Below are 57,372 nucleotides of genomic sequence, written 5' to 3'. Positions count from 1 at the left end.
AGGAGAGTGTTTAGCTCCCATAAAGAGGTGCAACAATGTCTACAAATGAGGAGGCGAAAGCATTTTTTTTAATCATCGGACTTTCCTTAGCAATGAGCCTTTACATGACTCGGTAAACAGAAAAAATATTATTTTTCTTTTTTCTTCTTCTTCTTCTTGGTGTTACTCTCAGATAACACAGTCATCAGGTAATGCAGAGAAAGTCTAATAATGAAGAGAAAGAAAGGAAACTGCTGTCGTAACTTTTATGCATGGCCAGTTCCTACGACATTGGCAGCGTCTATCCTTATTCGCATCACCCCGTTTGTGTACAAGCAAAAGCTTGTATGCATGTTCCTTTCAACACACCATGCTACGATGCAAAATTTTCTGTTCTAAGTGCAGAGCACTTATGGACCTCTTCTGGTACAGAAATTATGTCATAAGCTCTAATATTGGGGGTACATATTTGAAGGTATATATTATGTACATAAATTAATTACCTGGTGACTGCATTATTTGACACTGCAACACGGATAGACACAAGCAGCTTCATAGGTGACAAAAACTATTCCACGTCAAAAAGAGGAAAGCTGTACCTAAACTTTTTTTAAATAAAAGCCAGAAGAAGCAAATTATATATACTGAGTTTTGTCAGATTCCTAAGAAACAGTAGAAAAACAAAAAAATCCCCCACTCCGAGAGGAACAAAAACGGCAGAGGCGACTCAAAAGTACACATGAGCTGTCATGGCGATATGTACACGGTCACCCACATTTACTAGAAATTTTGAGAGAAATACAAAGCAAATTAAGCTACGACTGCTGAAAAACGTCACACAGAACACACAGACACGGGCAAAAAAAAAAGGTTACAGGAACTCCCCGATGTCATGTACGTCGTCAATTTCTTCGAGTCCCTCGACACCGTGAAAAAGTTTGTTGAAGCAGGGTGAGGCAGGATCATTGAAGTGCTGATAAGGGTTGGAGATGGACTTGAGGGTTGTAACACATAACCAGCAGAAGTGAGTGCCACAGCGCCAGCATGTCATTTTGTTGCAGCCATCCTGCTTCTGTTCAGAGAAAGTGGGTGCAATAATGTATTTTGTCAATGTGAAAGTTTATAACAGTCAACAAAAGTGCACCTTAATTTTGTATGCGATAATTAGCAAACACATTTGCGAATTTGTGACGCTAAAACCAGCCATCCCCCCGATGCCGCTACAAGAAGCATATGTATACGATATGTGACCTTCAGATAATAGTATATGTATGTTACAAAGTGGTCTCTGTCAGCTCATCACACATGTGTTGCAGTCCATTGTTATTATTTGCTCCCCATGCTAGAAAGTGTGTTGCATGTATTGGTTTTCTTTTCCTGCTTCACATTACAACACGGATATGAATCACTAAGAATGAACGAATTCAATAAGATGAATCACTTCAGGTGCGCCTTGCGGTCCCTTTGAAAAAACTGTTTATTTGTTTTTACCAATAAATAAAATACCTACCTACCTAAGACAGTAGGTTTGATTGCTGTTGACTTGGCCACTTTTTTTACGGTTGACTACATTACTTTTTATGTGCTTGGTTGCAAACCAGATGTGCAGACCAAAAGACAAGCACACATGATGAAATGCCCCTTTTTGCAGTATCGAAATATCAAGCTATACCCGATTAAGATATTACACACGTCTGACATGAAAAGACAGGGAAAAAATGGGGCAGCTGTCAACAATCAATCAAACCTAGGCTCTTTTTAGTAATGCAGCATAACGTGAACCAGGCAAAGAAAGCAAAGGAAGGCACAGGTTTAACACTCCAGCATGGGGAGCAAACAGCAGCAGCAAGAGCAGCACGGCCGGCAGAGACCATTTTGTAAGATATGCTTTTCTCCGAGGCTCAGAAATGATGTAACAGCAAAATACTATTTTTTGCTGCAGTGTGCTTGTCATCAATTTCAGTTTCCGTCAGTTTTAGAAGAGGTGCTTTTAAATACGAAGTGGTTACAATCCATAACATTGATGTACCTTCGAAACTCGTAAATATGATCACGGCCGTTCCTGCGGATTTTGGTCTTAAAGCGAACTGTCACATTAACAAACACCATACCCTTTACGTTAAGCTTTGAAAAGTAGAAAATGCGGTAAGCTGGCACCAGAACACGAATAATGAGGCATTTTAAAAGAATGTATAACACTATTTCATTAAAGGGAGACTTCGCAAGGATTCGAAAAAAATTAGGTGAGCATCATATCGAACACAGACTGCTCCCGTGATACCAATTACAACATTCGCATTCATTTTGTGCAAGTAATTTATTCATAAGTAATGACAATACCAAACCGAAGCCAAAACGCAAAGCAGTTCGCCCAGAGGAAGGTAAAACAGAGATAAGGTGATAAGATTCCGGGCCATTCAATCCCTTTTATCTTATCTCCACCACCACCACCAAAAGGAAAGTCATTGCTTGCATTGCGCTACATGATGTAAGGGAGTTCATGGTGAGGATCGCCCTCCCTTTTCGAAAGACGCAGCAGCATAACTCGCGCGCTCTCGCGTCACGGGGGAACGACGAAGGCGAAGCATTCACTTCGTAATAATTCGTTCAAATAAATTCTGCGCACTTTGGGAACGCAATATTTCGTATGTATGTTCCTGACACCCCAACGGCTACCGCTATGTCACAATCTTTGTGGTGATTTCGTTGCGGAGTCCCACTTTAAAAAGGTGACAAGTATGTTTGCTTAGTGCAATTCTTAATCTGCATTTTTTCTAAAAACACAATTGCACTGGCAATGGCGAGCACATTTTGTACGTCCTTAGGCTGCTCAAAGAAGTGGGTGTGTGGTCGCTCCTTGACTCTGAGGCATATCTGCTTCTTCATTACAGCAGTCAGCTCTGTTCGTTTGCGCTTCTCAGACATGGTCGATGAATGCCACATCACTGCAGCAGGTCAATGACCATGTGACCTGGGACACTGCTCTTGTAAGGACGTCAGACACGGGCATCATGAATCACCCCGAAAGCGGGCCCGCGTTTTAGTCATTATAGGTCAGGAGAACTGCCGGTTCATTGACCAACGGTCATAGTAACGAGGATAATGTACACGTGTTCACCCCCTAGTCGTGCGGAAAAAATGGGTCATTGTCATATAAACGAAATGTCATATTAACGAACAAGAGTTACATGCGGAGGCCATTGAGAGGAAACAGTTCCCGAGAAAAAGGGTCTTAGAAGCGGGGATGTCGTATTAACGAGTGTCGTATTAATAAGGTTCGACTGTACAGTTACGCCTGAAGGTAATTTTTTTCCCAAAAATTGTTTTGGTTGTTCATTATATTTATTCTCTCACACAACAAAGGGGCGGTAACAAAGTATTACAATTTCCGCCTGGAGCTGAAAGCCTGTGTCCCACTTGCAGGAGAGGGATCGCTGGGCCGCACTGGCGTCCGCGAAGCGAGAAGCGCTGAACGTCCACGTGTTCTCGCCATGAAACGTGAATGCACAGAATATCGAGCATCTTTGGCTACGACTACGGCTATGGCTACGGCTTCATGCCGTTACGGAGCGCCGCATGTCAGCTCTCCCACAAGTGGGGATGGGAAAGCTTGCAAGCTCCCAGTGACTTCACAAAGAGCTTTGTATCTAGTTACTTGACTGACTTAGACATTATGGTACTACTATGGACAACTTTACACTTCTGATTGCCTTCATACCTCCTTCATACCACAGATGTTTTTAATGTGATAAAATTATTGTGGTACTACCCCTAGGATTTCCTGTGCAATCTGAGTGAAAACTGACTAGTAGCACTGAGCGGTGATAGATAGCATTGTGGGTAAGGCATCGGAGCAGCAAGGTGTAGAGCATTGGCACACGGCGCAGCCTGCAAACTCCCTGCCAGCGCAGCTTGCGGCGCAGTATCAGTCCACATGGCAGAGGTGCTGTGTTTTACCACAAAAGGCGGCCATGCGACAACCAAAAAACCATCTCATTGAATAACAGAAAATCGAGCAGAAGAGCAAATATGCTAAGGTGCAGTGAGAGAAAAATGCAAGACAGTCTCGACGAATCAAGGCGAATGACGAATCAAGACGAATCAAGGCGTCGAGAACGACGCCTTGATTCGTTGCTGGCCCGTTGACAAAGGGACGAAGCACATGCCTAGCATGTTGCTGCACAACGAATGCGGAGAGCAATTTGACACAATTGACCTTTTTCGCAACAGCTTATGCACATGCACTACGGCACAGATGGCCTTAGGGTCGCCGGACAAGGTTATCTCTGTATTCAATAGATGGCGCTGGATGGGGCAGGTGGGAGGGGGAAACCAGTGGGGACACCGCGCAAGCCTGTCGACCCCACTCCAAGACTGGTTTTGATCCCCTATGCTACCACACGCGGGTTTCTTTTCGCTTCCATGGTTTTTCAGGTTTTACCTAAAGTGACGATGATGCAACTCGGGAGGCAAAAACATGTTCTACTGGGTTTAACCCTAAAACACGAGGCTCTACATTTTGTCTCAGGCAGAGCATGGGCGCCGTGTGCTAGAGTTTTCTGTTGATAGAAATGCCCCCTCGAGGGGAAACGCGGCGTAAAAGGCTTGGTACCAGCCAGCAGCGGCGAGCAATTTTGTGCCAGTTTCGCTGTTCGAAAGGAGCGATTAATTTAAAGCTGCCCGCATAGAAAGTCAAAGGAGACAAAAAAGTGGAAACTAATTCTATGTGGTAGGCTGCCACAGCAGCCAAGTTAGTGTAAAGGAGAGGCAACTTGCCGTCAAGTTTTCGCCTGCCATATGTGGTACGAGCAGGATCGTCGTCGACACAGGATAGGGTTTGTACGACGGTCAAGCACAGTAGAACCTCGCTAATTCGATCTCGCCCAATTCAAGATTCTCGCTCATAGCACGGCAGCTTGCGCGAAACAATTGCGAAGTACACGGTGCTTGGAGCAAGACGAATGAATATGGTGGAGCTTGGCTAAAATTAAAGTCTGCTATGCGTCAGACACCAGTATTTATATCTTTTGCTCGGACCCTAATTTTGTGGTGTGCCGGCGAAGACTAGGCTTTTGGAAGCCTGGACTCCCTTCAACGTACAGCTTGCCTGCTAATACAGGGGAATATGGGAATATTCGTGCTCCCTGAGCTGTGTTTCGCAATCAGTCATCGTTTTACGTAGGTATATTCTGTCCCTATGATGTTATTATACATTGCCAAATCTTACGATCTCGCTTTCTAAGTGATGTGGATTTTTTTCTCCATCCTATTCATCCTCCAAAAAAGATGTAATCGTGCGCTTGCGGTAACAGCAACTATCTGTTGTTGTTGTTGTTTTTTTTTGCATGATATTGCTGGCTATTTCTTGAATGTTGCAATCTGTAACAATGTGTATGATGCTATGTGCATCTATACAAAGGCCACTGTGGCCGTTCTTAGGCACTAATAAAACGTTATTGTTATCATTATATTTCCGTCTGGGAACAATTAAAAATGCCTTATTTACATCCCAGGGATGTGATTGACCGAAGTCATTTTGGAGCACCTTTTGGAGCAGCCAAAATTGTGTTTGGGAGCAGCGAAACTAGCTTTTGGAGCAGGCGTGACGTAACCCTATTAAAGTATAACTACTGCATGCCAGTGTGGTGCTTGCACCTCAGCTGTGCGGATAAGAATAACTTACTACATACAGCTCTAAAAAGTTCCTATTGTGTCGCATTTTTATTGCAGTTCTAAGTTGGCTCACAACTAATTCTCCCCCAAAAAAATGCAGGGAAACCGTCAACTTGACTACAAAGTAACTAGCTTTGGAAACTACACAAGATGATAAATATATTAAGTACAATGACATGCTTTGGCTGCCGCTCACTTTGACTAGAGGCGTATGCGCCCTGGAATATCTGCAAAAGTAAGCAAGTCCAACAGGTAAGCAGGTGATTAAAAATGCACACTTTTTTCTTCTTCAGTACCAGTTTCTCCAATGCAACGGCTAGCCTCGCTTTGCCTTGTGTAAGTAAGGTCTGGTCACTTTCAATATCCTCAAAGTTCTTTGACTTCACGCCATGTTCAATGAGCAACTCAGCATTGGTTAGCATTTTTTTAGCACAGAGCACCTCATTCTGCAGGTCATCTTGCTCATGACTGCTTGGCACTGCCTGTGCAATGTCAGCACGTAGTCGTTTTTTCGCCAGCTCCTCTTCTCCTGCGACACGCTCCCGGTACACCTTGTATGTGCCTCAAACTGCCTTAATCACTGCAGGTGTGACTTTAAAGCGGCTGGGGTCACCTCCAGGCCTCTTAGCATATGACACAATGCGCCATATACCGTTGACACTCTGAACTGTCAGCCGTGCCCTCTCCTGAAGAATATGACGGTTCTCGCTGAATCCTCTCTCAAGTGCGTTGCCGTGGGGGATGCACAGCAAGGCTTTTACAAGCCTGCACAACAGAGGAAATTTGGTTGAGCTGTCAGCCCTCTTCAGTGCAAAGATGTTGCTCCAGTAGCCTTGCAGCCTTGCCTGCAGAGCCTTGCAGCCTTGCAGCCTTGCAGACGATAGTGCTTCGATGGGTTCAAGTTGAAACAACGTGTATTCATCCATCATGGACGATACATCAGGAGGCTGAATCACTTGTGGGAGACGCGTTGCTAGGGTTCTGAAGTCACCGGACGAGCTCTCCTTTTCCGTAGACGATGGGTGGAGACAGCGTAGGCTTCGTAGCACAGCATTGTCAAAAGGTAGTAGTGTCAGGAGGTACGTAGTGCACTTGATGTAGAAGCTTCTTGCGCCCAACCTGAATGTTTTTTTCTCTGCTGGGTCCCGTGATGACATAGGTGCCTCTGTGTCCTCCCCAACCTCAACCTTTGCCTTCCAATTTACAGCTGACTGAGGTTGCAGCGAGGGCAGCTCTCTGCCCTTTCCACCGCGCTATGATTCAGATTTCATGAATCGCCCACAAAGTTTTCGAACAAGAGCCACCACCTCGTCATACAGCTGATGAACTAAGGGTTCAGTGCGTTGAAACAAAGTCAGAAATTCTGTGAAAATGTCTGCAACATTCCTGACAAAAAGCAATTTTGGGTAGAAGTCCTTGTTCGAGAACGCCTTCCACAACCGTTCACGCAGCTGCCCTCCTGAACGACACTGGCTTTCCGACATGACAATATTCTTCACTGCCGAGAACTGCTCAATCAGTCGACTCCCTGCAGGCCCCAGTGTAAGCCACCTCAAACTTAAGCGACGGAGGAAGACATTCTCAGGCAGCCCAACCACTTCCTACTGTGCTTTCACTGCGGCACTCTGCACAGCAGAATTCTTGAGGAAATAATATAGGTCCACCACTGCTGCCTCAACATCTGATCCAAAGGCGTCTAAGCCACGCCCAAATGCATTATGAACCTTATGAAGGCAACACTCGCCTACATCTAGCATATTTGGGTGCGTTTCCTTCATCTTTCGTTTCAAGCTTTTCATCACTGTAAGTGCGGGTCGCCTGTCGCCTATGTATACACCACGATGCGGAGAGGTGGCTCCAGAACGTCGGCTCGCACTCATTAGAAAGACTCTAAATCCCCATCGCACGAGGGAAGTATAATAGGGAAGGAATTCCTCTTGTCCCTGAAGGCAGGGATTCAAGGGCGCCAACCACGGAACCGGTGTTGGCCAGTTGAGCCGCCAAGGACAACTGAGGTTTGGCGGAAGCCAGCGCGAGTTCGCTGGGCAGTTTTGGCTGGAGAGTTGGAGTAGACGGGTAAATTGCATCCCTCATCGGCTGAGTGGATGAACCCTCCTACCTCCGCAGCCCCTACTCCGACGCTTTGGTAGCGCCGCTATTGTCATGTCGCGTAACAAGTGATTTTGCTATATGCTAGTACAATAAACTTGTGCCTCCTTCGCTACCGACAAAGTCGTCCCCTGGTTAGTTCATCCCTGCTGCGGAGAGCACGGCGCGGGAAAGTGTATGAACGGGCTCGGATCATGAGGAGCAACTTATTACTGGCGCAGTCGACTGGATCCTGCCCCGAGTTCTTCTCAGCAAGTGCGCTCCATCATCTGCGGAAGCTCGAAGACATCGACATTGTGGTGTAAGGCTTCAAGCGGTTCCCTCTGGCAACGTGAACTTCGGCACCGGCACATACAGGGTCACTGGGTGTGACAAAGCATCGGTGGAGTGCTGAAGGCTGCTACGGCGACCACAGGAAGAGGAGGCAAAGCAGTGATTGGAGGTGAGCTCTTTCTCTTCGTTCGTTTTGGGGGCGACGGCACGCTAGCACTGCAATGGCAGGTCCCAAAACGCGAAGCGCGAAAGACGGGGAGACGGGTGATGGGAGCACCGAAAGTGCACCCGATGGCGGAGATGTGAGCGACACGGAGACTGAAGCGTCAGACCTCCGTACGAAATTGGCAATAGAAAAAGAGAAGACGCAACAACTTATGTTGCAGGTCCAACTGGAGGAGTTGAGGCGAGCAGCTGATGCGCGAGAAGATGACAGAATGTCTCTGTCGGGAGGACAAAGTTACGGGAACGACCCGTTGCGATATTTCTCTAAGATGCTTCAGGGAGCTATACCAAAATTTCCGGCAGACGCGGAAACGCCAGTTTGGTTCGATACGGTAGAGCGAGTCTTCGAGAAATATGCGGTACCTGCAGACGTCAGGGCACATTTAATGTACCCAGTAATCGCTAGTAAAATGGGCTATCTTTGCTCCAGGCTGGACGGCGAACAGTTCACGTTTGAGTCCCTTAAGTCGACAGTACTCAAAGAATTAAGACTTTCGCCTAGTGAATACCGGAGGAGGTTTCTCAGTGCCACGAAAGAAAAGAAGGAGACCTGGAAACAGTTCGCAAGGCGTCTCGGTAGTTACCTGACGCACTACATCGAGGCCAGAGAGATTAAGGACATAGACAAACTAGTGGAATTGCTAGTTGCAGATCAGCTGAAAACAACGATCGGCACAAACGCACTAAAGTACGTAACGCTTCGAGAGGGTGACGGATGGCTAGACGCCTTCAAAATTGCCGAGCTTCTCGCCGTACACGACGAAGCGGAGAGGAAACTCCCCAACCCCGCGGCTACTCAAGTGTCGCATTCGCTCGAGGACCTCGACGCGGTGACTCCGAGACCCCAGCGTAACGAACAAGCCGGAGCATCGCAAGTGCGCGAGCAACCAAACGCGAGAACCCAAGGCCGGTTTCGCGGGCGTAACAATCAGAGGGCATGCTTCGAATGCGGCGGCACTGGCCACCGAAGGGCCGATTGCCCACGTCTGCGTCGCGCAGGTGCGGCCAGCTACGGAACGCCGAACACTTCGAATGGGCTAATGGGGGCAGGGGCCGCAGCTCCGCTAACAGCTCGTGTGGCAATATTTGGAACGACCGGCGCCCCACTTTCGCCTCTTCAGCAAACCCAAATTCTCTGCGGAAATCGGACCATCGACGCAACTGTCGACACGGGCAGCGAAATCACCGTCGTGAGAGAGAGCGTGATTCCGAGCGGAATAGGCGAAAGGGGTGGATCCATTGTCCTAGAGTCCGCGTTCGACAACAAGGTCAAAGCTAAGCTGGCCACCCTCCCGCTTAGGCTACTTGCGGTAAACAATAACCCCAGCGAGATCGACGACAGCGTGTCGATACTGTGCGCCATAACCGACGAGCTCTCTCCCAGGACCGATTGTTTATTATCAGCCGACGATTGGGAGACATTGCGAAAGGCCTGTCACAGCGACTCGGTTTACGGTAGTCGTGCGAAGAGTGAACTGTTTGGGGTACCGAGTGATAGCACGCCGACCACTGGTAACGGGGAAGGGCACGAACAGTTGAACGCTCAGAAGTGGGGAGCGACGTCCCGAGCGCAGACGCCAACAGAGTCGCACCCGGGCAATCGGGCTGAGGATATGCACGACTTTTTGACCCCCGAAGTTTGGATGACGCTATGGGGGAACGACACAACTAGTGGCGGCACCAACGAGATCCCGGTACACGCGGCGCGAGTGAATGAGGTCAGTTTGACGAGCGCAGGCCACAGCGGTAGTGCAGGAGAGGACGAGGGGTATGATAAACCCGTAGCTAGGGCCGACGAGTTTAAGAGAGCGCAAATAGCAGACGCTACACTCACGGAAGCGTTCCAAGACACGACCAAGGGAAGGAACGGAATGTATCTGCAAGACGGGATTCTCTACCACAGCGATAAGGTAATGGGAAGGGCCGTTGCGCAGCTAGTGTTGCCGCAGGCGCGACGGAGTGAAGTGTTGCAACTCGCACACGAGTCCCCGTGGGGTGGACATCTGGGCGCTCGCAAAACTACCGCACGCATAAAATACAGCTTTTATTGGCCCTGTATCGAGGCTGATGTTAGGCGACACTGTGCATCTTGTCATGGGTGCCAAGTTAGGGCAGATAAACGTAAGGATGACCGCATCCCGATAACGCCACTCACGCGCCCTGAGAGACCGTTTCAGTGCATAAATGTAGACATCATAGGCCCCATCGAACCACCGTCGTCCCGCGGCCATAGATACGCGTTGTGCGCGGTGGACCTACACACAAGGTGGCCCGAGGTCATATGTATGAGGTCACTGACAGCAAAAGCAACGTGTGATGCACTGCTCGAGGTTTTCAGTCGTACGGGCATCCCAGAAATAATCTGTAGTGACAGGGGGACCAATTTTACTGCTGCATTGACCCAGGAGATGCTCAAGAAACTAGGATGCACTCCTAGATTTTCAACCCCGGAGCATCCAGAGAGTAATGGGTCAGTGGAGCGCTGGAACAGGGTGTTTAAGAACATGCTTTACCACGTGATCCAGCGTGAGGGACGGGGTTGGGACGAGTTCGTCCCGTACCTACTTTGGGCCTATAGGGAAGTGCCACACGACACTACCAGCGTGGCCCCGTTCGAGTTGCTGTACGGTAGGTCACCGACGGGGCCCTTAACGATTCTGAAGCGTTCGTGGACGGACGAAATCGACGTCCCGGATGTGCTACGCGAAGCGCCCGCCGAGTACCTACGTCAGCTGAGAGACGACCTCTCTAGAGCAGCAGAAATGGCAGAAACGGTTAGTGAAAAGAGGCAGCGAAACTATACGGGATATTACAACCGCGCTGCTAAGGACAAGCAATTCGCGGAAGGGCAACAGGTCCTACTTCACGACGCCGCCCCCCCCCCCGAACAAAATGCACCCGCGTTGGAGCGGTCCCTATACCGTATTAAAGCAGGAGCGCCAGCACTCGTACGTCATAGAGGATGCCGACGGAAAGCGACGAACCGTTCACGCTAATAAGCTGCGCGGATACAATGCGAGAGTGGGACAGGTAGGAGTCCTCTTCGAATCCGAGGAAGATTTCGGCGAAATTAGTTATGCGCCTTCTGGGCCAGATAAGGAGGGAGATGTCATTGGCGTCCCGGACCAGAAATTGGACCACCTCGCATCGGCACAAAAAAGGGAAATGAGTGCTCTCCTCCGCGAATTCCGGGAGCTGTTCCGAACCCAAACAAAGATCGCGAAGGTTGGGGAACACCGCATAGAGCTGAAGGGAGGCGAGACGCCTAGAAGGCCACACCACTACCGCATCCTGGAAACACTAAAGGGAGAGGTCACGAGACAGGTGAATGAGCTGCTGGCCCAGGGGCTTATATACCCGGTAGAAAGTGAACATGCGCACCCCATTGTATGTGTCTCAAAGAAAAATGGGGAAACCCGTATCTGCGTGGATTACCGCGCTCTGAACGCAGCGACTAAGGAGGACGCGTTCCCGATGGCACTGACACGGGAGCTGATATACAAAGTAGGTCGCGCTGCTCATACAACAGTGGTAGATCTTCGGCGAGGGTATTGGCAGGTGCCGTTGGCCGAGGACTCTCAAAAATTGTCGTCATTTGTCACGCACGAAGGTCAATTTGCATGGCGCGTAATGCCCTTCGGGCTGAGGAATGCCGCTGCTACATTCCAGCGCATTGTGAACTTGTTGCGCCGTCATCGAGAATATTCCACGGCGTACTTAGACGATATCGCGATTTTTTCGGAGTCGTGGGAGGACCACGTGAGACACGTGCGCGCAGTTTTCAGCGAATTGCTGGCGGCCGGGTTCACAATTGCGGGAGACAAATGTCAGATAGCACAGCCATCGGTACCGTACCTCGGGCATGTAATTGGTTCGGGCAGACACGCGCCCGACCCGTCGAAGCTGGCTACAATTAGGGGGTTAAAGCGGCCCATATCCAAGCGTGACGTACGAAGTGCGTTAGGCCTTTTTGGATACTACAGGGAATATATACCTAAGTATGCAGAACTGGCGTTACCCCTCACAGAGTTGACCGGCAAGGGGACACCAAACGTGGTACCATGGTCAGAAAGCGCACAAAATGCATTCGACGCGCTGAAAAACGCATTGTGTTCAGTTACCGCTCTCGCGACCCCTGACCTGTCGAAACCATACTGGTTGTATACCGACGCGTCCGATTATGCCGTCGGAGCCTGTTTAGCCCAGATGGAAGGGGATACAGAGGTACCAATAGAGTTCGCCAGCTGCAAGCTCACTCCTACCCAAAGACGATGGTCAACAATCGAAAAGGAAGCGTTCGCCATAGTGTGGGCGCTAAAGCGTTTCGACAACTGGCTGTTCGGCGCTGAAGTGTTCGTGATTTCGGATCACAACCCGCTATCGTACCTCACCGCGAACATGCTCCACAGTTCCAAGTTGATCAGATGGGCTCTTGCTCTTCAACGGTACCGCGTTACTGTAAAGTACAGAAAAGGGAAATCGCACGGCAACGCCGACGCGCTCTCTCGGTTAGATAATGAAATCGGGGATCAACACGTCACAGACGGGGACCTCGCGTATGGCGGCCATGCAGATGCGTGACGGCGCACTCGCGGGCGCGGAAGAGTACTGAGCTGCTCTTGTGTGTGAAGTGCTTGTAAGTCAGTGAGGCACTCCTTGTATTCAAGAACACTGAACGAACCCTTTTTTGTGTGTGTGGGCGTTTCCTGTGTGTGAACTGAACTACCTATATTCATTTATCGAACTATATTTGTGGAACTTGTGGTAGCACTTGCGACCAGCACTATTTCGTCATGTACGTTGGTCGACCCTTCGGAGGTCCGACCAACGATCTTCGGCCGGAGGTGTAAGTGCGGGTCGCCTGTCGCCTATGTATACACCGCGATGCGGAGAGGTGGCTCCAGAACGTCGGCTCGCACTCATTAGAAAGACTCTAAATCCCCATCGCACGAGGGAAGTATAATAGGGAAGGAATTCCTCTTGTCCCTGAAGGCAGGGATTCAAGGGCGCCAACCACGGAACCGGTGTTGGCCAGTTGAGCCGCCAAGGACAACCGAGGTTTGGCGGAAGCCAGCGCGAGTTCGCTGGGCAGTTTTGGCTGGAGAGTTGGAGTAGACGGGTAAATTGCATCCCTCATCGGCTGAGTGGATGAACCCTCCTACCTCCGCAGCCCCTACTCCGACGCTTTGGTAGCGCCGTTATTGTCATGTCGCGTAACAAGTGATTTTGCTATATGCTGGTACAATAAACTTGTGCCTCCTTCGCTACCGACAAAGTCGTCCCCTGGTTAGTTCATCCCTGCTGCGGAGAGCACGGCGCGGGAAAGTGTATGAACGGGCTCGGGTCATGAGGAGCAACTTATTACTATCACGTTAGGTCCGTCGCTGAAGAAGCAGATCAGGTTATTTTGCGGAAGGTCCCGAGTCGCCTTGGCGATTTCGTTGAGCACTATATCAGACGTCGCGGAACCCAGCCGAAAGGACTTCAAATGTTCAACAACCACTTCTTTCGTGACATCAGAATAAAACCTTGCAACAATATCTAGCTGTTGGCACCGCTGCTACACTACGGGTGTTTCGTCCGCAGCGATTGCGTAGAAGACAGATGGTCTGTTGAGCTCTTCCACAACTAGCTTCTTAAAGTGAGGCCCGAGGCCATCAGACACAATGTACGACGCCTTACTTCGTTTACAGGGCCCCCCTGTTGCACGTGAAGTCCAAGCCTTGCTGCACATTCTTCGGTCGTTTCAGTATTCCTGAGTCGTCCCGGTGCTGCTTGGCACATTCGACGTGTCGCTTGGAGCCTGCATGGCGTTTGACGGCTGCACCGCCGTGTTGCCTGCAACTGATGCTCTGGTTGCACAAGATACAAAAACCGCTGTCGGGAGAACCCTGACGACACCACACTGATATTCGGTCACCATTTTCGTCGATTTCGTTGAGAATATCGGCGTTGAACTTCGTGGAACGACCTACGCATGAATGGACCCCACAGTTCAACTAAGTGCACACGAGGTGAACCATGCCTTTGTTACTTCTTAACTTACATTTCAGTTTGGAGAGTGACATTCTCAGAGGGTCGCTCATACGCACATTACTGCGTTTGTTGCATTCATTTCGAGAGACGCGTACACCGACAGCGTTTCACGTGACCGGTGAGTCACTGTCCTCACCCTCACCCATCTCGCTCGAAAGCTCCAAACAGCAGGGGAGGGGAAGGGCAAGTCCCGACGCGTTCCACATGTTTTTTCCCCCGATGACGGAGGCGCGATTCTGGAAAGCAGCGTAAACTCAACGTTTGGCACAGGCTCGGCGCCGATTACTAAAATTTGGGTAAATTGTAGCAGGATGTAGCAGGGCTGGGCCAATGGCGCAGTTTGGCGCAATTGGCGCAGCAATCACATCCCTGACATCCTGAAATAAAATTGATTGATTGATTGATTGATTTTTTTTTATGACAGTGTTTCAAATGCAGGCACAAATGGACTAAAAGGGCATACCCTGCCTTGAGCAACGTCTGCGTGAAATAGAATGTGTCAAGCTTCGGAACGAGTTGACAAAAAAACAAATCATCACAAGTGCACCATCACGTTAACGAACTATGTATGAGAAAGAAATAACAAAGATGTTTCCGCTACCTTCATAATGTACATTCCAATTTGTAGTTGACTATAGTATTCACACGAATTCTTCAGTGCAAGTATTCCATCCTCATATTGGGGGTACTGGACGTAGCTGGTCTCAGATTTGTAGTCAATAATTGGTAGTCCCTTCCGGATAAATATGTACTCAACTTCCAAGTAAATACAGGCCACAAATATTACATGCTTGTCTGTGCTAGACACTGTGCAGTCATCTTTGATGTTCCATCTGGGAAAACTACTTCTGAGACATTTCACATGTTTTGAAATGCGCAGCAGATGCCCTTTCTACAAACCACTTCCACAGATGCGCTCTCACGGGCTAATAGAGCCAAAGCCGACATATATAAAATTGAGGAAACCATCGCCACACATACACACCACAACTCCATACATGAAGGCGTTGATATCTGATCAGTACCAGGCCGTTACGCACGAAATCGCCACGGGTGTCGCTGTCGATCAAGAGATTGCAGTGCCCTCCAACTAGTGCACGGTGCCCATAGGGTCATCACAAGACCGAGCACATATTTGTTTTTCCTCTCTTCTCTGCATAGAACTCTCATAATAACTAGAAACCAAGCCAGCGAAGAAGGGCATCTCAACCAGCGAGCCGCCATGATAGATATGGTAAGCCTAACGTGTTATGAATGCTGTCTCCTACAAGCGTGCACCATTCACGCGTGTCACAGCATAAGGTTTAAACAGTACAATACCCGTTCCTTACGGAGTAAGAAACAATCTATGCGCACACGATGACAGCAGAAAAACAAACTCACTTCGCACACGGCATGGCACACTGAGCCCAACGGAAGGAAGCACGACTTGGATTGGAGTGGATTGGATGCAGGGCGCCGAAGCGGACTGGCGTACACGTGTGGAAAGGCTGTGGCCGAATCCACCGTATCGACCGTCACCCAGACTTCAACGCTGGGAGGAGGTATTGCCCCCGTACAAGTCCTGTTCTCTCCCCCATTACTCTCTCTCTCTCTCAGCTTTTCCTCTAGCCTCTCTTCTTACGAGTTCTATGCTTCGCTGGGACATTAACAGTAGCTTACCAGGGGCAGTGACTACCACATACCAAATCTGCAATGCATACTACTCTGGTAGCGTTAGGTTGGGTTGGGTTAGTTGGGTTGGGTTGGGTTAGGGTTAGTCTACATCATCAAGGAATCATGACAGGAGCATCCTGAGTATTTCATTTCGAGAATTTGCAAAGGGTAATTATCTGGTGCGGAGATGCAACCTCAGAGCGTGTTTGAAGCAAAAGGTCTTTGGACTGCCAGTAAGTGACCTGCAAGAATGCCGTACTAAGAGACTTGCTTGGGACAGAAACGATCAAGAGGCCCTAGAAGTATGGGCACCGGATTGTACCCAAGAGCTTGACGAAACAAATCTCAAAATCCTGAATTTTAGTTTGGTGAATGCATACCAAGAATGGTTCTCTCAGTTTCGTGTACTGACACTCTAAAAAATAGCAGTTCATGGTTCAAGTGTAACGTTCCACAAATATGGTCAATGGCAGAGAAGTAGAGGAAAGACGAAAATACCTCGATGGAAACATTACAGTGGGGGCACTTTTTGCTGTTCTCATTCATCCAGTCCTGTGAAAGACTCTCCACGACCAATAACTGAAGGGTCCGCTTTCCATATCGCCTTTCCATCTCCAGCTTCTCTGCTCCCGTAGCAGCCACGTATCGGTCCCGGATTTCCCGGCGTTCGTCTGAAAAATACCGTTTCACTTCATTAATGCGTGAACACTGAACAACTCGGCTCTATTTTCCAAAATACATCGGGCTGGACCAAACCCAAACACTGAATATCCTCTGGATGTACGAATAATATCCTAACAGATTCACACGTCCGATCTGAGTGATATCCATCGGATGTACAATGATATTGTGATACGTGATAGCAATTCGGATGTACGAATCCTTTAGGACATTATTCGTATGTCCAGAAGATATTCGGTGTTGTTGGGGAGGGCTGTGGGCCTGACAAGGTCTTGTGGCCATCCAAGGCAAGCTGTACAAGCAATTATACAAGCAAAGCAATGCATATGTGTACATAAAATGATTCCGCTGCTATAAATCACATTGCAACAAGATTGTTTTGTAGTATTGCCTTTCGAAAGCTTGCAGTTCAATACAAATCAGGGGACACTGTTAAAGAGGCAAAAATACTCCAAAAGCCGGGAGACGACATAACTGAACAAAAAGTAGAGAACTCCGACTTAACATAACAAAATAACGAGTTTTACTCAGATGTTTCGTCCGTCATGCGACGGACATCATCAGTGCCAAACTGGATGAGAGATCATACAACCGGTCGCTATTTAAGGAGATGGGAGTATTGTTCGGGAAGGGGGCCACGTTTTTTAGTACAAACCGACCCTAGAAGCTTCTTGGGTCCCCATCCTTGTTCGCGAACCAAGGTCACCGCGTTGTCGAAGTCGAAACAATGTCCCGTGTCCCAACAATGCTCTGTAAGCTCCGTCTTAAACCGTGTGGCGTGGGTCGCGCTCTTTATGTCCCGTTTATGTTCTTTGAAACGAGTGTTCCGTTTTCTGCCTGTCTCACCAAGATGGGGACCCAGGAAGCTTCTAGAGTCGTGGCACATATGTGGTGACCCCTCGGTTTGTAACAAAAACCGTGGCCCCCTTCCCGAACAATACTCCTATCTCCCCATGGGTGAATCCCCCATGGGGAGACATCATGTTACGGTACACCTTGTAAAACATGTGTCAGGAAACAGAGAAAGGGAAAGCATTCTTCTCCTTCCTGCTCTTGACCAATCCCAAACGCTTTCCCACTTCCACGGCCAGACGTGACTGGCCGGTCATAGTATGAAGCTTCCGTCTTGCAGTCGTGCTCTCGGCATGTTACTGTGCGCATTCCGAAAGCCTGGATGACTGGCCACAGAACCTCTCGTACGACATGACGGAACCCAGTTTGCGAATTCCTTTGGGCTAAACAAAGCTGGTAGATCTGAAGTGGCTGGCTTACCTGGCTTAAGTCTGCAGGGCTCCACACCGTGGTATACCATTTTGCAGTATATGCAGAAAACAAAGTGACACGATGGGCATTCAGCCAAGGTGAGGTCAGGGTCAAGCACGACAGGACACTGACAGTGAAGCCGAGGACAGTACGTAAGGTCTGCCAATGTGTCTAGGTATGTGCTCAGAAGCATTGCTTCATACTTGTTGCACAGTGCTTCCCCTACCAGTTCCTTCACCTGAAAAAAGAAGATACGACAGGAAACTTGTCTGTAATTAAGTTTATGACAGCCGTAGACAGAGTCACTCACTTCACTTCCCTTACATAACTCAACTCATTTTGATTCAAACAGTACTAACACCTCCAAGATCAAGGACCATGACACTGCCAATGTGAAGCTACATGTAAGAGGGCTATGAACAACTTACATTAGTGTTGGCCAGAGCTGGTCAAACGTCCTCACAAATTTTGCCCTCACCTCAATTTCTGCCCTAAATCTTTCTCCTTACCTTGCCTCACCTCAAAATTTTCCCGGAAAGTTTTCCTCGCCTCACCTTCTCTTCACGCAATTGTCCTCACCTCAACTTCTCTTCAGGTAATTTTTCCACATCTTGCCTCATCCTATCCTGAAAACATTTTCCTCACCTCATCCTTTTCTGAAAATATTTTCCTTGTCTCCTCACCTCACCCCCGTCCTGAAACTATTCTTTACCTCACCTCCTCTTAATGTCATCTTTCCTCATTTTACCCTTTTCTTCAAATGTTTCTCCACACCTCACCTCAACTTTTCCTTCAAATGTTTTTGTCACGTACATACCACCACCTTTTTCTAAAAAAATTTCACCTCAACCTCTCAGCCCTTTAAAAGATTTCCTCACCTCACACTCGACTTCTGTTCTTCACGTCTGCCTTCTATAAACGTTTCATCACTTCACCTGACTCATACCATTTCTCTGCATTCCCACCTAAGAGCATATCTTAGTGTCTCTGTCTGTGTGTAAATTAGTCTGTGGCTAAACCATTCTATTAAGCACATATGTTTGCCCTTCTTTTTTAGAGGAAGAGGGAAGTACTGTCCTAATGGACTAGTCTGTTTTGATAGTTCCGACTTCCGAGTTGCGGCAGAAGGTACAATAACCTCTATTAGATACAATACCAGAAACTTGTCACTCAAAGAGGTGACAGAAACTGTGCAACCCCACAAAAAAAAGGAAAAGAAATTTCGCGGCTACGGAACCGCTACTAGGAACACCCGTCACAGTGCGCACTGCAGCAGCAATCTTGCTAAATGATGCTGTTAGAAACCCCACTCACAAAGATCGTCCGTCTGTGTTCATGGTACCAGACCTTATGGGATTTGGAAAATTCCCCCAGACGCTGAGTCACCGAACGCTTTCTCTTCCTTTACTTCTTGATCGGAAGTTGTTAAAGATTCGAGTTGAAACAAATTTATTGTTGAAGCAGAACGTCATCAGAAGATCGCATGTCTTGCTGCTCGAACAAAAGATTTTTTAATGCTTCCCGATGATTCATTCATGTAGCATAGCAATTCCCTCTCTAAAAAATACAAGCTACCATGACTTCTAACCTCATTCAGCAATAGGCCTTCTGGTCAGGCACAAGACATCATGTTGCAAAAAAAATAATTCTGCATTCCTTATTCTACTAACCAAGTTGACCAAAGTAGTTAGCGCTAACCATGATTTGTATCAGGACGACTTGCAATCACTGAAACAGAAGCAAATTTCGAAGTTCTCATCCTTGTCCCGAGTCCTGTCTCTTTTCCTGCCTCACCTAACCTCAAATGTCCTTTTAGAAATTTCCCCTTGCCTCAGCTCAACCTTCTTCTGGGAAATCACCTTTTCCCAGGCTTCTTTTGTTAATAATTTTCCTCACCTCATCTCAAACTTGTTTTGTGAAATCATTCCTCACCTCAATCTTTATTTTGGAAAATTTTCTTCACTTCACCTCGATCTACTTTTGGGAAATTCTCCTCACCTCAACTCAATATGTTTTTTTGTTAATTTTCCTCACCTCACATCCATCTACTTTTGGGAAATCCTTCCTCCCCTCACCTCAAGTCAACTTAATCTTCTTTTGGGAAATCATCCCTCACCTCACCCCAGTACATGTGAGGTGAGGATGTCCTCACCCTCATCTGCTCTCGTGAGAACACCCACATCTGATTTCAACAGACTGCTATTCACACACACAAAAGAGAAAAAGCTACAAAAGCATGGCAGCTAAGATATAGCTAACAGAAAGAGTACACTTCACAGGAGATGACATTGTCTTAGAAACTGCGATTGCAATGTTGTTCGATAAACTGTTTCATGAGGGTTACCCTCATACGAACCTGTAGTTTTCTATCACTCTGCATCAATGGGCCTCAAAGTGTTGTATGCCAACCCACCCAATGTCTTCCCAAGGTCAACCCAAAAAACAAAAGCTAATGCCTTGTCACTGTTTCTTTCAAATTTGGGGGAAGAGGTAGGACAGAGGCCTGTACATACAGGACCCACATTTTCTGTTTGTGAACAGTCACGGGTATGAGTATTGTTACTAAAAAAAAAAGAACTAAGGTACAGTTACTGAGAACCGGGGAATGTTGTGCTAGTTGGTACATGATTACCGAAAAATTTAGCATGAAAAGACGATACGATAGAAGAGACACAGACACAACAGGCACTACTCTCAACTGAACTTCGATGGCAGAAGGTATCCCCCGGAGGCTCAAGATCACACATGCGCTAGAGCCTCTAACAAACAGGTACCGTATTTACTTGCATAATTTGCGCACCCCCCCACTTTTTCACTAAAAATGTTGTGAAAATAAAAATGTGCATAATTTGTGCACTGCTACTTTCGTGCGCGACTTCATCGCGTTATCCTGCGACTGGTATTTATTTCAGGCTGGTATTTGTAACGACCTCAATGGTACAGATGCACAGTACAGTGCAATGCAAGCAATGACTCTCCCTTTGGTGGAGGAGATAAGATCACAGGGATTACAGGGCACGGAATGGAACCTTATCTCCGTTTTGACCTTTTTACCCCCCTCGCAACAATAAACCGAGAAGCTGTGTGACATCACACTAGCTTAGGAAAACAACGACCAGAACACGTAGAGGGAACATATCTGGAAAACTTCTAGCAACATCACGAGTCAGCATTCCACAAGGTGGCTTCACCTAACGTATGCGTGTGTTAGGAGAAGCTAGAAGAAGGTATGTCAAAAGGCCAAAGAAGACAAAAACAAGGAATGAGCAAGATTAGATATCTCAAGTCAGGGTAGCTACAAATTAAGTAAAAATTCCAATTCTTTTTAAATTAGAAAGACTAATGCTCCGCTGATGCATGTGGATTGTGGAACCACTTGCCCTTATCTCTGCCACTTCAATGATTTCTCTTACAAGCTGGACTTTGCACTTCTTGACAGCATGAGTGCGATCGAAGATTGGAGAACAGAGACATGCACCTGCCTGTTTGTGCTACGTACACCCGGCCACAGTTAAGCTGAATTCTACGTACTGCTTGCGACACGGTTGTCTGAAATCGGCACCACGTGGTTTATCCATTCTCAAATCTCGAGGTGTTGCGAGATCATTTATTGTGAGTAAGAAACACGTGCAGCATATGGTCCACCTTTGAATACAATAGTGCAACAACATTTTTGATGGCAATCAAGGAAATATGGGCTACAGAAATACTGGCAGGAGATTTCAGACAACTGTGTCGCGAGCAGTACAACATTCTCTGTCTTCTTTTATCGTTTTGTCTTTTTGCACTGAATCCTTCAGTAACGAACTCTTTTTAACTCAGCTACACAACTCAGCTAACTTAACTCAGCTACAGTTACTCTTTTTTGAAATGCAACTAGTTACAGCTGCACTTAAGCTTAATAAATATGTCTCTCAAAAAACTTTGTTCTAGCACGTGTACTGTCCAAGCATAGTTATACCGTGTGATAAACAGAAGATTTCCCATGGGTCCTAACAGCACAGTGGGAGTTAGTCTAAGACCATCCTGGGTGCACATGAGTACGAGATTTGAGTATGAGTATGGTATTTGAGGCGTCAATGAAACGACGTTAGAGAACTGATGCCTGGAAAATATTGCAATGCCTGAGAAAGTTAGTTACTTTAACGAAAAGCAGTAACTATAGTTACAGTTACAAGTTACTTCTGTAGAAAAGTAACTAGTTACTGCAAAAAGTAAGTACACGGCATGGTCCGCAACTGCCGTGAAATCCGCATTAACAAAGTGTTAACAAAGTACATACCTGTGGTGGTGAAGCCTGTGATGTGCAGCCCTCTTGTGGACATCTGAGGAAGCTTGCTGAGCCACTTTCAATTTGAATGCGAAAGAAGGAACTCATGCACTCCTTGCAGAAGTAGTGATTGCAGCCAAAAAACACCAGAAACTGGGAACCCAACTTCTCATTCATGCACACTTGACAATGCAACCACTGCTGCTGGAAGACATCCTGCTTCTTTTTGCTGTTGTAATCTGTAAAGAGGACTCACACATGTAGTAGCGCAAACGTACAACATCCTGCCGGCTAACAGCCCCCGATCAGCAGGACTCCATACTCAGTTTTTAATTCAAAAATCAAACCTCACTTCTCTATTTTTGCACGCTTTACTGTTCACCCGGGAGACTTCCAGTCATGGTAAGTGCAGAAGTGCTTCCCAACTTGCATTGTATGAAACAGTTGCTTACATGCATTTCAATGGGCAAGCGGACAGGAACCAGAAATGTGATCATAATGTCGGAATTATTGTGATAGTGAAGATCATAATGAACGAGCTTGGCTGATCATTATTATCAAGGCAGCAAAATTAGATAGATGCAAGTTTTGTTCTCTGTACTCCTCCACACAAAACATATGAACATGGTGTTATCACCTGTGAGGCTACACAGAAGCAAGCTGGGATCCAATTGTTCCTTGAAAGCTCGGTCATCGTAGTGTGCATCACCGGGGTACTTCAGGCACTGCTTCAACCGGAGACGAGGTTGAGAGGCGTGGCGAGCTGCATTGAACGATAAAACCTAGTTAATTTGACATAGCACAGTAAATCCAAAATAATCTTTTCCAGCTGACTGGGACCTCGAACTAGAAAAAATCAGCCTCAAATTTCAAAATTCAGCAACTGCTTCTTGGTTGTATGGCATCAAACTGCTCCAGTGCTTGGCATGAACCAATATTTATGTCATATAAATAGTGACTTCTATACTACGGAACTCATATAATTATGGATTGCGTTTCTTCAAAGAAATAATTAATTTTACGCAGACAGCAGAATACCAAGTTAAGGCAATAGTGTGGGCAAGTTGGTATATCGTGAATGGGAAGTATATCAGGAGTTTGGAGTGTGCCATGGAGTAGGGTAGCAGTCTCTTTTTGGAACGGAGCTCGTATTTCCAACAGACGTGCTGGGGCTCAAACTTACGCTCCATGTCTAGGACACGGAGCTTCTTATCTGTTCACATCTCACTCATAAGAGTGAAGTCAGAAAGCCCATGGCTGAAGACAACTTCGAAGGTCTCCACTTTTCCGATCGGGTCGTTTTTTCCCATTCAGCATACCTACTTATGTTACGGCAAGGCTCTGTCAAGCTCCAACAAGTTATACATTTTATCATGAATTATCAGGAAATTGGATTATCAGATATGAGTCTACATATGCTGTGAGTCTAGAGTATGATTCGTCATGTGGATAGCTACACACATAGTCATTTTTATAACTTTTTCTCTATGCAAGCCTGACTGTGAGCAGGTACACACATAAAACATTCGTGGATGCTGAATACACCCCACACATGTGTCCACAATAAGTGTTACGCTACAGAAGAAACATAACGGAACACGAATATAACCTTTCTTAATGCGCGTGGTAGTGGTGGGCATATTCCGGAAAGTAGAGCTGTGTAAATATTCAAAATTTCGAATACGAAACGAATATTTGATGCTATTCGAATGTTATTCACAACCTATTTTCAGTATTCAAATTTTTCGAATATTTTTCGAATGGTACTGAAGTAAGGTATCGTTATCGCCATTCTGCATGTGGGCTTCGCCTCATTACATCTAAGAGTTAGGTGAAGCCCACTTCACATTACTGCAATTGTTCTTCTGGTGTGCGGCTCCATTCTGCCAGTCGGCTTCTCCTCATTACTCTCAAGCGTTAGATGAAGCCCAATATTCTGTCACAACAATATTATGTCACTAAAGTCTACAAATTTTGCAAGCTCATGGTCAACATTACAGTCTGGACATTGCAGGTTCCAGAAAATGTAATCCCAACTTTGAGAGTTGTGTTCAGTAACAGATGGAAATATGTGCAGTTTCTAAGAAATGTACAGGAAATTCACAATAGCATATATGAAGAGGGAAGTCAAGTCCTGTAGATCACATAAACAAAATACAGAAACCAACACTGAAGATTTTTGTTTAAGTTTAATTTGTACAAGCTTTCGCATGGAGGTCCACGCATCCTCAGGTACAAAGTGAAGTGGTGACACGCATAAGTATATATAGTATAGACATATACACGACTAAACACAATGCTGTACAAAGAAAGGGAAAAGAGATATGGTGCCACATGTCTGTGTACAATTAATTGCTGGGCATCTGCCCAGCAATTTACTGTACCATTGTGTCACCATTCATTGTGTCAACACTTCTCTTCGTACCTGAGGAAGTGTGGACCTCCACGCGAAAACTTGTACAAATTAAACTTAAACAAAAATCTTCAGTGTCGGTTTCTGTATTTTGTTTATGAAATTCACAATCTAAACATAGCAATGAGGAGATGCACACAAAACAGGCTTCATGGAACATGTTGACTGAACTCTCAATGCAGTTCATCCCACTAATGCAGTCTACCGTACACAACACAGAGGGACCCTTCTCTCACGATATGTTATGCTGGCTGAAAAGGCTCACATGTTTAGAGCAGAACATCATCTAATGAGCACAACACCAAAAAATATTTCACCACGGGCTGTTCTAAATTATTCGAATTCGATTTGCCTGCACTGTAAGTGAAATGTTCGTAAACTATTCGCAATGGAAATTTTGCTATTTGCATAGCTCTACGGAAATGTTTATCATTGCAGGTTCATTACTGTTCACAGGAATCTACGTGTCCCCCCCATCCCCCCTACGAGTCACCCCCCACAATAGCTAGCTATTATAGTGTTGGCCTCACAAAGAATCGAAGTACCTATGCCAAGAAGTGAATTGTCACCATAGAGCTGCATGATTATTAAGACACCGGGTTTTCCGCAATTCCGCGAAATATCGCGGAATCCGGTATTCATCGCGGAATCCTTCGTTAGGCACGGAATTTCACAGTACACACAATCCCTTATCTTTAGGGGTGTGCGGATATTCGAGTTCTCAAAATCGAATCAAATATCAATCACTCGAATTATTTCATTCATGAATCGAATACCCAATATTCAGATTTCCGAATATCCGACTATTCGCCGAATACGAACGGCACCTCCCGAAAGTGGGCTTCACCTGAAGCTTCCGTGCATGAGGGTGAAGCCTGCTTTACGACACTGCCCATGCTGCAGGACCAGCACAGACAGATTGCAGCAAGCTTAAGATAACGTTAACCCAAGTTTATTGTGCATACTTCGCCTGAGGAAGGCGCGGCGTCCCTCCCGTGTGCAGTGTAGCGGTGGCAGCGGGGGACTTTGATTTGATGTCTGGGAGTTTGCCTTGACCCTTAAATAATGCCTACAGTACAAAAATCCAACACTGAAGTTTTCAACTTATTTAATAACACAAGCTTTCATGTAGCAGACTACATTTCTTCAGGTGTGAAAAACACAGGGCACATGGTGTACATTACATAGTCACAGGATACCACCTGACCACAGAATGAAAAAAATGAAAACAGGAGGAGGAGGAGAGGAACCTGCCGTGTGAGTGACCTTGCCTTTATGTCGGGGTTCGAGGGATTTACACCGGCAATCTCCAGTATCAATTCACTTTAACCTCCCGAATCACAACATTGATAATGATCTTAAAATTGTGCTACTAGAGTCTGGTTTCAACACAGACATCAAGCGCAAAAATCGCGAATCATTCCTCATATCCAAATTTAAGTCCCTAAATCCCCACGATCTCAATATTAGCCCCGGTTCCCTTCATCAGTTAATCCAGTTTTAACTTCCCTATTCCCAAAGCCAAACATACTTTCACCCATTTTCCACGAGCTCAGACAGACAGCCGGTGTCACTAAATAAGTTGAAAACTTCAGTGTTGGATTTTTGCACCGTTTGTGCCTTCCGTGGACGTCGACGAGACCCTTCATCTTTCTTGTGCTGTTAATGCCTACAGCCGAGAAACAAAAAGGGTGTCCTATAAGCTCCACAGGGCATGTGTTGTGAGCTCCTTCCTATAATCTTCCTGTAAAGTTCCTATAAACTCTGCAGATGCTGAAACATCTTTCAGCAGGTATAAAATGATTGCAGGTGACAGACCTTTGTCATTGTCAGAGGAGAACATACGATATTATGTATGCGATGCTGAGCTACAAGTGATTTCAATCTGTAATTGTATAAAATATTTCTGTTCCCATATATATCTAAGAAAATAATGTGTTTCCCATTTCAAGCAGCTGTTGACTGCTTGCCGTGGAAAATTGCAGAATGTACAAGACGGTGCCGCAGAATTTGGAAGTTGCCGCAGCAGAAAACCAGGGTCCTTAATGATTATAGCATCCAAGCCATTGATTACACAGTGTTGGCAACAACACGAAAGCTGTTAAAGTAGCAAGCACAGTAAGAAATGCCATCTTAGTCAACATTTATGAAGTGGTTTTCATGCATGAATGTCTAAACTGCTAATATTCCAATTACTTCGTAAATGTTCGACTGCTAGTAGCCAGAGAACCATTCTTTTTCTTGGCAGCAAGGAAACAAAAAGTATAAATCGATAATGAAAAAATGGCTAGGAAACAAGCGAGCTGGTGAAGATGATGCATGATGTAAAACCCAGAGACTAAGGAACACGAAGGGACAGACACAAACACGAAGTTTCGTGTTTGCGCCTGTCCCTTCCTGTTCCCTAGTCTCGGGGTTTTACATCATGTATAAATCGAGCTGAGGCGCTATTCATATTAAGAAGCAAGCAGGGTAGTATACATACAATTTTTGAAATTTGTTGAGCGAAAGGCAAGAATATCCAAGCCTGAACTTGGTTCAGTCTCCATCTGCCAATCTGCCACCGGAGCGAACTTTCCTGCTGCTGTGTATGGTGCAACGCAGATGGCACGGGCGACGCGGGAGCATGGTTCGCGGATGCGTCGGTCGAATTACACCTTGTGGACTGCTTTCACATTCGAAATAACAAACTATTTTATCAATAGAAACACATGGGCATTTGATGGGACCCTCAGATTAAGCGAAAAAAAGAAAAACTAATTATCGGAAGTCGTATTAATGGAAGACAGCCCATTTACAGATTTTACAGACAGCCCATTTACAGCTTGGAAGACACACGTGTGCTTAAGAGCTACTCCGACAGGCTCGCCAGGGAAATTTACGAAGGAGTACAAATTCACCATAGAGGTGAATGATGTGTCAGGAGTTTGAAGTTTTCTGGCGCAATGATATCGAAGATCAAGCTGCGACGTACAATCGTATATATATATGTATCTCTGTCACTGTGCTGTCTTGTGGTTTTACTAAAGCTTAATTTTGTTGGCTCTTCCTACAATGTTTGATAGTGTGCACCCATACTAATGTTCGACGACGAGTCTCCTCATATATTGTTGTCCGTAACATTGAACCACAGGGATGTGCTCCGTTATTGGATATATAGTGAACAATGTAAGGACAAGTTGTTCTACGTGATGTATTTAAGGAACAGCATAGGTGGTCCAACTAACTTAGCACGTTAATGGTACTGAGCTGCAGAACTTTTGGGGAAACACCAGGCCACTAGGGAGTTGCCAATATTCCTCTGCTTCGTGTATGAAAGAAAGATGTGTCAGCAAGCCGTCAGTGAACCTGTTGTACATAGGGATTAGTTATCTTCAAGATTGTTGTTGATTGTCCTCCTTTCCCATTCTTCTCTCCTTTTCGGTTTTGCCCCGCTTTGGGAAGTAAACCTTCAGTTGCTAGTCAGCGCTCCGTGTGTGCACTTGTTTCTTCTTAGTGTTCCGTCTCTGCACTGTTTTTACGTAGTTATGTGCCATCTTGCACAAATCTCCGCCTTAACTTATTTACAGGAAAGCATCAAAACAGTGCAGAGCAGAGAATAACGCACTTGCATTTCTCCATTCTCCAGCCGCAACTCTATGAACGTCGTTTGTGACGTCAAGCCCCAACCCTATTGCGAACCTCTCGAACGCGAATATCACCGACCCAATTCGAGAAAATATATCGAATTGCTGCCTTTTTCTTGGCTGTGTAGTGTTAGCGTGTTAGCGCAGCGGTCAAAGTACGCGCGCACGAGAGCGAGGAGTGCTTAATTCTGGTGGCTTAATGGTGAATACGGAACGGAAAAAATACTCTCTGCTCTGCTGTAATTTTTCTTTTCCTTTTGCACCGCCGAACAGAATGTGCACCGAGTTGTCCGTGCACCCAAATGTCCGGTTCCCCAGCATCACATGACCAGGATCAGTAGGAACAGCATCAGGAAGGATTGTGATCCCCTTAAAACAGCAAGGCTTGCTTGCTTTCCCACCGACGAGTAAGCGGCATCGGTCATTCGTTCCTCGCTGCTCTTTTCTTTGGCAGGAGTATTGCTTTTTTTTATGAGAAATAGGTTTTGTGGCATTTTCTGGTAATAAGAAAATAAACAGAAAACATTTAATAGGTAACAAACGGTGTTCCTGACACGCCAGCAGTGTGCCTGCCGGTGCTCGACAGGCGCTCCCGAGCCGATGTGTAATTGGAAATCCGGCACGGCTGGGCAATCTTGTTTGAATAAACCACTGTGCAAGTTCATATGTTTGAATCATCTGGCATTTTCTCCCATTTAAATACGCATGATTTTGCGGGGAACTGAGCGTCGGTTCAAATTATCCGGAAGTTCGAATAAAGAGATTTCGAATTAACGGGATTGCAGTGTACTCTCAAGAAATCGTTGCCTGTGGATGGGCTCGGTGGTTTTACCACCAGCTGACATCACGACCGTGGAACATGTCGGTACAGAAAAAGCTTTACGCATTTAGTGCTTATCTTATCAGGAAATTACCTCATCCAGGGAAGATTCATAACCTTGCAGTGACTAAGCAAGAAGGTATCCTTTTCAACTAAGCAAAGCACCCATCGCTGAGTTGAAAATGTGCTGGAGTGTTGATAAGCACTTGCCACAAAATGTGAGAACACAAGAACATACTTGAGCATGACGTCTCATTTGCCCTCAAATGTGTCGAGCACAAACTTGAGATTGAACTTGTGTGTGAGTTCAATCTTAAACGGGGGGGGGGGGGGGGGGGGGGGGGGGGGGAATATATATTTATTGAAAGGAAATCTTACACGGCTTTATGCAAAAGGCTTAATGCTGACTTGTAATGCAGCTCAAGGGATATACGACCACGCCCTTTTTTAGTTTAAAGGGGCACTAAAATACAAAAACAAGTTGACTTCAAATCACGTTCCACGCTGTCTTAATTTCGTACTTGTTATCATAATTCAAAACTTTGATTCCATTACGAAGCTACAATAAAAAATATACGGGACTCTTTCTTGCTTCGGCGTTAAGTAGTGAACGTCGTTTCAGCTCGTGCATCGACGTTTTTAGTCCATGCTGCGCGTGCCACGCCATAGAGCAGTCCCGGCGAAAAACATAGTGCACGTTGCGAAGCTGACTGGCATTGCTGTCCGAGGGACGTGAAAATAAATGCTGTCAGTGGAACATTCGCGAGAACTGTTGTAGGCTACAACGCAGTGAATCGGTATTGAAAAATGAAGCAGTGCGCATCATGCCGCGCATATACGGAACACTACGATCGGACCCGTTCCAAATCCACACGGCCACGATAGGTAAGCGCGCGCTTGTCCTGCTGTCTCACTGGATGCCGCCAATCGTCGCTTCCTGTGGATCCCATTCGTTGCCACCAAAGACGGCTCTGTTTTCACCGCGTTTTTCTTCTAAACGGTAGCGCTCTGTGAAATAATTTTGCTCGTATTATACTAATTGAAACACAAGACTTTCATTTGAGAGTAAGTTGTTTTTGCATTTTAGTGCCCCTTTACGTACACACGATACTAGCTGTGAGCAACTCTCACTGGAAATTGAGACGTTCACTCTCACCGGAATAATGTTTCTTCTTAGAGAGGTAGAGAAGTAGGGGACCGAGGCTATGCCTTTGCTCAATACGCAGTTCACATAGGGCTTCATTTTGCAGGAAATCCATCCAGCGATAGAGTACGACGCTGTAAGGGTCTTGATGCCACAACCGATCCAAAGCTTTGCACAGGATCCCAAGCTGGAAATCAAAATGGACATGCACTCACAACGCCACACACTCTATAACAAAAGAGTACACACAAAACGATGCTGCTCTTTGATATCCTTATTTTTGGCCAAATGTTCATAAACATCATACTGCATAGTTGCTTGCTTCAGTAGGAGCCATTTGCATTGTCATACCGCCTTTATGCCCCATATAACTCAAAGTGCCCAGAAGAAATGTTGGACATAAGAAGTGCAGAAATTTGGGCTAGTTGGTACCACGACCTACAAGATTATAATGACCATGTCATAATCTACAACCCCCTATCCATGATCCACTAGGGGTGCTACTCAACGGCCCGGGAGATCTACATCCTGATTGGACAATGAAAATCTGAATTTTGTACGCGCAGAAGCGGACGTATGACTACCGTAGCAGATGACAGCTACAGCTCCTATGAAAACGCGTAGGATTGTGATAATCAACTTTAGAAAGAAGCATCTCCTGTGGGACATCCACCACTTCCACAAAAATACTAAGGAAAGCCGAAGTACAAAGTATTACAGAAATTGAGGAAGCAATAACCGGGTCGATGAGTAGCGCCACCGCTAGCTTACAAATGCGGCGCTGGGAAGGGGTGCCTATGACATGGTCGTTATAATTAGAGATGAGTGCGGGGTATGAAAATTCGCAACCGCACCGCACCCACGGTGGCAGAACCCGCATCCGCAGCAATGTCAGTGGTCCAATCCACATCCACACCTGCACATCCCGACGCCTATCCGCATTCCCCGGCGATATACCCGCAGCCTAATGCGTTTGCATGTTTTTAGTTTTGTCACATGATCGTGACAGCACAAAATGATTTACTGATGTTGAGGACACTGTCCGTTACCGAGCCATTTTTTTAACGCCTACGCTGTGGCCGCTGCCAACATGGTTGGTAGCTCACTGATGCGAAGTGTACCAGTCTTGGTGTCGAAAGATAGCCAAAGTTAACCCTATGTGGCAAACAACGACGACTTTACTTTGAGATGATGAACTGGATATGGAACGTCTTGGAAAGTATTTTGGGCCAAATGTTCGCCAGGAATCGGGTCATACACCAAAATCCGACAGGTTGGTTTTGCGCTTGCGGGTATATTCGCGTGATCCGCAGAGGTAGTGTGGGTATACCTGCGCTTTACCCACAACCCGCGATGATGCGGAAATGTGTACCCGCAAAGAATAAACTTGCGTGGGAAAACCCGCACCGCACTCATCTTTAGTTATAATCTAGTTATCTAGTAAGTCGTGGTTGGAACTTACTACAAAAGGAATACACATAAACAGACGTGACAAAGGAGAGGAGGCACACACACCAAGCACTACTTACAACTAAACTTTAATGATAGAAAAACGTCGCAATCATGCGCACAGGCACAATGCCATTCCACCAAGTCAAAACAACAAATCACAGTCGTATGTCAGATAACAACCATCGAAATGACACTTTTGTGCGTGTGATAACATCATAGGTCGGCGAATTCATTCATGATGGCCTTCACCGACTTCATTCACCATCACCTCATAGAGAATGATGTGGTGTTGAATGAAGGGCATGATGTGATGTGAAGTTGAAGTTGAAGTTGAATGAACGGCATGATGTGAAGTGAAGTTGAAGTTGAAGTTGAATGAAGGGCTATGATGTGATGTGAAGTTGATGTTGAAGTTGAATGAAGGGCTATGATGGGGATTTGAAGTTGAAGTCCGCGTGATGGGTTTTGAAGTTGAAGTCCGCGTGATGGGTTTTGAAGTTGAAGTCTGTGTGATGGGATTTGAAGTTGAAGTCCGCGTGATGGGTTTTGAAGTTGAAGTCAGTGTGGTTGGATTTGAAGTTGAAGTCCGCGTGATGGGTTTTGAAGTTGAAGTCTGTGTGATGGGATTTGAAGTTGAAGTCCGCGTGATGGGTTTTGAAGTTGAAGTCAGTGTGGTGGGATTTGAAGTTGAAGTCAGCGTGATTGGTTTTGAAGTTGAAGTCAGTGTGGTGGGATTTGAAGTTGAAGTCAGCGTGATTGGTTTTGAAGTTGAAGTCAGCGTGTGTGGGTTTGGAAGTCGAAGTCCGTCTGTTGGGTGTTGAAGTCAGCGCGATAGTTTTTAAGGGGAAGTCAGCGGGTTGGGTTTTGAAGCTGAAGTCTGCGCGATGGATTTTGAAGATGACGGATAGGTTTCGAAGTCCTCATAATAGGTTTTGAAGCCGACAATGTTTAGTCGATGTATGACGTTCACGTGTCGTGACTGTTACTTGTGCGAACGCGTGCGGAGTGAATGGCAAATGTGTATTGGAGTGCCCCGAGCGAACATAAACGCTTCGCGTTTCGTGTCCGGTGTGGGCGTATGGGCCTGACACTACAGATGCTTGGCGGACTTCCTCTCCCCCCCCCCCCCCCCCCTTGTTGTGTATCGGCGGTCGCAGGGAGGGAAAATGTTTGGAACGCGTTACTCTTTGGCATAGTGGGGCGCGGAGGACAATGTCATGTAGCCGGAGGCAACTGTATGTTGCGAATGTGAGCGGCAGATTAGATCGAGATGCGATTTGGCGTTCTGCGGTGGCGCGACCTGCACGTTGCGGTTGTTCAGTTTGACTCATTTGCTCGCCTACAGCTATAATGTGCTTATATATGTATATTGGATGGGTTTGGATTTGAGCCTCAACCTTCGGTCGCGTACGCGCGTTTTACTAGACGACAGTAGACCGCTGTCGTGCTGACGAAGTGTGCTTTATTAGACTTATTTTGTGTCTTCTTAGATTGCTTATTTTTCCTTTGTGTGATTGGGATCCAAATAGGACAAGATCGGGCCGGCATTGTTTTTGTGGACGTCTTTTATTTTAAATGTAATACACAGAGGTCACTATAGGTCTCTTATTTATCTGAGGTGCATAGGTCATGTTTTGGGGAATTATGTGTTCGGCATGCATGTAGCATCCATCGGGCGCAAGTGTTCCATCAGAGCACGCAGCTGCTATTTATTAGATATTCATCGCCAATAAAGTACATTTCAGCAGAGGCAGGGAAGTTAATTACCACCCAAAAGTTGCTAGTTACGAGTACGTCACTAAGCTAAATACTTAATGAAATTACAACCTTCAAGTTATCAAAATGAAATTAAGTGAGAAATGAAAGTTCTTGCTACCATGCCGAAATTAAGTTGGGAGCGGAGTTCCGAATATACCTTGTCAATTGGACACAAAGTGAGAATTGGAGTTCCAAGTTCTGCGAGTTCCCATTTCCGCGCACATTTCATAGAACCTTGCCAGTGGCCTTATCACCTTCCCCGTAAAAAAATGCACTCCACGCACTCCAAACGAACGCTCTGCTGCGACCTAACTCAGAAGCACGTCGGAATTGCGTTTGCGTACATCCAGTACATCGCGCTGCAACAAGGCGGGACAGACAGGCTGCTGGCGCCGCGCACGTGCAAGAGGCGGGGTCACTGTCGTCGGATTTTTCAGCAGCAAAATAAAAAGAAAGGAGCCCGCGTTGTGCGTTCTGCCTGCTTGGACGTGGAGCGAAACAGAAATTTCGTACTTTGCTCACGATACTTTTGCGAAGTTACCTCAAAAGTGACTAACACCATACAGTCAAGTGATTATGATGAGAGGTTGTTTCAAACATCAAATAAAAACAGGTAAGAGTGGGAATTGTTGTAAACTGTGTCGACACATATTTATTTAGAGATTGTGAGAAAGGAAAAGAAACTGTTTCACGGACTGTAACCTGGTAGTCTTCCGGGCTCCTTGCAGTCTTCACTTCAATTTGCGCCTCACATTCTGTATGTATTACATGTGTCCAAACGCCTCGGTCGTTAAGAATTCACTTAGTGTTCGTCCGTATATACCCTCCTCGGAGGAAAAAGAATACAATGGGTTACACTTTTCCGAGGACAGATTCTCAGTTTTTGGTGTCAGTGATTTCTCTAGACCATGATACATCCCTGTGACACCCCCCACCCCAAAGAAAAAAGTTTGGCGACACCCCCTGCAAAAAAGGGGGCTTGCCGTTTCAGCTGTAATGACATGTCGGTAATTATACGTGTAAAGCTGTTATCAAGTAGCGGTAATAATGACCACGCCCCCTGCTTGGGATTCCGGATGAACCACTGCAGTGGTGTATTGCATGAAAGAATTAGAGTAAAAACATATGTCCAGCGAAGGTGATTACAGGTCGCTGAATTCGTTCATGACGGCTATTTCCAGTGTCAGTAAGCATCATGTCACAAGAACTCATGTAATACTGAGTGGCTGGCCACGATGTATTCCGATGCCGAAGCTAATACCCCCGCGTCACGAGTGAAAAATGGCACGGCGGAAAAGCCAGACGTACGAAGCCACATGATCGTGCAATGTACTGGCAGGCAAGGGTACCGTACGAAGCCACATGAACCTGCAATGTACCGGCAGGCAAGGGTATCGTACGAAGCCACATGAACCTGCAATGTGCTATGCGCTCACTTAGCTGTCAACAACGGGCGCAACATTGTGCAACAACCCTACCGCGTAAGCAACATACCTCCCGCCGCCGTTCACATGCGACAGCGGAGGTCAAACGTTGCATCCTTCCCTTTCCTCCTTTCTTGGTGCACCCTGCTTCCAAGCCCAACCCAGAACAAGGCGACCGCACCCTCCATACAGCATACCCCTCCTCCGCTTACGCTTTCGCCGCCACTACCAGGAAACCCACGCTAACAGGGGCGAGGAAGACGCCAACGTCGTAATCCTCCAGCAGCGAGCAGCCGGGCACACCAACGTAGGCCTTCGTTGGTATTCAACTTCAAAACCCCATCAGCGGTCACCCGAAGCCACATAAACGCGCAATGTGCTATGCGCTCACTTATCTGTCAACAACGGGCGCAATATTGTGCAGCAACCCTACCGCGCAAGCAATACACCTTCCGCAGTGCACATGCGACGGCGGAGGTCAAACGTGGCATTCCTCCCTTTCCTCGTTCATTGGTAAACCCTGCTTCCAAGTCCAACCGGGTGCAGGCTGACCGCACCCTCCAAGCAGCATACCCCTCCTTCGCTTACGCTTTTGCTGCCACTACCAGGAAACCCACCCAAACACAGGCGAGCAGGACGCTAGCGTCGTAATCCTGCATCCGGGCACAACCCACGTAGGCCTTTCTTGGAGTTCAACTTCAAAAACCCCATCACCGACTTCAGAACCCATCATAGGAATTCAACTTCAAAACACCATCACAAACTTCAACTTCAAAATCCATCACAGACTTCAGAACCCATCATAGGAATTCAACTTCAAAGCCCCATCACAAACTTCAACTTCAAAATCCATCACCGACTTCAGAACCCATCATAGGAATTCAACTTCAAAACCCCATCACAGACTTCAACTTCAAAATCCATCACTGACTTCAGAACCCATCATAGGAATTCAACTTCAAAACCGCGATGGGTTTTGAAGTTGAATTCTGATGATGGGTTCTGAAGTTGAATGATGGGTTATGATGTGATGGATTCTGAAGTTGAAGCTGAATGATGTGATGTGATGTGATGGGTTCTGAAGTTGAAGTTGAATGATGGGTTATGATGTGATGAATTCTGAAGTTGAAGTTGAATGATGGGTTATGAAGTGATGAATTCTGAGGTTGAAGTTGAGTTACGGGCTCGTGATGTGATGGTTTATGACGGTGATGTGATGTGATGGGCTTTGCGGAAAACTGACCATGATGTGATGTTGAATGAATTCTTAGCAAAATGCCGACCTATGGATAACATACTCTAATGAAAATGATAAGTGGTGACACAGGCGGGAAAAAAATCCTATGACTGGAATAAAAATTCAAGTTCCTTGTCCATCACGAAAATGGAAGCTTCACCACTACAACAGGAGCCATCTCTTCTTATCTCAGCAGTTTCGACTACCTGTCTTTCGAGCTGACTTTTTGCTTTTCCTATTGCCTGAGTTCTTTCAAAAGCCGGGTTACACTGACAGCTCCTACAGCGCATAGGAAGATGCGCGTCTCCCACTACCTTAAGCGAAGCAACATGCTCCCTTAAGCGGTCATTCAAGCATCTTCCAGTTTGGACGATATATACTCTCGGCCCACAGCTGAGCGGAATGCTGTAGCCGACCTCTCTGATGCAGGGGAAAAATGATGTGGGGTGAGAAAAAAATCACAGCATGCAGGAAAAATTCCAGTGGTTCCCTGTCAAAAGGATTACTGTAGAACCACTTTATAGTAAACTGGCCGGGGCTTGTGGATAACTTTACTATATCAGGTCTAGCCTTAAAAGAGTCACAAATGGAACAGGACAAGTCATCCAGAGATTTATTACACTGCTATGTATAAATAGGAACTCTGCAGTGTTGGAAAAATGCCCCTATTCTTCACCAAAACAGAAACCGCCGATTGCAAAATGGAAAATTTGTCTGTGATTTGCTTACGCGTCAGTTCGTTCCTGTCCACCAGTTGCGGCAACATCATCTTTTGAAGCAGTGTCAACACCTTGCGTTTTCTGCCACAGTCCGCCAGAAACTTCAACGCCAAATCGAGAACTGGGAAACGCGTGCTGGGCGTGCAAAATCAGGCAGAAACTAGGAAGCTACCTCGCCAATGCCACCATCTTTTCATTGCCGCTACGCATTTCCGCCTCACATTCAGTGGATGGACCGGGATGGACACTATTGGCTGTTCCCTTTCCGACTGATCACAGCATTGCAAAAAAAAAAAACGGCAAGCAACATCCCCAGCGTCATCAACATGACAAGATGGCAGGATAGCAGGTTCTCTACTATAAGCAGTATCCTAGAATTTTTCTGTTTACTATACCAGAAAAGTAAACCGTTGAGTCTATAGGAATTCAGTCGGGACCACAGTTTTCTTTTGCTATAAGCGGAGTTTTACTACAAACGGAGTTACTATAACAGGTTCTACCGTATACATAGAGTCTCAGTACCAATCACGCCAAAGAATGTGGCCCTTGCAACAAATCATCAACAATGTTGTCCTGCAGTCTTTTTACGAAAGACAATACCTTACCTGTTGCATTGTAAGCCATGTGCAGCTCAGGCAGAACTTAGGAGGCGAATCAGAAGGATAGCTTTTGGGCAGTTCAAACTTCAAGCAGATTGGTGGAAGATGTTCAAGGCTTATCTCTTGCTTCCCTGTAAAAAAAGTAAGTAAAAGATACATTTCACGAGCCAAAATAGGTCAGATAAACTTATGTGGCGCCTAAATCTGCCTCTTGTCACTGTGAAATGGCTGTGAGCGACTGTCATAGCTCAAATGTGCCGGAGAGTTTCATGAATCATGACTTAATATGCTGTACAGTGCAAAGTGCCAGTAATTGACAGTAGTGTCAAGAACAGACAAGGACAACACCTGCTCTTATGCATTCGGAGCAGGGATGGGTAGTATTTAAATACAGACTAGAAAAATGTATTTATAATTATATTTAAATACCAATTTTTTGGGTATGTATTCTAAATACAAAATACAAAATATACTGACTCATATCCTAAAATTGCCCTGCATTAGACCTTTCGCGAAGAAGGGCTAGTTTGGGGCGCAGTTATACAGTGTTTGCACCATCATACGCATACAACAACCATTCTGGATGGCGAGTTTTTCACGGTTGTTGCGGACAATGGTCGCGACTGCCCAATTACCTTGTTGTATGAAGCACCTCCGTCAAATTTAGTACAAGCCTTTGTTCATCGGCATCTGTGGAGATGCTGTTCTCCTTTGTGAATCGGATTGTACGGCCGAACAGAAGATGCCTAAACGATGCAGTCCCCGAGAAACTTCTAATATTAAAATCATCGGGATAATCTAACAAATAGAATGTTATTGTTGCTTGCTGATTTGTTTATTATGGTCATCATTATTTCTGTAATTCCAGGTGCCATCATCCTCACAGTATTTATGGTAGTAGTTATGGTATTTAAATACAGTATTTATATTTACTCATATTGAAATGTATTTATGAAGAGTATTTAAAACCCCTTTCAACAAAGTATTTTGTATTTATATTTAAATACTCAAAAATGTATTCCCTGATTCGGAGGCACAGACATACACACAATGGGTATCACAGTAGTTAGAGGTATGCACAGGTGCAGGTTACTGGCTTAAAGGAGCATTAAAGTGGTATCTAACATGGCCAAAAACTGCTGTCATCTTGTAAAGTAGTCCGTGAAAAGCATTTCCACAAAATATTTTTGTCCAATGTTGGTTCTTCGCGGCGCAATTAATTTGCAAAATCGCCCACCCACTCTCTCACATCACCCACTCTAGTGTGACGTTTGCGGTAGAGAGCCCTCTCATTCGTTGGTAGGAAAAACAGTCTGCTGTTTTTGCTCAAAACTGCTCCTTTAAAGGGGTCGTGAAACTTTGGCCCCAATTATGCCATAAAAATATAATGGTTATTTGCATCAAAGTGGATCCGCATTCAGTGTTCTATAGCAAAGGGGGTAACAGACTCATAGAAAATCGGCATCACCCTGGCTCATCTGGCCCTGACATCACTGCAGACGTCTCTGTCGACGAGTCAGCTCGGAAAGGTCACATACTTAAGAGAACCAGCGGGAATGGCCGTAGAACTTGCTCCTCTGACATAAGAGCTTGACGCGGCCATGTGTTCAAGGGCATGTAGTGCTCACATGTGAGAAGGCCCCATCAAGCGTACAGAGCTTGTGTCACAAATGAACACGTCAATTAGGTCTACGTACCATTGCCGTATGTGCCATCGTTGCTGAGTTTTGGCACAATTACTGTGAAGGGCGTTGGCAACGTCGGCTGTGCAAGGAATGTGCCACAGTGGAAACCTTCGGACTCTTCGACCGTAAGCACGGTACTGTCGTAAATGCTTTGCAGGACCAGCATTTCATCTTGTTGCTCGTCTGTGTTGCCCATCTGTGTAAGATACAATTTAGAGAACATTCATCTTGGACGGACATATAATATGGCATGTTCATAGTTGTGGTGCAGGGCAACCATGAGCAAGGGCAATGCCACACATAAGCTTACATTAGAGCACTGCACGGGCCACATTTTTAGGTCCAGGCACGGCGTTCCCTTGATTTACCCGCCCGGGCCCGGCCCGACGGCTACATACCTAGCCCGAGCCCGGACCAAGCCCGAAGGATCCCAAATTTCTCGGCCCAAGCCAGAGAAATTTATAGGGTACCCGGCTCGGCCCAGTGCATCAGGCTGTAAAATTTGACCGTGGCTATCTAACCGAGGGGTAACATAGGCTCGGGACCGACCTAGGCCCGGGAAATAATGTGCCAGAGCCCATAATGATCAAACCTGAGCCCAGCCCAGGCCCACAAAACGGAAGCTTTACGTTTCGGGTAAGCCCGAGCAGTGCTCTAGCTTACATAAAGGTATTTTACACTTGTAGTAGAGCACGACTGTTCAGATAAATGCGGCACAGCTAAAGCTTATTTTGAATTTTATTGAAAGCCATTTGCAGGTACGCTAGTTTGTTCTCACTTGCCTCGCCCAAATGCCCCTCAAAGTTCACTGTGAATTTTTTCTCCCCATAAGCTGTTCAAACTGACACTCACATTACATTTCCAGCGGCTTTCAGAAACTCTCAACCTTATGTCAAAGTTAAACCATGTTAACATGTTGTGCCCTAGGTCAAATGCAATGGGTGGGCACCTTTCCGGAACAAAGTATGGTGCCTGCCCAGGATTCTACCCTGTGTGAGCGTTTTCACAAATGTTTCTCCTTCTTTGTAAGGGCTATTTCAAAATCAACCAACACACAGATAGGTCAGCAATACGCTGTAGAATAGATAATCCGCGTAAAAATGTCAATAATGGTCATTACCGCGTTGAAACGTTACGCCTAGAACTCCTGAATATTCAAACCTATGAAAAAATGGCTAGGAAGCAAGCGAGCTGGTGAAGATGATGCATAATGTAAAAACCCCGAGACTAGGGAACACGAAGGGACAGACACAACACAACTTTCGTGTTGTGTCTGTCCCTTCGTGTTCCCTAGTCTCGGGGTTTTTACATTATGCTTCAAACCTAGTCGTATTTGCTGGCGCTTGAATTTTTTTAGGTCATCAAAATACACTCTTCTGCAAGGGTACACGACATGGGTTGTATATTTTCTTTACAATGATCGGGTTGGCAACTTCTTCTGCAACATAACCTGTACGATCCTAGACGCTGTAAAAACTGGCACACACGTCCAGAGCAAGGACAGCCAAGACAGGTTACGTTATAAGTTTTCTGGCCCTGACGTGTTCAAGGTCCCCTCACAAGGAACTGCCATCTGCCATCCACTCTACTGGCGGTGGAAAACTACGACATATGACATGTACGCCGAAAAATTCTTTCAAATCGTCTGGCATGGACATGCGCAAAGCAGCCTACCGTCTCGTAAGGATCGGAAGAATCGAATCGCTTCGAAAGGACCAGACGCTACCTGTCAATGTAACCCGTACAACAGCATTCTTAAACAACGGATATTTCATATAATATGTCCTCGTGCAGCAGATAACTCATCATGACAAGGTGGTAGGCGAAGGCGCCTCGAACCACAGTTTGCACAAAACTCCACAAGTACCGAACCGACAATTTTGCACTAATCCGGCCGGATGTACTGGACAGATAGACCGTCTAGTTTCGCATGTAGAAGCTTAAGTAAAGAACTATTTTAAACTTGTAACAATTTTATACCTTTATTTTATCATTTTATACCTTTTTACATGATCTTTTATAATTCTTGAAAAACAGAACTACAGTATTTTTGCCGGCTGTCAGCCTAGCCCACGTGACTCACACTCCTCCTCTTCCTCGCGTAGCTCGAGTCCTTCTCTTCGGCGCGCGCTTTTCAAACGTCGCTGACATCGCCGTGATCTGCCGCCCCTTCCGATTCATTTGCGGTAGTGATGGGTGATAGTCATCCAAACACCATCGATTGTACTATCGATGGTTGAGACGACTACTCATTTAACTATCGATAGCTTTGCTCAAAACTATCGATAGTTTGAACTATCGATAGTAAGCAGGACACAGTCCAAACCCGCTTGCTGCAAAAATGTAGAAGTCGCTGCTCCAAGTTGTATTTTCAATCTAATCAAATTCCTTTATTTGTAGTTGCACAGTATTGATATTTTTGAAATAGTTTCGGACCGTTAGCATGAAAAAAATGACTACATAAAACAGAGGAACTGTTCCGAAAAACAGACGGGAACCTGTGTCCTGCTTAAGCCAACGAAGCAGAAAAAGAGATGGACTATCCTTGACTTTGCTGACCAAGAGCGAGGGAGGCTCCGCCTCCAAAATGCGCGCCAATAGGAGGACTCGGAAGGCGGAGTTCTTCCGTAACTACTTACAAAAAGGCAAAAAAAAAGAGAAAGAAACACACAGTACAATTATTTCAAATGATTTATTTCAGTGCGAAAAGTAGAACAAGCAGCAACATTTCTTTCCTGTTTACGTACTTCTGTACTTACAAAAACGAAACACACACACACACACACAGTACAATTACTTTCTTCCGCAACTACTTACAAAAAGGAAAAAAAAAAGAAACACACAGTACAGTTATTTCAAATGATTTATTTCTGTGCGAGGAGTAGAACAAGCAACAACATTTCTTTCCTTTTTACGTACTTCCGTAACTATACTTACAAAAACGAAACACACACACACAGTCAGTGGCGTAGCCAGACCTCCAAGGTAGGGGGGGGGGGGGCTCGATACGAAACTCGCCCCCCCCCCCCCCCCCGCTGATCCTGTGTCGACAACACACACATACTTGTGCACACTGCAAACTGATGATTAAAAAAAGGAACGAAAATAGTTGATTTAGACGTTCACAGTACGATTACATGTATAGGCTGTCATGACCAATGAGGTGGTGTCACGAGATTGGAAGTACTCTGAAAAGGTCATACTTTGAAAACCATTCAAGAGTGCTTCTTAGATAGACGCCATGAACTGCAAGAACTTTCGCGATCGTCACACTGGTCCCCCCCCCCACACACACACATATATTATGTTCTCGGATTTGCACGATTTGTGTGGGTCGGTCCGTGGCAGGTAGGGGAGGCTCGAGCCCCCCCCCCCCTAGCCCCCCCCGTGGCTACGCCACTGCACGCAGTACAATTATTTTCTTCCGTAACTACTTACAAAAAGAAAGAAAAAAAGACACACACACAGTACAGTTATTTTCTTCCGTAACTACTTACAAAAATGGAAAAAAGAAACACACAGTACAATTATTTCAAATGATTTATTTCAGTGTGAGTAGTAGAACAAGCAACAACATTTCTTTCCTTTTTACATACTTCCATAACTAGGTACTTACAAAAAGAAAGAAAAATACAAGTACAATTATTTTAAATTATTCATTTCAGTGCGAGGAGTAGAACAAAAGCAGCAACATTTCTTTCCTTTTTCGTGAACTGAGGCAATATTCACGCATAAGAGCGGAGCGAAACGTCGAACTGAATACAGTTATTTCAAATGATTTATTTCTGTGCGAGGACTAGAACAAGCAGCAACATTCCTCTTTACGTACTTCCATAACTACTCACAAAAAGAAAGAAAAATACAAGTAAATTATTTTAAATGATTTATTTCAATGCGAGGAGTAGAACAAAAGCAGCAACATTTCTTTCCTTTTTCATGAGCTAAGGCAATAGACCACTGCCTGTTTTTAAACAAATGAAGTCAAAGTGTTCGACAGCGCCACCAGTTTTGGTAGAGTTGAACTATGCTCGAAGCTATGGGGCGAACAAGGTCGCGCCCGAAAACCACGGTCTTGAGGGGATTACGATGATCCCTGAAAGGGACGCGACCTTCGGTCTTACCGAACAAGTGTCCATTGGTGGAACTCAGCTTTCCACCTTCCGATCTGTTTCGGTTTCAGTCTGTCTACCAACGTCATGATGACGTTTCTCGGGTAGAGGTTTATATTCACGCATAAGAGTGGAGCGAACTGGCCAAAAATTTGGTAATGAGCCACACATCCATAAAGCATAATCGTCAAAACTACGCGGTATGGTTCGCTGTCGCCGCGTCATCGGAATTTAATTAGGTTACCGGCCAGTCTCAAGTCCGAGGCTCAAAGTTGTGGCTGCCATGCGTTATCGCGACCACACTGACCACACCGAGTGCCAATGTTGCGCCATCTCTTACGCGAGAGCAGAGGCTGCGGGTCAGCTTCAACGTCGTAGGCGTAGCTCTACCGGAAGAAGCAGACGACGGCGGGTCACACACACAGTGGTCACAGTCACGCATCCAGAGCTGAGCCAGCTCTGAGCTGAGCGCTACCGGTGCGCTATCTGTTAGGCAAGAGCAGAGGCCGCAACTCTCCGCCTTCTGAGTCCTCCTATTGGCGCGCATTTTGGAGGCGGAGCCTCCCTCGTTCTTGGTCAGCAAAGTGAAGGGCCCCCTTCCTCGACAAAACTAACCGACCTCGATTACTTTACGCCACAAGCTGTAGGGCGGGGCTGCCACGAAATACTCCGCCCTTAAATCCCGCCCGTTTCAATTGAAATTTATACCTAGTTTCTTCTTCGCAGCCTCTCGGCCCTAATTTCGGACCGTGACCCTACGTCATTTTGACGTAGGGATGACGTAAAAGATTACTTTCAAGTAATGTAGCCAAAGACGGTCGATTACTTTGAGTGGCGATGGGTTTCGTGATGGGTCCGCATGTGCATTCCTGTTTATTGTGTTGCATAAAGTCCATATGTGCTCGTCACAACAACAAAATCATATCTTTCTTCGTTTTTGTTTAATAATGATAGAAAAACACCGCGTAACACCGTTTCTCTGCGCCGATCGCGGCATTGTATGCGCGAAAGTGGCGGGCGTTTCGAAGCGTCGTCAGAGCCGTATACGTCGTACAATCAATGTTATTGCAACGTAGCGGTGTGCACACAAAAAACTCATCGATGAAAGTTCACTGTTTGTTGAGTAAAACTATCAACGCTCATTTGCGGGATCATTAACACCCCCACAGCTCACGAGCAAAAGAAGCATATTGAAATGCGGATTATCGTTTCGCATTTCGAGCACACGAACACACAGAAAAATATAAAGAAAAGGTCATAAATAAAGCTCAAGATTTAAAGCACGAACCGATTTCTCATCCTTTTGTTGCCTGCCATCAGCGCCATCTCACGGGCCCATACGGAATTATAAATGCCAAGTACAATCACGGTGTCACACAAACATTGCCGTCTTGCACACCTGTACGTCAAGAAAAATGACAAACAGCAAAAAAAGGAAATTACGAGCGTGCTTTTCCGCGCATTTTCCACGAAATTCAGTTTGACGCCGGTAGAGTTTTCTGTTTCCGACACCAAAGAACCGAAGCAACAAGGCCAGGCGGGCAGATCACAGGTTTGGCCTTCGGATTCTCAGGAGGAAACACCGATAAGGCGGATCGCTTTCCAAGATAACACATGTGGCGACTGGTTGATAGAAGGTGTCAACCACTTTTAATATTCACGCCCTTTTCGATTGTGCACCAATGACAGAAGAAATTTAAAGTAATCAAGGTAGATTACTTTGACCAGGATATAGGGCCCCTAGTCGACGTCTTTCCCAAGAGTTGATATGATGCAGGCCTCGACTATCTCACGCGTACTTTGTTACGCAAACATTGCTTCTATAGTTGTGCTCTGAAACATGGGAGAGCACCCACAGGTTTTACAATGTATTGCCAAGTGTCCAGCGGGTGTAGTGTTCTTCACCAAGTGAGCGTGTTCACGAAGGCGGTTGTCAGGCGTAAGAGTCATTAAATAGGGAGCAGAATAGCGACACTGAGCCACGCCGGCGAGCGAGACCGCCATCTTGGGTCCGGCGCGGCTGCGTCGCCTAGCAATGGGACGCCAAATCTCCCCGTTCTCCAGTGGAGAACTGCGCGAAGTCGAGCCCGCTCGCAACCGAAGAAACCGGTTTTGAATGGAGGGGACTCAACATGACAACGCGTTCTTGGAAGCAGAAAACACGTGACATGATCGGCCCAATCGCGGACACCGAACGGCGGCTTCCGCGCGGAAAAGGAATGCGATCTCCTTGGCCCGAAAGCTGTATGCTTTATTTGTTTGTATGTTGCTTCCGTGATACTCCAGTGTATTGTTTACGCTCCGTATTTGTGCTATTATGCGACACGAAGACACGAAGCCAGGCCGACCTTCAGTGGCACCGACCTTGTGGAAGAAAAGGCAGACGTCCTTCCCGACGGTCTTTGTTACAGAGATTTGTGAACGCTGCCCTTGATACTGGGCCAGCCATCCTAATCTCTTAAGTGGTTTTCGTGGAACTTTGACGTGAGAATTAGGTTGAGGTCTCGTAACAAGTGAATCCGTGTGTATGTTTGTATGTGCCTATACGAGGCTGGGGAGAGGATGTAGTAACGCATTGATGTGTTGTACTAATTAGCGACTGCAAATCAGTCGTTCTGGAGAGAGTGTGATTACCGCTGATCGGTGGTACAAGTCTTGGGATGGACCAAAATATTTTATGCTTTAAGAAGACGTGGGGCTTTTGTTGAGATTAATTAATGTCTGACCAACGGGAAAATCATCTTGTATGAAGAACCGTCCTGGTCCTATGTAAATAAATGTACATAGTCACTGCTTCGTCGCTCAAGTTCTTTGCAAGGTGTACGACGCAAGAAAAGTAACCAACGTTTTCCCAAGAAGGGAAAAAACCAACCGGCGCAGTCGACAGGATTGCGGCTGGACTTTCTGCAAGGATGGATGGTGAGCTGCATTGAAGAGGACATATGCTGCATCGTCGTGGGACACCAAGACGAACCGTGCAGGCTTCGGGTGTGCCGTCTAGGACCATCGTGGTTTACATCTGCTGCACCGCCATCGGACGATCCGTCGCTACCACTCGGAAGGGCGCCGAATAGAAGGTCTCACAGAGGAGAAACGTCTCGGAACGCAGCAAGGTTGTCGCACCGTCGTTGGGATTGCTGTCTCTACCCAGAGGAGTAAAAAGGTTCACAGGTGGGTGCCTCTATTCGTTACGGACTTTATCATGAGTGATGACCGGAGGGTATAACTTACGAAGTAGAGATAAAGGTAACGAAATGAGAATGGAGGATCAGCAGAAAGAGTCCCAGGTGGTGGTGGTTGCGGAGACAGTTCCTAGTGAGGCTAGTTCTATGTTCTATAGTTCGTCAAGGAGTCAGGAGATGAGATTGATGGAGATGAAGATAAAGCTAAAGATTGAAAAGTAGCGCCAGCAGCTGGTAGTAGAATCACAGCGTCTAGCTTTGGAAGGAGCCAGTGCCCATCGGGGTACGACGGTCCCTATGTGGGGAGGAGCTCAAATTTGCAAATTTGTTGAAGGGCGTTCTTTCGCCAATGCCGACTCCGGAGTCGCTCGTGCCCGGGTGGTTTGAGGACGTGGAAGCCACTCTAGAAGCATATAATGTGCCTAAAGAATGGCGGGCTGGTTTGGTGCTGCCGCTGCTTAGCGAGAAAGCAAGAGCGTTACTGACACGACTGTCCTCTGTAGAGAGAACGCAGTAAGCGATAAATTGAAGTCCAAAATTCTTGAGGGCCTGCGACTATCGACGACGGAGTACAGACGACTCTTCCTGCAATCCAGGAAACCTGGGATCAGTTTGCCATAAGGATAGAAAACTATCTGAGTTATTACCTGCGCAGCTGTAATGTGAAAAGCATGGAGGAGCTGCAACAGTTGATGGTAGTGGACCGTTTGAAGGAATACCTAACCCCAGAAGCGCGGGCGCATATAATGCTTAATGGCGGTGAAGGTCTTTTGAAGCCCCGCAGTGACCTGGCAAGGATGGCTGAGAATTTTGATGAAAGCCTCAAGCAGTGATGGCCACTAACTACTTCTACAATAGTTTAACTATAACTACTAACTACTTTGTGATTGAGTAGTTTAACTAGTAGTTCAACTACTTTTCAGGGGAGTAGTTAAAACTACTTTTTTAACTACTGCAATGTAGTTTAACTACATCTATAACTACTTAACGTTGTCCACCAACACCAATCCCTTGTAGTGGTCTTGGACACCTAAATGTGAATGACAGGCAATAATAAACTTTGGCTCAACCCATTGCGACGATCGTCAAATACAAACCTTGCGGCGGGATTCTTTCTGTGCCTACGCGATAAACTAAGTTGCAGAATTATTTCACAGCATATGAGGCTTCACTAGACGAGCATTAAAAGTAGAGGTGTGCGAATATTCGAATACGAATCGAATATTTGCGATATTCGATTCGTATCGTATTCGAAAATTTGATATTCGAACGTTTCGAATATTCGTAAAAGTTCGAATATTCGATTTTTTTTTTCGCATATCACAGCAGCTTATTCCGAAGCTGTTTCGGGCTGCGCACTGGAATTTATACGTTGCGGCGACGAACATGGATAGTAGAACAGCTGCAAAGCGACGCGCGGAGCTTCCAAGGTACGCTCGTTTGCGAATGCGTCGCTGTACGTTCGGTAACCGAAACCGAAACTAGTATGCAGTTGTGTGCAGTCGCCATTTTAGAGTCCGCCCCAGCGAAACCCGAGAAAGCGGTACGTTTCATACATCGTCAGCACTGTCGCGGCTTTAGTGGATTGCTAGTGAAGGCTGAACATTCGTATGGGGCCTACAGTTCGGTGAAATTACGGTTAAATATCGAAATTTTGTTGACGTTGAGCTGGACACCGCTGTTCAGCGTCCAATTGCATGCACAGCCAAAGCCTGCGTTTCGAATGCGTCTTCTTCGGTTTCGATTTGTGGTTGTCAGCGATATACGACAGAATCATGGTCGCGTGCGATGACGGCGATAATCGAGGAGTGGGACGTGTTGATATTTCGACATAGTTTCTCCGTAGTAACTAGTAACTAGTAACTCCGGCGCTCTACGACCGTATGAAAGCGCCAGCTAGGACGACAGTAACGCTGCAGTCATTTGAAACTGCGCTAACTGTTGTTACAGATGATAGCAAAACGCATATATAGCCTTAAGCCCGACCTTCATGGAGCGATTTTGCTCGCGACTCAAGCGTGTTGTCGTCGGCGCGACAAAGTTTGAGGCCCGCGCGCAGGTTTCCGCCGTGAAATGAAAGGAGCGCTGAACACGAACGTCGCGGAAACAATCACGCGTGATACAGTCATACAACATCGTCGAGGATCGCAGTTTTACTGCGCTATAATGCATGAGGCCGTTCCAAACTATGCGTTACCATCAGTAACGATGGTCTCACGCGTGACGTCACGCGTGAGGGCAGTGAAACCGTGCAGTTTCTCGCCTTCACGACAAATGCGGAAGGCATTGTCAATGCAAGAAGAGACCACTTGCCGCCATCATTTTCCTTCTGAGGTGCTCATCACTAAATCATCCGACACTCTGAACATGTCATTGCTCTTTACTTCCATTCTGTCTGTTTCACCAGCACTTTACAATGCCAACACAGGTGCTCACAGTTCATGAAAGATTTTTGAAATAAACATTTTTTCTTGTGGTTTTCAGCTTGCCTCATGAGAACAGCACACTGTTTCATTGTAAAAAATAATTTTAATAATAATAATAATAATAATTTTTATTAGTGCCCAAGAACGGCCGCTAAGGCCATGGTGTTGGCGCACACAATACAATTTTACTGTACATGCGCATATAAGCATGTATGCCCTATGCTAAGCCAATATATTAATACATATTCCTCATTAGCACTTGGGACATTTTTCTAAGGATCAGCAGAACACAACTGTGACGATGCTTGTTTTCGGGGCTTAATTAACTTAATTAACTCTTAGAAGCCGTTATCCTATGACGTGATATTCGGAGGACAATTTTGTAGATATTCGTATTCGAAAATTTCAATATTCGCACACCTCTAATTAAAAGTTAAGATTTAGTACACATGCACGACACAATTGCCCTGCACCTCCGTTCTCATCAAACAAGTAGCTCAATACAAAAGTGGGAAGCACAATCGTGCCGTAAAGCTTGCGGCAAAATCGGTAGTAGTTGGCGCCTTCAGTAACCTAACTACTGTAGTTAACTACTTAAAATAGTAGTTTAACTAGTAGTTGCCACTACATTTGTGCAAGTAGTTGATAACTACTTTTTAACTACAATCAGGTAGTTTAACTAGTAGTTTAACTACATGTAGTTAACTACTGGCCATCACTGGCCTCAAGTGCAAAACGACTATAGTAGCGGAAACGCTGTTCCAAATAAGCATCGTGAAACTGTCAATAGCAAAGCTAAAATGGACAGCAGCTCGAGACCTAACACGTCTCACGCGGGAGCGAGACCGAAGAAGGGGGGTTGTTATGGGTGCCATTCTCCTGATCACATTCTGAAGGACTGCCCGCAACGAAAAAAAGAACCGAAAGCGCAAACAAATGTAGTTAGTATAGCGGCAGTGTCAGAGGACAATGCGTTGGTTGCACGAGTAGCTGTACCTATAGCAGATAGGAAACGAGGCCACGAGCCGGCAGACGGTAGTGACAAGCTGCACTTTAATAAGCTACAGGAGGTGCAACTAAAAAATAGTGGTAACACGTTCACTGCATATGTGGACTCGGGAGCGGAGATATCTGTGATAAGGAAGTCATCGGTGAGCAAATATGATACGTCTGGCTCTACGTTAAAGTTAATATAGGCGCGTTTGGAGAAGTAAAAACGGCCGAGTTGACTTACGTACCGCTCAGATTTGCTGTAAGCGCTACTTCTGTATCGGCGGAGCAGGCCGATCCCGTCTTCCTGTGCGCATTAGTTGACAGATTAGCTGAGGGCACAACTGCGCTAATAACACCTGATGTGTATGAGCAGCTTCGGGTATATACATTTGATCCGTCCGTTGCCCCTAATCAGTGGCGTAGCCAGACCTCCAAGGTAGGGGGACTCGATACGAAAACTCGTCCCCCCCCCCCCCCCCCCGCTGATCCTTTGTCGACAACACACACATACTTGTGCACACTGCAAACTGAGGATTAAAAAAAGGAACGAAAATAGTTGATTTAGACGTTCACAGTACGATTACATATAGGCTGTCATGACCAATGAGGTGGTGTCACGAGATTGGAAGTATTTTGAAAAGCTCATACTTTGAAAACCATTCAAGAGTGCTTCTTAGATAGACGCCATGAACTGCAAGAACTTTCGCGATCCTCACACTGGTCCCCCCCCCCCCCCCCCCAACCCACATATATTATGTTCTCGGATTTGCACGATTTGTGTGGGTCGGTCCGTGGCAGGCAAGGGGGGGCTCGAGCCCCCCCCCCCCCCCCCGTGGCTACGCCACTGCCCCTATAATGCAGGAGAATGTCTGAGAGATTATACAGCAGTCAGGGATACTTTGTTAACAGAGATAGATGATGTGAACTCTGATGAGGAGGACAACGGACTTGTCGAAGAGGGTGATCTGGCACCGCGCATCTCTAGTTTGCAAGTGATACAGGGTAGGAATACCGAAAGGCAGAGTAGTCGGGCGGAATTCATAGAACTACAAAAGAATGACCCAACGTTGGCGGGCGCATGGGATCAAGCGCGTGAGGGAACGCATGGCATGACGATCATCGATGGCCTACTTTATCATCAGGACAGCACAAATGGTCAGACCTGTAAACAACTAGTCCTACCGGAGGAAAAGCGCGCAGAAATTTTGCGGTTAGCACACGACATACCATGGGCTGGGCACCTGTCACAGAAAAAGACGTTGCAGCGCATAAAGAGCTCCTTCTACTGGCCTGGACCCTGGAATTAGTATGGGGAGGTGAAGCGCTATTGTCAAAGCTGCCATGGTTGCCAAATTAAGTCCCCTGCACGATGGTCAGACAAAGTACCGATAGCACCGATTGCACGACCTAGCATACCTTTCCAAGTAGTTAATGGACTGCATAGGTATAAAGGGCACAAGTACGCGCTCTGCGTGATTGATCTTTGTACTCGGTGGCCCGAGATAGTAAGTCTGTGAACGCTGACGGCCAAAGCTGTATGTATAATGCTCTGCTTGAAATCTTCGCACGGTTAGGCGTACCCGAAACCATATGCTGCGATAACGGAATAAATTTTACAGCCAAGCTCACAAGGGAGTTTCTTGAGCGAATGGGATCCACACCCAGATTCTCTATCCCTGACCACCCTCAGAGTAATGGCTTCATCAATGTCGCTGATGAAAGAGCACGCGTGGCGGTCGCTGAGAGTCAGGAACAGGCCGGGTATCACGCACATACAACCTATATACGCACTTAGGGACAAACAGTTTTCTGACGGTGATCAAGTTATTTGGTTTGACGACAACAATGGGGGCAAACTAAAACCAAAGTGGACAGGTCCCGCGACGATCCTCGCGCGCACGCGGCCCTGAATTCAACGCGGCCTGACTACCACCTGAATTCAAACCCAATCAGATACGAGTAGGGCCGCCCTACTCGTATCTGATTGGGTTTGAATTCAGGTGGTAGTCGAAAAACTGTGTACGCTAACAAACTCAGGCCGTACTATGCAAGAGCGAACACTGTAGGAGTTATCTTTGACGAGGATAATGATTTTGGGAAAGTAGAATGGGTTCCTAGAAGAGAAAATGGAAGTCAGGAGCTCTGACTACAGATGAATTGATTAATCAGCAAACGGAAGAACTAAAGTCAGTTATCAACAAGTACAACGATGTCTTTGGGCAGACCCCAGGAAGATGTAAAATAGGATACCATTCAATTGCAGAACCGCAGACAGCCTATCCATACAGGATACCATGGCACTTCGGAAGGAGGTATAGGGCTGTTGCAGTGAAGTTTGCACAGCGCCATTTCGGGCCCAAACGGCCGCGGATCACAACAGTAAGGAGTTCCATCAGCGGGTTTTGCATAGTGTGTCAAACGGTATGGTGCCAAGGAAGCTACAAAACCTGTAGGAAATCAACAGAAAAAGCGGTGCTTCTTGAAAAGCGCGAACAACTCGAAACCGTGTACTTGAAAGTGCCGCGTCGTCTGCTGAACTGGGGAGTGTTGCATGATTTGGGGCGCTGATTAGAGGTGTGCGCCGTGGGCATTTTTTTCGGCGGCGGCGTAGAGCACGTTGAAGGCCCGGCGGCGGCGGCGTCAGCGGCGTCACGCCGATGCTGTCATATCGGCGTGCGCCCCGTGGGCTGTCAATATGTTCTCTTCTCGAACGGGGACGCACGAACACCTCAGAGTGGGGGTATTTTCTCCATCATAGGCAACGCGACGGTGGCAGTATTTACTGTACCTTGCACCAAACAAGTGCGTCAGCACTGGATAGTATTATGAAGGAAAACCGAACACACAAAGGAACATTAGGGGAAGTAAAGCACTTCATGAAGGTCGTCGCCCAAGAACTTCGACTGGGCGCGTTAAGTGCGCGTTAAGCGCTGGAGAAAACAACATAGCTAGATAATCAGAACGACGAGCCATCCCTTTAATGGCAACTACACGTAACAGATATAGCGAGTGCTGATCGAATGTTCACAGGACGGCGACGCGTGAAAGCTCTGTCCACTGGTTCAGTGGCTCTTTTTGGGAAACCATATAAATATGCGAACGTTAGCAAACGATATGACATAAGGCGCACCCACCACGTCATTGAACAGTATTTTTGCAGAGGCTGTAGTTATCATGAATAAATACTGTAAAATCATTTAATTTCGCAACAACTAAATTTCGCGCACTCCACGAGTTCCTCGAATTTTCTCGATTCGCAAAATTCGCGAAAATTAAGGGCTCGCGAAATTAAAGGGTTTTACAGTATAAACTTGTCCAGAACGAGTGGGTTGGGTCTGCCATGCTTCGCGCGCATTATAAGCCCCGCAATTCCGCGATTGAAAACACCCTCTCTGACCGTGTGCTTTTCGCCGACACACACAAAATGCACTATTTGCTACGCACTTTTCGAGCGCAGAAAGAGCGACGGGCAATCCACGTGAGAGGACCAAGTGCTTTGGAGCGATCGAGCTGATTGGTGTAGGCGCTAATCTGTTGGTCAGATAGACCGCTTTCCAACCCAGATAAGGCGAAAGTCGCGGCTTTCGGAAATGGCGTACTTCTTGTTTCGGCTCATTTGCATAGCGACATTTAGCGTCGGATATTTCAACACACGTGCGCGTTTAAGAATTTCGTAAACATGGAATGGCTTTCAACGATGAGTATCTTCCGTTCTGCTATCCCGTTTTTACGCGAAATTCCTTATTTAAAGAATTAATGAATTTGAGGTAATTAATGATCTTATAGTTACATACTTTCTTCGAGATAATATTCGCATGACCAACTCAAAAAGCGGCATGTATTTCGTCCCGCTATTTTTAAACAAAAATTCTGCGACGAATAAAAAACAAAACACCCTGTATATGGATAATGACCAGTGCTATGGTGTTGGTGGATGACCGGCAAACAACCTGCAAGAATTGAATGACAAGTTTTCCTGGAGTTGTGTGCCTCCTCGGTCGACTATGAAACGAAACTCTAAAGCATAAACAGCATATCAGGAGATGAAATTGTCACTGCTAAAAACACCACAAATGAAGCCTGGAACCTCAGATGAAAGAAAAACAAACAAAATATTAGGTATCGGAGATATTCGTTTATATAGAAAGTGGATAAAAATGGGCACATTACACAGCCGCGCCGTTTTCAACATCTGCGGCGGCGGCGGCGCGCCGACAGTTTTGGTACGGCGGCGACGGCGAGCCCCGACCTCCGGCGGCGGCGCTTCGGCGCGGCGGCGCACACCTCTAGCGCTGATGTTGCTGCTCACTCGCGCCACCTGGCCCAGAGCAACAGGTCCATAGAGAAGCAGATTCATGAACTGCTGGAGTGGGGCTTAATCTATCCTGTTGAAAGCAAATATGCCCATCCGATCGTGTGTGTATCCACAAAGGACGGGGGAATGCGTCTATGTGTTGATTATAGGAAATTAAATGCCATGACTGAACCCGACGCTTTTCCTATGAGTCAAGCTAATGAAATTCTCTATCAAGTAGCTGGGGCAAAATTCATAACCATCAGTGATATGCTGAGAGGCTACTGGCAAATTCCTTTGGAGAAGAACGCAGAATACTGCCAAGCTTTTGTAACGCATCAAGGACAGTACGCTTGGCGTGTAATGCCATATGGATTAAGAAATTCCGCCTCAACGTTTCAAAGAGTCATTAATGAAGGCTTGTTGCCTCATCGTGATTACGCATGCGCCTACATTGACGATGTTGCTATATTCTCAGAGACATGGGAAGACCACATCCGGCATCTTGGCAAAGTACTTAACGCAGTAGCAGATGCTGGTTTAACTATAAATGTGAAGAAGTGTAAATTTGCACAGAAACAAGTGCACTTCTTGGGACATGTGGTGGGGTCTGGCACACATGCACCTGACCCTGATCGGATCAAGGCAATAGAGGAAATTGCTAGACCTGAGACAAAAAAGGACCTACGAAGTTTCTTGGGCTCTGCAGTTATTACAGAGATTATGTGCCAAACTTCTCGGCAGTGGTGTTACCTTTAACTCAGGTAACTCGTAAGCGCATACCGCAAAAACTACCTTGGACCACAGAAGCAGAAAAGGCATTCTGTGAAATCAAAAAGTGTTTGGTCAGTGCGTCTCTACTTTACGCTCCTGATCCCGGAAAGGGCTACCTTCTTGCCACCGATGCAGGGGCGGACCTAGAGGGGGGGGGGGGGGGGTCAGGATGTCCTGACCCCCTCCTCAATTTCTGTCTTCACATGGTGTTTAATTGACCTAGATTGTGTATCTACCATGCTGGCCAAGGCTGGAACCCCTTCCCAGAAAAATCCTGGATCCGCCCCTGCACCGATGTCTCTGATTACGCAGTAGCAGCATGTTTGTCACAACTGGGGGATGATGGGAAAGAACATCCTGTCGCCAACCCAGACCTGCTGGGCAACCATAGAACGAGAAGCGTTCGCTATCATCTGGGCGCTGCAGCGACTAGAGACGTGGCCGTTTGGTGCTATGTAGAGTCACTAAATAAGCTACGCTAAGACTAAATAAGCGTAGCTTATTTAGTGACTCTAGTGCTATGATCACCATAATAACAGATCATAACCCGTTGAAGTACTTGACGCTACGTACGACACCACACAGTGCTCGGCTGACGCGATGGGCGCTGGCTCTACAAAAGTTCAACGTCACTATCGTTCATAAACAAGAAACATTAAATGCCAACGCGGACGCCCTGTCCAGACTGACAACCAGCACTGAGTGCTTTACTTAGTACATTGCTAGCTCAGGTTCATATTTGAACGTGCAACTCCGGTCATGATGAATAATGAGTCTCGACGATGAGGCACCTAGAGTGATGTGAAGGGACTGAACTGTAGCCTATTGTGAATATGAAAGAACTTTCTTTCAGCCTATTGTGAACTCTGCTCCGAAATTGCAGCTGTGCACTGTAATTAATTGTGCTGCATTTTATTATATAAGATATGCATCACACTTGCGTTGGGGGTATCAGGCACAGCTCCTTGGCCCCAAAGCTGTATGCGTTATTTGTTTGTATGTTGCTTCCGAGATACTCCAGTGTATTGTTTACGCTGCGTATTTGTGCTATTATGTGCCGACCTTCAGTGGCACCGACCTTCTGGAAGAAAAGGCAGACGTCCTTCCCGACGGTCTTTGTTACAGATTTGTGGACGCTGCCCTTGATACTGGGCCAACTATCCTTATCTCTTAAGTGGTTTTCGTGGAACTTTGACGTGAGATATGAAAGTCACTGAAAAGGTTAGCCAGCTGTAGGACTCGAACCCACATCTTCCGGATTATCGGTCCAGGGCTCTACCAATTGAGCTAAGCTAACTTTTTTCTTTTCCACCTTTTATTAACAAAACACACAAGTGCACACAACTACAGGTACGTCACACGGTCGCAACGCCGTGGGCTATTACAAAACGTCTAAAGAGGAAACTGAAGACCTTTTGAATTTGTACATACGATTTTACAAGTACGTAAGGGCATCAGACAATGTTTCTAACCAATCTGGCAGCTCTAAACATCGCGTAAGGCACAGCTTAAGTTGGAATATTTCTATCTTAAAGTATTTCATAGGAGGCATTAACGGTTCTTCGTTCCTGTCAGCCATACGAAGTTTCCACAGACAGTACAAGGCTATAAGCATGACAATATCGTACCTGACTGTTTCCCTCGGGTGTAATGGGAGAAACCGTATGGTGTGTGGGTTAAGCCGAAGTCGAGTTTTGAAAACTTTATACTGGAGATCGTCCCAGAAGAACTGGGCTTCTGTGCAGTCTAAGAAAAGGTGATCATGCGTTTCAGGAACTTTGCAGAACCTGCAGTCTGCCGACCAGGGCACGTATATGCCCTTCTGCGCGAGCCATGCCTTGACAGGTAGTGTTGACGTATGAAGTTTGTAAAAGAATGTCTTCATGTTTGGTTTGATTGGCATCCTTTGGACTCGAACCAAAACATCCCTGCCTGGCCAAGTGGGTGGAATATCTCGATAGACAGGCACAGGGAACAATGTATCGATCAAGTGGGCCGCCAGCGTTTTCTTGTTGACAGACAAGAGGTATTCAAGGGTAAACCTGGCTTTCAAAAACTGCATGCACTCAACGACCTCCTTGAAAAAGCCTGTTAACCGCACCGTTCCCTCTGTGAACGTGACGTGTAACTCCGGGATGTAATTATATGTAAGGATGCGTTTTACTCCCTCGAGAACTGGATGCAGCTCCTCACGAATGAACCAGAGTCTCATGACCAGTTGTTTGACAAAGAGGTGCTGTAGGCCGAGGCCTCCATCACGAAGTTTTCGAAAAAGATAGTCGCGACGCATCCTCTCAAATGTAGAGCACCAGATTGTGGTGGCAAAAATCCTGTGACAGGCGTGCACTACTTTGCGCGGGCATTGCAAGACTTGCAAAAGGTAAACCAGTTTAGCAGCTAGAAACACGTTGCATACTGTCGCTCGCTGAAAAATTGAAAGGTCTTTCTTCCTCCAGATGAAAGCGTGTTTCCTTATGTTTTCGAGCCTCTGGGACCACATTCTACTCGGGTTCCTGGTTTCTTGCAACGGGACACCAAGATAACGAGGGTTT

General features: G+C 46.3%; 1 protein-coding gene across 1 annotated transcript; it reads right to left on the bottom strand.

Moving 5' to 3' along the window:
* Positions 1-731: 731 nt before the first annotated feature.
* Positions 732-40,931, bottom strand: LOC135394560 (E3 ubiquitin-protein ligase RNF14-like). Its single transcript, XM_064625360.1, has 9 exons — positions 40,717-40,931; positions 39,055-39,238; positions 37,364-37,488; positions 30,181-30,355; positions 22,803-22,928; positions 22,178-22,404; positions 17,905-18,133; positions 16,450-16,622; positions 732-1,051 (listed from the first exon to the last, which is right to left on the bottom strand). The coding sequence occupies exons 2-9, from the start codon at positions 39,236-39,238 to the stop codon at positions 851-853; spliced, it is 1,440 nt and encodes a 479-aa protein (XP_064481430.1). The 5' UTR covers positions 40,717-40,931; the 3' UTR covers positions 732-850.
* Positions 40,932-57,372: the final 16,441 nt, after the last annotated feature.

The sequence above is a fragment of the Ornithodoros turicata genome, chromosome 5 (genome assembly GCF_037126465.1).
Source record: "Ornithodoros turicata isolate Travis chromosome 5, ASM3712646v1, whole genome shotgun sequence".
Classification (NCBI taxonomy): Eukaryota; Metazoa; Arthropoda; class Arachnida; order Ixodida; family Argasidae; genus Ornithodoros; species Ornithodoros turicata.
The sequence above is the reverse complement of the archived record's forward strand: the minus strand, read 5'-3'. Positions and strand labels throughout refer to the sequence as shown.

Excerpts from the sequence above, each read along its gene's own strand:
- LOC135394560 (XM_064625360.1), bottom strand. The coding sequence starts at position 39,238 with ATGGGCAACACAGACGAGCAACAAGATGAAATGCTGGTCCTGCAAAGC. Across the intron at positions 37,489-39,054 it reads CGATGGCACATACGGCAATG|GGAAGCAAGAGATAAGCCTT; the intron begins GTACGTAGACCT and ends CTTTTTTTACAG. Across the intron at positions 16,623-17,904 it reads GCCCTGCAGACTTAAGCCAG|ACGAACGCCGGGAAATCCGG; the intron begins GTAAGCCAGCCA and ends GGTATTTTTCAG.